This window comes from Lycium barbarum, chromosome 12 (assembly GCF_019175385.1).
Source record: "Lycium barbarum isolate Lr01 chromosome 12, ASM1917538v2, whole genome shotgun sequence".
In the NCBI taxonomy this organism is placed as follows: domain Eukaryota; kingdom Viridiplantae; phylum Streptophyta; class Magnoliopsida; order Solanales; family Solanaceae; genus Lycium; species Lycium barbarum.
This window is the reverse complement of record NC_083348.1, coordinates 34845289-34917377: the sequence shown is the minus strand read 5'-3', so window position 1 is coordinate 34917377 and position 72089 is coordinate 34845289. Positions and strand designations below refer to the sequence as shown.

General features: G+C 39.3%; 1 protein-coding gene and 1 long non-coding RNA gene across 2 annotated transcripts; both read right to left on the bottom strand.

Moving 5' to 3' along the window:
• Nucleotides 1–20100: 20100 nt before the first annotated feature.
• On the bottom strand, nucleotides 20101–23157 carry LOC132624190 (uncharacterized). The gene is made up of 7 exons (XM_060339007.1): nucleotides 23014–23157; nucleotides 22821–22896; nucleotides 22512–22750; nucleotides 22236–22439; nucleotides 21925–22002; nucleotides 21577–21780; nucleotides 20101–20229 (listed from the first exon to the last, which is right to left on the bottom strand). Exons 1-7 carry the CDS (start codon nucleotides 23155–23157, stop codon nucleotides 20101–20103), a joined length of 1074 nt encoding a protein of 357 aa, XP_060194990.1.
• A 2496-nt stretch (nucleotides 23158–25653) lies between these two features.
• LOC132621329 (uncharacterized) lies at nucleotides 25654–47491 on the bottom strand. Its single transcript, XR_009575497.1, has 5 exons — nucleotides 47372–47491; nucleotides 47074–47109; nucleotides 46857–46936; nucleotides 26765–26818; nucleotides 25654–25984 (listed from the first exon to the last, which is right to left on the bottom strand). It is a non-coding gene; the product is annotated as an uncharacterized LOC132621329 (long non-coding RNA).
• Nucleotides 47492–72089: the final 24598 nt, after the last annotated feature.

Here is a 72089-nt window from a genome sequence, read left to right as displayed (position 1 = left end):
AATATACCTGTGACCACGTCAGGAGAAGACTCTAGATCTTGGCGTCCAGCTAAGGTATAAATACGGTGCTGAGGACCGCTAGTACTGGGAGCTCTGCCTATACCTCTACCATGGCCGACTGGCGCATGTGAACCTGGCCCCGTAGGGCGCACAGATGCCGAAGATCTGGCTACCGACCCTGATGGTTGGGTCCTACCTCTACCATGTACTGAGGGGCAATCACGCATAATATGGCCTGGTCGATCACATGAATAGCAAACATCTGAACCTAATCGGCATTGACCCCAATGCGACTTCCCACACTGGGAACATCGTGGTATAGGTGGCCTTGACTGGCCTGAATCACCTCTAAACTGGGACCCCGAATAACTCTGACTCGGCCCGGGATGAGTAGATCTATCAAGGCTCTGGCCTGAAAACCGTGGAGGTGCACTGGTCATAGAATAGCCCGAATGTCTAGGGAACTGTTTCCTGTGTCCGCCTCTGGACTCACTTATTGGGCCCGAAGATCTGGCCCTCTTGCTATGTCCCCTATCCTGTTCACGTTCACTTCTCCGCTGTTGTAGGCTTTCCTCTAAGTTCTGAGTATGTGCCTGAATGCGTGCAATATCCATACCATCTTGAAGGGACGCAGTCAAGCATTAGTCCATCAGATGGGGCCCTAGGCCCTTTACAAATCGGTGTACCCTGTCGCCCATATCTGCTACCATGGCCGAAGCATACCTGGCCAAGGAGTTAAAACAGAGGCTATACTCTAGGGCACTCATACTACCTTGCCTCAAATTTAAGAATTTATCGGCCCTAGGTCGCCGAACTTCTAGGGGCATATAATGACAGAGAAAAGCATCAACAAACTCTTGCCATACCGGGGGAGGTGCATTTCCTCCCCGTGAAGCCATCCATACCGTATACCACTGAATCGAGACATCTCTTAATCTATATGACGCTAACCCCACTGACTCGGTGTCCGAAGCATGTATCAACCGGAGCGTCCTTAGCATACCATCAATAAAGTCCTGGGGATCCTCTTCCGGTTTTGACCCAAAGAATTCCGAAGGGTTGAAAGTAATGAAATCACGGGCTCTTGCACTAACAGCCCTATCACCATACCCTGAACTGTGCCTCTGAGCCTGGGCCGCAACCAATTAAGTCAATAAAGTAATGGCCTCTTTTACATCTTGGCCCGAAACATTTGGTGGAAGAGCTGGAGCTGGGGCTGAGGCTTCCTCTCGCTCCTCAGAGACGGGCACTGTCTGGGAGGACTGAGATTGAGCCGCACCCTGGGACTCACTTTCCTCTACTATCGGTGGCGGTGATTTCTTAGCCCGCTTCTCTGCCACCGTCTTGCCCTTTTGGGCTGCCGTAGTCTTTCCCTTTTTAGGCATCTCTGAAATACACAACACACGATTTAGGAGCAAGAATTTCCTACCTCATAGCTCTATCGCACGATTCTTGTGAAGAAAGAAGGTCATTTATTCCTAAAATGTCCACAGCTTCTTGTTTATAAGTGTGGCGCGCAACATACCCATAACCAAGACTCTACTAGACACGGCTCGTAGACACACCCTAGGACTGAACTGCTCTGATACCACTTTTGTCACGACCCGACAAGGGGGCCGCGACGAGCACCCGGTGCTAGCCCACCCGGGCACCCCTTAGCTTACACTTATGCTTACATCTAGGTGAGCCACATAATTATACATGCATTTCCATTCATTCGTCAACTAGTCCCTTTTGGACAACAGCACATTTATATCATCATAGGCATCTATGCCACATCAATGTACATGGGCCAACGTGGCCGACAAAATGATACACAAAACATAGGCCGACAAGGCCAAACACATCTACCCACACACACACATGTCTACGAGCCTCTAAGAGTATAACATATCACATTAGCGGGACAGGACCCTGCTATGCCCATAATTATATACACAAAAGAATGAGTACCCAAAAGATATGGCTCCGAAGGAAATGGAGCTCTCTATGTAATCTCCGAATAGGCAACTATGGATCAAGTCTGTCTCCCTGTGCACCTGTGGGCATGACGCAGCGTCCACAAACAAAAGGACGTCAGTACGAAGAATGTACTAAGTATGTAAAGCATGAGCAACATCAATAAATAAGCATCATGAACAACATATGAAATAGCATAGGAGGGGGAGACAATAATATCATCGTCATAGCACTTACCTGCCTTTCGTAGGACTTTCCATTTTTCATACGTATTTGTACACCTACGTCATCATCTGTATTCCATAATAGTACTCATACCATACTTGTGCTCATATTCGTATACATGTCCTTATTCGTATTCTTACACATAGTCTTATCACATTCATATTCATATTATATACATAGTCATTTACATAGCATACCCGACCTCATAGGATCGGTATTTCATACATACTTGGCCAACCAAGGCTCAAGGTTACTCATACCTTGCCCTACCAAGGCTTCAGGGTTATCCGTACCATCTGCAGAGGTGGGCGCGCGTTTCGTAATCGTATACATACTTTATACATATTCATATACATATATCCTACCCGGCGTTATAAGCTCGGGGTGTCATTATAGCCCTTCATAGGCACATGTAAGTATAATAGCCCGTAGGCACCTTTAGCATCATTATTATTATCATCGTCATCACTATCATCATCATTTTCACTACATCTATATTGTTATATCCGGCATTTTTGCCTATTCGGAAAAAATTCGAGATAACTTGATTCGTAATGAATGAGGCCAAATTTGGACTTTGCTTAGTATGAATGTGTTGGCTATGAAATTAGTGGTGTGAAAATACGGAGGAAGGCCAAGGCCAAAAATTGAAATTTTGGGAAATTTGTTTCGGGAATTACAAAACGAGATTTGTAACCAATTGGGCTCAAAAATATGTAAAGAAAAATGAGGCCCAATTGATTAGGGGGTGGCCGGCCAAGTCAATGTGGCCCAAGGCCCATATGGAAAATGATTCATGTGATAAATATTATTTAAGAGGATAAGTCTTCATTTTTGCAAAAGAAACTTCAAGAACACACAAGAAGTTGAAAGGAAAAGAAAAAGAGGCTCTCGGCCTAGAAAAAAAAAAGAAAAAAAAAAAGAAGAGAGAAAATTTTTCCAAGCCTCAACCTTGATGCAAGAAGTATAATTTTCTTGAATTCTTAACAAGTGCAAGACCCTCTCCAACTTGGTACAATTATCTTGGCAAGAGGACAACTCTAGTGGCAAGTGGGAATTTTGGTAAGAAGGTAAGAATTTCATGTCTTTATCATGTTACGGAAGATGTATGCATGTTATAGAGTGTGGAATTGAGTAAAGAGTATGAAACTTGTATGTTATGTGTGTGAGTATGTGTTGGCCGTGAGTGTGTGAAAAAGTGTAGATAATATGAGTTGAATTTTTATGTTGTATTCTAGTTGTGGATATGGTGTAATTCACATTGGAAATGAAAGTTTAAAGAATTTGGTGGAAGTTGGAAATATAGGAATATGGCCGTGAGATGTAGGGATTGAAATGGAAATGGATTTGTTGTATTTAGTATGTTAATTATGTTGTTGTAGTCTTGTGATGAAAATGAGAAAATTGTTGTTAAGAGATTGTCAGAAAGTAGGTGATTTTATTATGGTTTATGTAATTATGAGAATGAAGTTGTAAGATGCAAATTGTTGTGGTTGTAAATGAGATTGGAAGGTAAGAATAGGTTATGGATGTTTATGTTAAAGATTGGAAGTTTAGGTGGATTATGGTTTTGGGTGGAAAGTTGTATATTTTGTATATCTTGTGAATATTTTGTGGAAATGTTATGAAATGTTTCCGAATTGTGTTGCAATGATCTTGATTAGTAATGAATACGAGAATGTCGATATTGATTTGAAAATACGAAGTTGGAATGAAGGTTATGACATTATATTGGAAAGATGACTAGTTATGTTATATTGTGTTTTATATGGTAATTGTTGATGTTGTTGGATTGTTGGGTTGTTGTTGTTGATATATTAGGCCGAGCTAAGTCTCGGGGATGCAATATGTGTAGGGGAGATGCTGCCCAAATTTTTGTAGAAAAGTATAAGCTAAGATTCAAGTTCTAAAGGCTTGAAATTTCTAATTGGTAAACATGACCATTTGTAGATTTTGGGCGAAACGGGAATCGAATTTGAGCGAGCATAAGGCGCAGCTAAGGTATGTAAAGCTCACTCTTTCCTTCTTTTGGCATGTCCTATGTATACTAGGTCAAGACTTGAGCCTCGGGAACAATTCTGTCCATCGAAACCCGAGTTTGATTTTGAATACTATTCGTTCAATGTAATTGAACTATAATTCTTACGTTTTGTTGAAAAAGTGTCTAAACATCCATAACTTCCACAAGCGTATTCGGATTGCTTTGAAACTTTCTTGGATGACTCCATAGAGTCCAATGTTTGTAATTTATATCCGCCACCTCGACTTGACCCGAGGTGGGCCCACAAGTTCCGAAACTTCCTTCGCTTGTCCCACTTGAGCTATTCTTGTATGATATAAAAGTAAGTATTCTGATATTCTGGATAAGCTACTTACCTTCTGTATTTTTCCTTATATACGATTCTTGTGTGATGCATTATTTTGGCATGTGTGACTTATGTTTGGAAAGTAATAAAGTTAGCACTTGTGTTATTGTGCGCACTGTGTGGTATTGACCGCCGGACCCCTGACCGCGGTGTGTGCGACATTGACCGCTGGACCCCTGACCGCGGTATGCCGCACTATGTGATGTTGACCGCTGGACCCCTGACCGCGGTATCGGCGACATTGACCGCTGGACCCCTGACCGCGGTATGTCGGGTTTGGGATGCTAACCGCTGGATACGTGGTCGCGGTATGTGTGATAGTGACCGCTGGACTTTTGGCCGCGGTAATTGTGTGTTGATTTTCTGTGTGTATGAGACGGAAATGTTCCTCAAAGGAAAGCAAAGTATTTTGGCATTTTGATTGTAGTATTTGTCTTCCGGAACCTTATGTATGATTTGTACGTCAGATGCAACACTTTGGTATTCTGGCTATTGTGCTCACCTTCTGTACACTTTACTTCGGTTATGTCTTCATTTTCTGTACTTCATGCTTTGCATACTCAGTACATCTTTCGTACTGACCCCCTTTCTTCGGGGGCTGCGTTTCATGCCCGCAGGTACAGATTCACGTTTTGGTGACCCACCGGCGTAGGATTTCCCTTTTGCTGTTCGGAGTGCTCCCTTTGTTCCGGAGCCGACGTTTTGGGTACATACTCTTCTGATGTATATGTTTATGTTTATTCAGGGTACGGCGGGGCCCTGTCCCACCATCTGATTCTGTTGTTCCGTACTAGAGGTCTGTAGACATAGGCGTGGGTAATGTACAGTTTTGTTTGGACGCGTTGTGTAAATTGTGTTTTGGCGGCCCATCCGCCGTGGCGGCCCTATCGGCCGCGTGTATGTATGTTTCGGTACGTTATGTATAGTATGATAGCCTTGCTGGCTTCTATGCAGTATATATGGTTGTAGGCACCAGTGTGGAGCCATGTCTGATATTCATTTATATACGAGTCGTCTGTATGCTGAATTTGGTAAATGAGCGCGTAGGGGAGCCCAGTTCGGGCACTAGTCACGGCCTACAGGGATGGGTCGTGACATATATCTTATGCTTACTCGTCATATGGGGTGCGTAGTACAATCATAGCACATATCGAGGATCATGAGCTTATGAGCTCGGAGTGTCAATCATTTGAATACAACATACTCATATAGAGGATTTAAGAGTTTGGCCAAGGAACCATGCCTTATGAAAGAAGGGTTAGCCTTACATACCTTTTGGTCGGACTATTCTACACTGGCACGCTTCCTTCCAATGCTAGCGTCTATACCTTCATTAATATCATAACAATGGCCATTAGTCATTCACATTATCCACATTATCTAGATTCCTTAATTTGCCTCTAATTCACCCATATTCATGGTCATAACATCCAACTTGGTCCATTCATCTAAAGTGTCTAGTTCATGATCTTAGTACCATTTATAATGCATCCATATCACAACACGACAACATTCATGATTCAATTCAAATTATTCCTCAAAATGTCACTATTCATCATTCATGGCCTACTTGACCATATTTTCTACAATCCATGTATTTCAACTCTTCAATACCTTAAACATCATGTAAAAATCATGAATCTTACCTTAGAAGTTGTAGGAACAAGCTTTGATTAATAATACTCCACTTTGAGCAAAACCCTAGTTTTTCTCCATTTGGATTTCTTGACCTAGATGATCTTTGATGATGTTCTTACTCTTGATTCACCTTGTTTTATGTTGTTGATCCTCAAATATCCTTGAAAACTTGTATAATAAATGTAGAGAGAGGTTTTAGAGAGAAGTGGTGTAATGTTGTAATGACTTGCAAAATTTGTGCTGAGGTGAACAGTGGTCGTCCATCATGGTTTACGGCCCGTATTGCAGTTTACGGACTGTCCCTCGCGATCGTCTTTAACCATTTGCAGAACCAGAAGCTTTGGCTGCATGCATGGTGATTTACGACCATGGTTTACGGGCCGTAAATCACTTTACGGTCCGTCCTCCAGGTCGTATTTTACCATTTCTCGGCTGGCAGAAAGTTGAAGCCTTGCATGGCAGTTTACGACCTGCTAGTTTACGGACCGTATACCAGTTTACGGTCCGTCCTAGCACTTTACGACCACTGGGCAGTTGCAATTCTGCAACTTTCCATATTTCTTAGACTTCTCATTTTAATCACCCACGTCCATGCACATGCATTGCTCACCTTATATCTCATCTTAATTTAGCCAACTTTCTCATCTCACATCGGATACCTTCGAAATCTCGCCTAAGGTCATCAAACGTCGTTTCTTGCTCATGAACATCATGCACTCATACTTATCACTAGTTCGTTCACTTACGTACCAACGGAAAATTTTTCCGAGGTGTAACATCAGTTTACGGTCTGTATTTAAATTTACGGTCCGTATTTCAAGGCATATTTAACCATTCAAGCATTTGGCAGAAAGTCAAAGTTTTGGAATTTGGAATACGACATGGCAGTTTACGGCCCGTAAACCACTTTACGGTTCGTACTTCATTTTACGATCGACTGGGCCAAAGTGCAAATCTGCAACTTCCACGTTTTCAGAACCTATAATTAGTCATTGTGGAGCATTTCATGAGTATTCTGCCTCACCTTAAAGGAAATAGTATATAAGGTGAGTATCTACAATACATAACATCATCGATCTTTATAGGAACATCATTTCATAGACTCTTGGCTTTTCGGGATATAGAGAATTCATGAAGATGAAAGAAGGATCATACCATCTGATTCATGCCATAGAAAGAAAGGACTAGCCTCACATACCTTTTACGTTTAACTAATCTATCGTTCGCTTGTTCTCCTTCAATGCCACGTCCTACCTTCAAGGGAATTTATATTGACATTAGCTAAACAATTACAAGAACGTGCTTACTATTTCTAGGAGAAAATTGGGCAACATTTCCTTTGTTTATACTACTTTTCCCACATCATATATCAACTCCCAAACAACCAGAACAACATTCACAATATAGCACAACAATCATCATTTATCTACATTTACCACAATTCACCATTTCTTTCCAATTTCTCCACCATTATGGTCGTAGCTCATTATCGAGTTTTCTCATATATAATACTTATTCATGTTCTAAATGTCATTTATAACATATTTGCAATCTCAACATATCCATTCTCATGATTCCTTCCAACCACTATTCAACCATGATACTAGTCACACAATTATGACCCACTTTCTACACTCTTCTACAATCCAAGTGTTTCAACCTATCAATACTTCAAACATCATGAGAATACCATAAAACTTACCTTAGATGTTGTAGAAACAAGCCTTGAGTAGCAATACTCTTCTTGCACCAAAAACCCTAACTCACTTCCTTTGAATTTTCTTGGCTTAGATGACTTTAATGAGTTTCTTACTCTTGATTCTTGTTGGTTTGATGAAGTTGATCATCAACTTCCTTCGAATTCTTGTGGATGAAATATATGGAGCCTTCTAGAGGTCTTGAAAGATGAAGGAGTGTGAAATGAAATGAAAATGAAGTGAAATGAGAAGGGTCCCTTATATTAAATCATAAAAGCTGTCCCGGCCAACTTATACGGACGACCAATCTAAGGGACATCATTACTCGTCTCTAAGACGTCATTAGAACGTCATTAACTTAATGCTCGTAATTCTTGTCCGACACACAGCATATGATTTCCTTTCCTTAACAACTTTCTTTCCTTGCCTTATATGCCTTTGAAATCTCATTTAGGGCCATCAAATACTATTTCTCACTCATCAAAACATCGTATACGCTATGCCCTTCGTTAGCCTATCCACTGTACGTTCACGGGAATTTTTTTCCCGAGGTGTAACAGATACTAACCATAACCCATCAAGTTTAGAAGTTTTATTAACATTCTAGGGTTTCTATTTCAATTTCACCATTAAAGACCCATGAAGAGGATTACAATAATGAAGGAGAAAGGAATGATAGAATGAAAATCAAAGGAACTTACCTCACAAAGTATCTTGCCCTAGGTTGAAAATACACCCTAGGTGCTTGTTGGGAAGTGTGTTGGTATTTTGTGAAAAGACAAAATAAAACTTAGTATATAAAATTCAGGCTACTGTATTACGTCGACCGTTACAGTGGTAGTGTCACAGTCCAAGCCGATGAGTCGTGACGAGCATCTAACCTCTATCGACCGAACACCCCTATACTCATATATGAATCTTACTGAACAACAAGGGTGCATAAGTGGCATAAACTGATCTCATAAATAGGAGACATCAAGAACTCTGAACAATCTGTATATACATAAACATGCTGAAAGAACAGTGCATGCCTGCTCGGCTGCTACATATACTGTACACAAAAGAATAGAAGTCGACAAGGCTACATCATCTCACTAGTACATACAACTGTCTACAGACCTCTACTGGAATGGAAGTTGTAGAAAAGACGGGACAGGGCTCCGTCATACCCCTCTATATACATCTCAACAGAATGGCATACCAAAATAGACTGCAACTCTCGATCAAATGGAGTGCACAGATCACTACTGGATAGAAGTCCTACTAAGCTAGACCACGTACCTGTCTACCTGTACCTGCGGACATGAACGCAGCCCCCCGAGCAACGGGGAGTCAGTACGGATAATGTACTGATTATGTAAGACATAAGAACAACATGTATATGTAAGAATCACGAATAAGATCTGAACTCATCAGCTGAAATAACTATCTGCATGTACTTGTATGAACTAGTATCTGTATGTATCTGCATGAATCTATATAACTGATAATGCCACTGTGGGCGCATAATATGCATGCTTATGCCTATCAATGAAGGCCATACATCTAGATATATGTGCATGTATAACGCCTGATATATGTGTGCATATGTAACGCCTGTCAAGCCTCTACGGCATCTCATCATATCATATCAACTCCTCTGCGGCCATAATCAATATTATAAATATCATCATCACTGTGCACCAGCTGATCAGGTGGTAATGCGGGTATAACACCTATCATTTTTTTCATACCCCACATATATATCTAATATTCGCGTATATAATGCCTTCTGGTCACGGGTCATTATACATGGATATATAATGAATGTAATGCATGAATAAACTATGTACATAGAACTGGATATATAATGCTAGACCCATGAACAGAAGGAATCATCATAAACGGGGTACATGAACATCAAAGACTGAAGGGCTCCTAATGCTTCTAAGAGTAGAGTAATATGGAGGCTCGGTTACTCGCTCGTTGGCTCATATCATCGGATCATGCCAAGGAAAGAAAAGATAGCCTTAACATACCTTAAAGTATATCCAATCGTCCAACTTCTACCTCTTGAGCTCGTAAGTCTACAATTAAGATTACATAGGCCTTCATTAGACTGTTTACCTTGCTTACTAACCATCTTTAGATAGATATAGAGCTTAACGAATTATCGACAATATTTTCCTTGTAAGCTCAACAACTCTTCAACTTCACAATTGATCCAACAACAACCCCAACAACAAAAACAACATTTATATATAATTATATGCTCAAATCTATCCCCAATCATCTCTTAAAATAGCCTCAAATCCCTACCTTAACCTTCATCAACTTACCACTTCCACAAATACCCTCTCTTTACTTAAAATCACCAAAACTCTTGATAATTAACTCAAATATAAGGGTAGAAATCATTTACATACCTTGAGGGATCTAAGATTCCAAGAATCACTTCACCTCCAACTTCCTAAGCTTTACAACCTTGAAGAAACCCTAGAATCAATTTTCTTCTTCACAAGCTTTGGTTTACGGGGTTCAGATCTTACCAAACCTCCACTATTATGATAGGAAATATGGGGAGAGAAAATATTAGGCTTTCACTGATTTGGAATGGGGGAAAATAAGAAATAAGGTCGACGGTCCATCGACCTACGCCTGCAGATTTCCAGCTGCGGAACACTATCGACGCTGCACAACGACGGTCCGTTGACCATGTCAATGACCCTTTAATAATGACAGGTGTCTGCAAACTTCTCCAGTTCAGTTCAGATCGCGTCGATTCGATTCATTCAACTTCTAATCCCGCAAATTTCCAGGAACACCTACTGGTACCTTCGTACACGGGGTGAAACACTTTCTACCTCCAGAAATCGAACACGAGTCTCAATTCCAAGGGCATACCCGACTATGAAATCATAGGTTCTACTACGACGAGAATGACGGGCGTAACATTCTCCGCCCCCCCCCTCCTAGGAACGTTTGTCCTCGAATGTTCAAATAATCATGGGTTGTATAAAAAAAAATTCAGCAGAGTTTCCCCTGTACATATACCCATCCAACCTGCACACATCAACCCAAGCGATGCCACACAGGGCCACATATTACATCATACAATACCATGGCCTCACAGGACCAATCACAATAACTGAAAATGGAATATTACCTGGGGGTGATGATGTCTCAGACTGAACCTCTTGTACTGCTGGAAACAAATGCGAGTACTTAATCTTCATTGTTTCTTTTGCTTCCCAAGTAATCGACGAACCTGCCTATCCAATATAGCCACTGGAACCTCTTCGTATGATAACTGATCGGTCACCTGGATATCATCCACTGGTACAACTCTTGAAGGATATCCAATACATTTATGAAGTATAGACACATGAAATACCGGATGTACCGACTTTAACTCAGAAGGCAATTCTAGCTCATATGCTACCTTACCCACAGTACGAACAATCCGATATGACCCAATATATCGAGGGCTCAACTTACCTTTCTTACCAAACCTCATCACGCCCTTCATAGGCGAAACTTTCAGGAACACCCAAACGCCTATCTCAAACTCTAGCTTACGTCACCGATTATCTGCATAGGATTTCTGTTGACTGTTAGCAATCTTTCTCGAATCATTTTCACCTTATCAACTGCTAGATAAATTAAGTCTGGGCCTACTAACGGATTATCTCCGACATCATACCATCCTATGGGCGATTCACATCTTCGCCTATATAAGGCCTCATAGGGAGCCATCTGAATACTGGAATGGTAACTGTTGTTATAGGCAAACTCGATAAGAGGGAAATGATCATTCCAGCTACCTTAGAAGTCAAGCACACAAGCTCTCAACATATCTTCAAGTTTCTGTATAGTATGCTCCACCCGCCCATCTATCTGTGGATGAAATGTAGTACTAAGACTCATCTGAGTCCCCAATCCCTGCTGAAAAGACTTCCAGAATTTAGTTGTGAGCTGTGCTCCCCTATCTAAAATAATGGCTGTAGGAACACAATGGAGTCGTACAATCTTCTTGAGATAAAGCTTCGCATAATCCTCAGCTGCATAAGTAGCTCTAACAGGCAGAAAATGGGCTGACTTTGTAAGCCTATGAACTACGACCACATGGAATCATACTTCCGCGGAGTATTGGGCAAACCTGTAATGAAATCCATATTAACTACCTCCCACTTCCATGACGGAATTTCCATAGCTTGTAATAGACCTCCGGGCTTCTGGTGCTCTATCTTGACCTGTTGACAATTTGGACACTGGGTAACAAATTCAGCTATATCCCTTTTCATACCGTCCCACCAATTAACTTCCTTGAGATCATGGTACATCTTTGTAGAGCCTGGATGAATAGAATAGTGAGAGTGATGAGCTTCCCCCAAACTTGCTGACGAAGTCTTGCAATGTTAGGAACACATAATCTACCTCGATACCTGAGTACTTCATCACCTATAATCACAAAGGGTGTCTTTTCTTTCTGAGGTGCTGTATCTCGGTAATGAACTAGGACCGGGTCTTCATACTGATGTTCCTTTATTTCTGCCACCAAAGATGATACCGCTGTGTCCTGAACAACAACTCCTGCATCACCTGAATCTATCAATTGAATTCCGAGGATAGCTAATCGATGAACTTCACGGACCATTTCTCTTTTCTCTAGGGCACATGTGATAGGCAACCCCTGGATTTGCGACTGAGGGCATCAGCTACTACATTAGCTTTCCCGGGATGGTACAGAATATCCACATCATAGTCCTTCAGCAACTCTAGCCATCGCCTCTGGCGCAAATTCAAGTCATTCTGCTTAAAGTGGTACTGGAGGCTTTTATGATCGGTATAGATATCAACGTGGACACCGTATAAGTAGTGCCTCCATATTTTCAAAGCGTGAATCACTGCCGCTAGCTCAAGATCATGGGTTGAATAATTCTTCTCGTGCTTCTTCAACTTTCTAGAAGCATAAGCAAAAACCTTATCGTGCTGCATTAACACACAGCCCAATCCAAAGCCTAAAGCATCACAATATACCACATAGCCATTTGCTCCTTCTGGAAGAGTCAAAACAGGTGCCGAAGTCAACTTATCCTTCAGCGTCTGAAAAATCTGCTCACAAGCATCTGTCCATTGGAACTTGGCTAATTTCTGAGTCAGCTTTGTCAATGGGGCTGAAAGAGAGGAAAATCCTTCTACAAACCTTCTATAATAACCTGCCAAGCCCAAAAAACTATGTATCTCCGTTGGTGCCATGGGCCTCGACCACTCCTTCACAGCCTCAATCTTTTAGGCATACAATCTAATGCCTTCCTCTGAAATAATGTGGCCCAGAAAAGCCACAGAGTTCAACCAGAACTCACACTTAGAAAACTTGGCATACCACTCTCTACCTCAAAGAATTCCAAGCACTACTCGTAGGCGCTCTGCATGATCAGCCTCTGATCGTGAATAAACTATAATATCATCTATAAACACGATCACAAGCAAATCTATGAAGGGTCTGAATACACGATTCATCAAATCCATGAATACAGCTGGGGCATTAGTTAATCCGAACGACATAGCACGAAACTCATAGTGGCCATATCTAGTTCTGAATGTTGTCTTCGGATTGTCCTCTTCCTTTACCCTAACCTGGTGATATCTTGATCTCAAGTCTATCTTCGAGAAATATTTAGCGCCTTGCAACTGATCTAATAAATCTTCGATCCTCGAGAGCAGATAATTATTCTTTACAGTCACTTTATTCAATTGCCTATAATCAATACACATTCATAAGGAGCCATCTTTCTTTCTTACGAATAATACCAGTGCTCCCACGGCGAAGTACTAGGCCTAATAAAGCCCTTCTCAAGCAAGTCTTTCAAGTGCTCCTTCGATTCTTTTAACTCCGCAGGTGCCATCCTATAAGGAGGAATAGATATTGGTTGAGTGTCTGACAATAGATCAATAGTAAAATCAATCTCTCTCTCTAGGGGAATGCCTGAAAGCTCATCTGGAAACACTTCTGGAAACTCATTAACCACAGGGACAAACTGAGGAGTCGGCGACTCTGCTTGCATGTCTTGAACTCGAACTAGGTGAAAAATATACCATTTTCTGATCATCTTCTCTGTTTTAAGGTAGGAAATAAACCTACCCCTAGGCGAAGCAGTATTGTGCTTCCACTCTAGGACTGACTCGCCTGGGAACTGAAATCGAACTATCTTTGTTCTGCAATCAACATTAGCATAACAAGAATCCAACTAGTCCATGCCCATAATAACATCAAAATCAATCATATCTACTACGGTGTTGTGGTCACAAACTATAATAACACAGCCCCAGTATACTTGCCTAGCTATAACCGAATCACTAACTGCGTAGAGACCTCGAAAGGTTTAATCAACTCGGGTTCTATCCCAAACTTGCCGGTAACAAAGGGTGTAACATATGATAAAGTAGAACCTGGGTCAATCAGTGCATAAACATCATGGGAGAAAACTGATATATACCTGTAACAACATCAGGAGACGTCTCACGGTCCTGTTTACCAGCCAATGCATATATGCGGTGCTGAGGACCGCTTGAGCTGGATGCTCCACTCGTCTCTCTACCCGGTCCTGATGGTGTCTGAAAAGCTTGCCTTGAACGGCGTACTGCATAAGAAGAACAAGCCATAGACCCCGTAGGCTGAACCATACCTGTACCAACCCTCATCGGGCACTCCCTTATCCTGTGGCCTGACTGACCACAAGTGTAGCAACCATACAATCCCAATCAACACTGCCCAGCGTGTAACCTACCACACTGAGTATATTGCGGTAAGGGTGGCCTCACCTGGCCTGACTGTGGTCGGTACTGAGAGCCTGATGCTCTAAAACTCTGGCCCGCTCCAAAATAAGAAGACTGATCAAACCTAGGGCCTGAAAATCGCGGAGATGCACTTCCTGCCGACTAATAAGAATGTCTGGTATTCTGCTATCTCTGTCCTCCCCTGAACTCACCAACCATATCAAAAGATCTAGCCCTCTTACCACGGCCCTGGTCATGCTCACGAGGTATCCTCCGTTGGCGTTTATGTGTTATACCCCGTATTTTTATACGTCGAATCATTCGCAAGCTAATCGACGTAAGTTAAGGACGAGAATATTTTGGAATATGAAATAGAAACTTTTAATTTTCAATTTTAATTAGTACACAAATTGCTTAAATTTTATTTAGTGTAGAAATATTATTGGAGGTTAGGGACTAATTAATTGTGATTGGATTATTAAGTGTGGGTGTAATTAAATAAATGTGGGAATAGAGTATAAATGTAGTAGAATGGTCATTTAATAAACAAATCATTTCAGATTTATTGGATAACAATTAGTGGGATGAATTAAGTGTAAAGGGGGGAGGCTCCGTACGTGTCTTTTGCATGCCTATATGCATCAGATTGATGCCACATTATTGTACAAGGCTTATTCTATTAAAATGAGCATTTGCAAACCATTGTAATATTCTTTACTTTGAGATAAAGCTCGTTGGAAGAGCAAAAACGTTCCAGTACCCTTTTCTTCATTCTAAATCTCATTTCATTCTTATAAACGACTCCAATTTGAGAGCTAAGAGAAGGAGAAAGAAAGGCACAACCATGGCTGCCATGCTCTCGGCCAGCCATGGTTGAAGGGAAAAAAATATTTTTGTTGCTAATTTGATTAAGTTCCAAGTGATTTGCAAGTTCAAGGAGGCGATAGCAACATTGGATATTGAATTGAGGAACAAGAAATAGTGAAATTGGAGCAAATAAGTGTAGAAATTCCTCCGAGTAAATTAAGGTAAGATTTTCTTATCTTGTGGTATAATTGTATTAATGGTGTTGTAGTGGAAGGATTAAAATTGGATTGGACGGAATTGGAAGTAAGAAAATGCATAAAATTGATGTTATATGAAATCGTGGGTTGAAATGGATTCATAAAGGTTGTTGGGTTGTTAGAATTGTTGTGGGCTGAATTGTGAGAATTTTGTATGTATATCTCTATTGTTGGTATTTCTGTGATAACAGGAGAATAATTGAGAATTCGGGTTAAGCGAATATATAGGAGAAATGCTGCCCGATTTTCGTTAAGTCCTTAACTAATGAAAAACCCTAAACGAGAAAGTATGAGTTAAAGAATAAGTTCTATAGGCGATTGGTCACAGATTTATGAGCTAGGAAGTATAGTTACTAATGATAGCGTTACTTTTATATTAAATAGGCTAAAGGGACGACGAAGCGAACGGGTTTGCGATTAATCGTTAACAGGTATGTAAAGTTAACCCTTCTTTATTTTGGCATGATCTTTATGAAACAAACAAACGACGTGTATGTATGATTTCACAGAAGCTCCTATTCTTAGAGCCACTAGGATGGCTAATGTTCTTGACTCCTAGAAGCTATTTCATTATGTCGTGATACGTGTATATGATTCCAAAAGTTCTATTTTGATATAATCCATAATGATATTCGAAAGGTACTTGATATGACTATTGTCTTGATTTTCAAATGATAGTTCATTTTGATTATTTCATTGAGTCTCAGATATGACTTAGTTTGCATATGGTTGCTCACTACTCTGCTCGTGCATGCCTCAATATATCTCTCACTGAGTCCCGAGCCAGGACACGTTTTCGTGTACAGTTTCACTGCATTGTTCACCGAGTCCCTCACTAGAGGGTCGGGACACGTTATATATATATATATATATGATGATATGATGATGTGATGATATGTGATATGATGATGTGATTATGGCGCCAAGGATGACTTTATTCACCGAGTCCCTCACTAGAGGGCCAAGACACGTTATATATATATATATATATATATATATATATATATATATATATATATATATATATATATATATATATATATATATATATGATGATGATGATATTATTATGTCACCGAGTCCCATAATGGGCCGAGTATGATACATGATATTTACATGCATGATTTATGTTTCAAAAGGCAAGTGTTTCGGTATTCTAGATGTTATCCTTTTCTCCTGTACCCCCTATTTCAGTTATGATCCTTTTTACTGTATTTCATGCTTTATATACTCAGTACATATTCCGTACTGACCTCCTTTTTTCGGGGGCTGCGTTTCATGCCCGTAGGTACAGATAGTCGGTTTGGTGACCCTTCAGCATAGGACTTCTACTCAACTGTCTTGGAGAGCTCCATTGTTCCAGAGCCTAGACTTTTGGTACAGATCTTATGATATATATATATATATATATATATATATGTTTATCTAGGGGTACGGCGGGGCCCTGTCCCGTCATATTTCACTATCGATACTCTTAGAGGTCTGTAAACATATGTGTGGGTTGTGTATAAGTTTGTTCAGCTGTGTCTATACGATGTGCTATGGATACTGATATGTAGTGGCAGCCTTGTCGGCTTGCGTATCATATTATGTTTTGATTAGTTGTGACTCCTCAGGAGACGGGTTATCCGAGTATGTATATATATGATGACGTTATGAACCTTTGGAGTTCTTATGCAAGTTTCCATATTGTTTCATAGATTCGGTTTGACTATACCTAACAGGTACGTATATGAGTGTCCAGTTCGGGTACTAGTCATGGCCCACGGGGTTGGGTCGTGACATTATGATCCTCTAAATTCTGTGCATACGCCTGTATACGGGAGATATCCATGCCTGGCTGTAATGCAACAGTCGTACACTCATCTATCAAGTGTGGCCCTAGACCAGCCACAAAGCGATGAACTCTATTCTCCATCTCAGCCACCATGGCTAGGGAATATCTAGCCAAGGAATCGAAGTGTCCACAATACTCTTGAACATTCATATGGCCCTGCTCGATACGTAGGAACCTGTCTGCTCGGGCCCTTCGGACCTCTAGAGGTAAATAACGACGAAAAAAAGCATCTGAGAACTCTCACCACACAGTTGGAGGGGATTTCTCTCCCCTAGATAACTCCCATGCCTGATACCACTGTATCATAATATCCCGGAGTCTATATGAAGTCAACTCCACCTACTCAACCTCATCCGCATGTATAACCCTCAAGGTCCTTTGCATACCATCAATAAAATCCTAGGGGTCCATATTATGCTTTATCACGGAAAACTCTAGAGGACCTAACTCAAGGAAGGTCTTAACCCTCGAACTACCAGTCCTATCTGCCTCGTCAACGCCAACTCCCTGTCGTTGAGCCTGGGCGGCTACTAATCTGGTCAATAAATGTATAGCATCCGGCACATCCTGGCCCGGGGCATCTGACTGAGAAACTAGGGCAAGTGCTGGAGGCGGGGTATGCGATGTCTCAGACGACCCCTCACCCTGAATCTCATCCTGGGCCCTCGTGGCCTGCCGAGTACGGCTAGTGGCCTCACCGGCCGCTCTCTTACCCTTTTGGGCAGCTGTAGCTTTCTTGCGGGGCATCGCTGAAATCAAAACAATTCGTCAGAATCGAACGCTTAACACAGGGCTCTATCGCAAAATCTAAGAGAGAAAGAACGACATCAGCCTAAATGTCCTGTAGCCTCCTATTTATAAGTATGGTTCACAACACTCCCAGAAACAAGACTCTACTAGACATGGTCTGTAGACAACCTTAGAACGGAACTGCTATGATACTACTTCTGTCACGGCCCAAGCCGATGAGTCATGACGAGCGTCTGACCTCTAGCAACCAAACACCCACTACTGGAAAATGGGCCTCTGGCAACACTAGGGAAACCGTTGCAATAGACAAAGGAACCGTTGCCATAGACCTATGGCAACGGATTACCATGCGTGACATCTGCTCGTGTGGCGCTAGATCTATAGCAACGATTCATGCGACGGTTCTCAAAACCGTTGCAATGGAAGTTTCTATAGCAACGGTTATTTGTCTATCTACTGCGACATATTTTCTTTGTTAATTGGAACGGTTAAAACCGTCCCCATAGACTCTTGTGGAACGGTTTGTTAGGCTATTGTAACGCTTAATTGAGGTTATTACAACGGTTATTGGACTTTATGCAACAGTTATTTTGCTATTGCTACAGTTTTTCATTGATTAGAGACAATTTAAAAATGTCTATTGCTACGGTTTTCATGACCTATTGCAACAGTTGCCATGTTTAATTTGGGGCTAGTCGCCACGGTTAGGTAAGCTATTGCAACACTTTAATTAAAATAACAACCCTGGTTATAAATAATTTATAATGCACTACAAATTATATAAAATCATAAAATGAAACTTTTCATAATCCATATTGTCCACAAGCTAGTTATAATATCCATAAAAGCAAAATGTTAAAACCCAAATACATAAAAGTTTTACATTTAAAGAGTTTGCATGAGTTCCAAAATGCCAATAGCAAAATATTCCTGGAACATCTAAAGCTTCAGCAAAAATCCAAAAATCTTCTCAATTGAAATATCTTCTTAAGTAAGGTCTTCACTGCTTGCGTCTTCGCTTTCTTCATTTTCAACACCTTCAAGAAAAGAATAAGCAATGTCATAACTCTTTTCATTACTAAGGAGAAACTAACAAGAGCCCATTTGGATTGGCTTATGGCTTTTGACTTATAAGCTAAAAGCAATAAGTTAGAAATTCTAGCTTATGGCTTGTGGCTTATTTTTGTCATATTAGCTTAAAAACAAGTGTTTAAAAGCACTTATTTATTTTACCCAAACACTACACAAGTGCTTAAAAGCTATTTTAGCTTAAAATCACCTAAAATAAGCCAATCCAATAGGCTCTAAGAACAATGTTATAATAATCAGACAAGAAAGATAATAATGACATCCAATCCAAATAACCATATTGGCAGATTGTATCTCATAAAGATACCTCTATAAAGAACACAAGTACTTCCTACAGAAAATGCAATAATCAGGAATGATAACAAGCGTGCACTCTATGGATGAGGTTAAAAGCATGCATAAATTCTCAACCAAGGTGTTGCATGTAAAGCTAAGGGGACGGTTTCTGAAGGTGCCCTGGAGGAGAATTGTGTGTAATAATAGTGGACTGCCTTGATGGACTTTTGTGTTACTGTTAGCTGCTTACAAGAGACTATCAACCAGAGACAAACTATATAAATAGGGTGCGACAAATGACCTGCAGTGTCCACTATGTGATATTGCAAATGAAAGCATAGAGCACTTGTTCTTTATCTGTGATTTCTTAAGTCAGGTCTGGGAAAAGCTGCTGTCATGGATGGGCATCAGAAGGAATGCTAGAGGATGAGAAGCAAAGCTTAGCTGGGCAGAGCAGAATGCAAGGGGTAAAAGCCCTCAAGCTGAAGTGTATCGTATGATCCTAGCTGCTGCTGTGTATAGCATATGGAGGGAAAGGAATCAATGGATTTTTCAACAGAAGAGACAGCCTGCAAATTTGATCATCAAGTTGATAATACAAGATGTGCATCAAAGGGCAAACAAGAAACCAAAGATATCCAATTGGTTGACCAAATTTAATTTTATCCATTTTAGTTATGACCTAGGGAATGCCTAGATGAAAGGGCTTTTATTGGAGTGCATCTGGTGTGCAACTAGAACATTAAGAACTAATGCATGAGCTGACTACTGGGGCGTATTGTCCAGTAGCATAGCTCGTTTTTCATGCGCTGTAAAATCTTACTTTTTGTTTATAATACAAGTTATTTACCAAAAAAAAAAAAAACAAGCGTGTACACACTCAATGCATTTTTACCAAACTTATATAGGCAGTGGTTATATTGTTACTAAATTCACGTTTGGAACCTTAAAGATATTTAAGTTCTTGTATCAGTTGCTGGGATGATTTACTGGGAATTAGCATTTCAAGAGAACAAAAACACAAATATAATTATATATACATAGCAGGTCGTGTGAAATGAATCAAGATTACTTAGTTAGGCAGCATCATTGTACAACCTGAGTCTAGTATGGGAAGAACAAAAAGAAACTACCAAACTTCTCAAGATAAAATGAATGATGCAATTTGGTGCTATATTACCAGTGGCCTCATCATAGATATGGAAATAGCTATCAAGTTTGTACACAAAAATAAAGAATTTAAAAAGCAACAAAGTTAAGTTACAAGCTTTGCCAACCTTTAGGATATTTAAAGGTCCAACAAAAACAAGGATCTTCAACAGTTACTCATGACATCTTCAAAAGATTGAATCTTTTTCATATTCACCAAAAAGATTGAATCTTTTTCATAATTGACCTTAAGATATGTTCATTAGCCATATCCTCTTTCCCAAACTGGAAAAGGTAGTTTTAGCACTTCAAGAGAACAAAAAAAAAAAAATATATATATATATAGCAGGTGACATGACATGAATTGAGCTTTGGCAAGATATGAACTCAACAGAGAGATTAAGAAAACTTATTAATCAGGTCGCGTGCACGAATCAAGAAGAAAAATATCTAGAATAGTGGTAGAAGAAGCAGAAGGAAGAAGGATGAGAAGAAGAAGAAGAAGAAGAAGAAGAAGAAGAGGAGATGTAACATTTATAATAAGTACTGACCTTGGTTGTTACTACCAGCAGATGGATGATTTATTTGTTGAATAGCAGCTTCTCCCGGCGAACAACACTGAATCTTAGCAAGCTAGGATCAAGTCGTAAGTTTGGGTTTAGATGCTGAATTTGTCCAATGACTTTCATTGTAATATCCCGTTCCATGGTATCCATTTGTGCGTCAAATTTTTTCTGCATTCTCTATTGCACCCTAGCTTCTATTACCTCCATTTTTTGTTGCATCATTTCATCAGTAATATTTAAAGAGGGTCCAGAATTTCCCACTTTTTCTTTCAAGACTGTTTTGGTAACCCCACGCCCATACAATCTTACGCATCCTGGATGCTCAGATCCCATGACTGATGCAAATGCATCAACTGATTGACTGCCATCTTCGCTTTCTTGAGTTTCTATTCTGTCCATTTCAGCCTACAAATCAGTACCAAAAGTAGAGAGTTCAAGTATATCAAAGTGATTCAATATTTAAGAACAAACAAATAATATTGATAAACTTTAAATTAGAAAATTTCGTACTATTTTCCTCATCGTATCTTCATATGAGTCCTTGTATACTCGCCCAGGTTTCCTCTTTCTTGTAGTCACAAAGATATCCTTATTTGTTACAGCATCAGAACTTTCCTTCTCTTTTTCCTAGTTACATGAAAGCTGGCATAAAAATCTTCCTAAGTATGCAGGTTCTTAGTAAATGAACAATAAGAAAAAACACCAAAACTCGCGAATTATAGCAAAACTTCTTTTGCCAACAGTGTGCGGATACCTTAACTTTTTTCGATTCTCTGTATTAGTTATGGACGTTTCCTGCAATAAATGAGTTAGAGATACTATATGAACCAAATATATAAGAGATGAAGGGCATATCTTACCTTAGCTTTGTAGGAGTTCCAGTATTCAATAAGATACTTAAAATGAGATTGTGGAATATTTGCAGGCCTTTTTGCCATTCGAAGTTCATCAGTGGCATAGGGTAAATAGTATCGTTGCTTCGACCAAGTCTCATACCTTCTCCAAACATTTGATATTGCTTTGAAATCCCATTTAGTTGTAGTACCAGGAATGTCATATTTTTCCTACAATTTGGTGCAGTTAGGTTAATGCAAAAGATATAGAAATATTCAACCAAATCATTGAGAACTTCAAACCTTGGTATAGCTCCACATATCTTTATGAGTTTTCAATTTCCTCCAATCTAACACATTAACAGGACAAAAGGTCGACTTCCTTGCCAATGTGCCAAGAAAGCTGCCTAGCACTGCTACGACTGCTGGAGTAGGACCAACAGGTTGGTTGTACTTATTTAGCACTATTAGTTTACACTCAGTCCGTCCATGTACACTGAGCATTTGTGTTCTGGCTCTTTTTCTTTTTTCAGTGGAAGGAGCTACAATAATCATAGATAGAGATTATCAAGTTACTAATGTAGTAGAATCTATAAAAATATATATTCTTACCTCCTTCCTCAGATTGTTCGTTTTCCTCTTGAGTGGTAGAATCTTGTGACATTTGCTGGACTTGTTCTTGTATTGCCTGTGTTGTAGAAGGGGTAGAATGCAGTGATGTTTGTTCCACTTGTTCCAGTACTACTTGTGTTGGAGAAGGGGAATTCCTTGTTACTTGTTGTAATTGTTCTCGTACTTGTTATACAGAAGATATAGAATCTAGTGGCACTTGTTGCACTTGGGATCCTAGCTGTGGAAGCTGTTTTTTTCTATTTGAACAATCAGCCAGAACATTTCTTTTTGTTCCCATATTTGAACAATCAGCTTGAACATTTCTTTTTGTTCCCATCAACGATATTTGGTTTGCCAACGATGCAAGTGATCCAACTGGAATGAATGCTGAGCCTTTTACTTTTTTTTAAAGGCCTTTCTTGATCCATGACTATTCAGAACTTTGTCAAGTTCACAAAATTAAAAGATAAAAGGTTAGCAGAAGTGTTGACAAAGCTAGATATAAGCTACGCAAAGAGGGAGACAGGTATTGAATAAAAGTCATGCATGGAGAGACAAGTATTGACACATTAAAGAAGCTGCAAAGTTCAGGTAGGGCCCAAGATAATCATAAATAGTATTTTTAAAAGGGCGTTAATCACTCACAGATAAAAAAATATTAAAATTACTAGCACATATTTGAAGTTAGTTCAAAATTTTCACTTCAATCATTCCCTTCCATCCAATCCCAATCGGTATGATCAATGGCATCATGGTCTTCAGATGATTCTATAGTTCTTTCTTCTAAATATTGTGGATGAAATGGCATATCAACAACATCAACAGCCATATCTTCTCTTGAGTATCTATTGTCAGCATCAGGTAATGTACTCGAGCAACCAATGTCATCATTAGGTTCCCTCAAAAATGTGTCTCCGATATTGGGACAATTCTCTTCCTCTAAATCATACAAATCTACCGGGACCTTATTCCTTGCATAATAAACCTCTTTCTCAATTGGATCCTCGATATAAAAAACTTGTTGAACTTGCGATGCTAACACATAAGTGTCATCTGTACTGCATAATTTGTTGAAGTATACCCGAGTTAACCCATATTCATCTACTTCATTATGAAACCAATCACATCTTACAAATAAAACACTAAAATCACCATAATAATCAATCTCAATTATATCTTGAATAACTCCATAATAGATAACCTCTCCATCGATGGGATTTTGGTCCCTAGCACTAGCAAAACTATCAGCTGTTGCTGATAAAGTCACTCAACTATTTTGAGTCTTACAGGGTGCATCCCGAGTTTTCGTATCAAATCGGTAGCCATTAATGAAATATGCAGTATATCTTTTGGCCACCTCATTAGGCCTGTCACGATCCGGCTAGGGGCCGTGACAGGTACCCGGGGCTAACCACCGAGCATCACTCGTTCTACTACTCATCATACTCAAATTATAAGAAAATCATCTTACATTTGAAAACATAAATACTTTTATATACATAAACCTTTCGGCCATCAAATTAATATATATATATATATATATATATATATATATATATATATATATATACATATATACATAATAGCAACCTCGTGAGACCATATAACCCACACTGCGTATCTACGAGCCTCTACTGGAGTACTAGACATAAGGATGGGACAGGACCCCGTCGTGCCAAAAATATGCATATGTACACAAAAGAATAAACCAAGTAGCACCTTCGGAATAATGTAGTGCTCCTGTAAATCTATTGGTGGCTCCTATGGATCGGCACCGTCTCCCTGTCTACCCGTGGGCATGAACACACCGTCCAAAGAAAATGGACGTCAGTACGAATATTGTACTGAGTATGTAAGACATGACTGAAATAAGCATAATAGGAGAATCACAAACCATAGGAGGAAGATATAACCTGCATGAGATTTATAGGTGAGTACATTTCATACATATATCGTATATTTATATAATCATAGTACTGGTATCATCATAGCATATATATATATATATATATATCATCGCGTCATCATCATCATCGTTAACCCGCGTCCAGGTAACCATCATAAGCAGCCCGCTTTAGCGGTGACATGTCCGGCCGTTTAGGCACGGTGGAATCATAAGCAGCCTGCATTAGCGGTGACATGTCCAGTCATCTAGGCATGGTGTAATCATAAGCAGCCCGCATTAGCGGTGACATGTCCAGCCATCTAGGCACGGTGTAATCATATCGTCCTATACCCTTCGTAACTCAACATTTTCATACATGGCATAGGCAGATTATAAACTTACATTATTAATCACCTCATAGACATATCATGACTTAACATCATTATACATTTATCATTAAAAACATACATTAGAACTTGAAGGCAACTATGGCTATGTCGGGGTGACATAAGGTCGTCAACCCCCGATTCCATTATGGACGTTTATAAGTATTCAGCCTCACCTTGAAGGAAATAGTGTATAAGGTGAGTGTATACAATAAACAACATGATTAACTATATAGGAACATCATACCATGAACTCTAGGATCTTTAGACTTAATGCCACGACCCAACCCCCTAGGTCGTGACTGGTGCTCGAGCTGGACACCCGTATACACACCTGTTTGCTATATGATCAATCCACAACAAAGCATAACATGGAACTCATAAAGACAAAAACATAGTCACGGAGTTGTCATATAAATGTATATATATATATGTCCAGCAACCTGTCTCCTGAGGAGTCACAACTATCAACAGATAACGCAGTACATAAGCCGACAAGGCTGTCATAACATATGGGAATGTCCCAACTATATTTATACGCAAGCCGGCAAGGCTGCCACTACGAAACAATAACACAAGCAAGCCGACAAGGCTGCTACCCCAACATGACAATATATGCAAGCTGGCAAGGCTGCTACAACGATAGAACACGCATACTGATCATACACACAACTGATCACGTCTAAATACAACCCACATACATGTCTACAGACCTCTAAGAGTATCAACAGTAATATATGACGGGACAGGGCCCCGTCGTACCCTTGGACAACATATACATATATATATCAAAAGGGATCTATACCAAAATCTGGGCTCCGAAACGACGGAGCTCTCCAAGACAGCAGAAAGGAAATCCTAAGCTGGCGGATCACCAAAGCGAGTGTGTGCACCTGCGGGCATGAAATGCAGCCCCCCGGAGAAAGGGGTCAGTACGGAATATGTACTGAGCATGTAAATCATGAAATACAGTAAAAGAATCATAACTGAAATAAGGAGTACAGGAACAAGTACAATGTTCAGAATACCAAAACACTTGCCTTCGAAGCATAAATCATGCATGTCAATATCATATATCATATACATATATACCGTACCCGGCCCTCTAGTGAGGGACTCGGTGAATAAAGTAATCATATGCCCTCCTGGCCGCCATAACATGTCATCATATCATCATATCATCACATCATCATATCATCATATCATCACACCATCATATCATCATATCATCATATATATATATACCGTACCCGGCCCTCTAGTGAGAGACTCGGTGAACAATGCAGTGAAACTGTGCACGATAACATACCCGGCCCTGGACTCAGTGAAAGACATATTGAGGCATGCACGAGCAGAGTAGTGAGAAACCATATGCAAATTAAATCATATCTGAGACTCAATAGAATAATCAAAACGAACTATCATTTGAAAACCAAGAAAATAATCATATCAAATACCTTTCCAATGTCGTTGTGGATTATAAAAAAATAGAACCTCAAGGATTATATACATGTATCAAGACATAATAAAATAGTTTCTGGAAATCAACAACATTAGCCATCATAGTGGCTCTAAGAATAAGAGTTCTTTGGAGTCATATATATATATATATACATTGTCTGTTTGTTTCATAACGATCATGCCAAAAAGAAAGAAGGGTCAACTTTACATACCTTTACCGCTTATTCTCCACACAATACGCATACGCTGCCCAGTAATATCTCAACCTATATTAAGACGTCAAGAACTACGGTTAAGCTACGGGGAGATTCAAAACGTATTCTAACGTTAGTAATTTCTTTCTAGATAATTAGACGACGTTTCCCTTATTTTCAAACCAACCACATAACAACAGAGCCAACATTAATAACCACACGTTCAAGTGCTAATCTGAGACCATTCAAAACAGGATTCGAGAACACTCCGGACAGCCCGCACTACATTCCAAACAGCCCACATTCATAATATTCGAATACAATCCACATACGACTACTACATATTCAAGTTACCCTTAATGATCCACAGTCTTAACGTTTTCATTGAAACGATCTTCTAACAGCCCAACCAATACAATAACATCATGTATAACTTTAGTTACACTTAATCTTTCAAGCTCAACAAAAACAACAACGACATAACAAAACAGCCCCTAACTACGACATAAAAGGTGCTTGAAAATCTTGCGAATACTTACGAACACACCAAGCAAACCACATACGATTCTTACACGTTATTTCATACAATCTTTTCATCTATTTTTTGGTAAAATTACAACAGCAGCCACACGACAATTACATCATCTATTCATATGCAAGTAAGCTACATTATTATCACTATAATCCTTACAACAGCCTATAAAAAAATTTAACTCCAACTCTAACCATTAAATACTTTTATTCTCATCATAAAATTCATGACAACAACAATCGAAACACCAAGTAAAATTAGTTCACCACCTCCTACCCAAAACAGTCCCTACACGGTCTCAATTTACATTTCAACAAGAATAACAACATGTTCATATCAACACAACTTCACCTTTAACTTTCTAATTCTTTTCATTCTTTTACTATGTAATCTATGATAGCAACAACCATAATATAATCTTAAAATACCATCCTTACTTCATATGATCCTATCACACGGTTCAACTTTGAACTTCAACAACAACATTCCAACACCAACATACATAATTTCATACATCAAATTTACATTTGCACATTCACAACACATCCAAATTCATCCTTAAACATATAGAAAATGATCAATTCTTACCTTAACAAATTAGCTTCTTAACCTTGCTAATCACTTGAATATCTACAACACCTTGACACATTAATCACACTTGAAATCTTAATTTTTTTCTCCACCACTGCTCGGTTACATAGCCATGGCCGAGAGCCTTTTTTTTCCTCAAACTCTTTTCCTTTTTTTTTTGGCTTGGTTCTTGAACAAGTTCATGAAATGAGCATTTCACGACTTGTTATGACTATATATATGGTCTTTCCTAATCCTACACGTGCACCCTAAGGTGTCACTAAATTTGATGACTTGTGTTTTTTTTTTAAAAATAAAAAAACAAATCGGGTGGGCCCCACTTGTTTAATTAATTCTAATTAATTAAATTAATTACTAATTCCCACTTAATAATCTAATCACAATTAATTAATTAGTAATCTCCAATAATAATATTTTTACACTAAATACAATTTATAAACGATTAATTCTAATTTAGAAATTAAAAATTAAGGGTTCCTATTCCGTGTCCGGGAAGGGTTTCGCCTTTAACTCGCGTCGATTCCTTTACGAATAATTCGAAGTGTAAAAATACGGGGTATAACACTTAAGCTCATCATCATCATCATTATTGGGCTCGTAATGTATCTCTTATCTCATGTAGCTATTCATTAACATAGACTCTTAGCTTTCCGGGATATAGAGGATTCATGGAGAAGAAGGAAACATCATGACATCGGATTCATGCTATAGAAAGAAAGGACTAGTCTCACATACCTTTTTCGTTTAGCTAATCTATCGCTTGCTTGTTCTCCTTCAATGCCCATGTTTTTACCTTCAAGAGAATTCACATTAACATTATCTAATCGATTACTTAAACGTGCTTACTAAAGCTAAAGAAAATTGGGCAGCATTTCCTTTGTTTATACAACTTTTCCCCATATCATATATCAACTCCCAACATCCATGACAACGTTCACAATATCGCGAACAACAATCATCATTCGTCTACATCATTCACAGTTCACCATTTTAGTCCAATTTCTCCATTATCATGGTCATAGTTCATTATTGCCTTTTCTCACATATAATACTTATTCCATGTTCTAAATGTCATTCACAACATACTTACAATCACAACGTACCAATATTCATAATTCACTCCATACTACTACTACAAAAATTAACACTATTCACTCATTCATGACCCGTTTCCTATATCTTCTACAATCCATGTGTTTCAACCTTTCAAGTACCTCAAATAACATGTAAATACCATAAAACTTACCTTAGATGGTGTAGAATAAGCCTTGAGTTGAAATACTTCACTTGAACAAAACCCTAGTTCCACCTTTCATGGAATTCCTTGGCTTAGATGAACTTTAATGTGTTTCCCACACTTAGTTTTGTTGATTTGGTGAAGTTGATCATCAGTTTCTCATGAGTTCTTATATATAAAATGTGTGGAAGTTTCTAGAGAAGTCTTGAGTTGTGGAGAATGAAAAATGAAAATGAAATAAATGAACTTGGGTCTTTTATTTGAAACTTAAAATCTGACCCGACGTCATTATACGGACACTTATACGGTCCGTACAAATTTATACGGTCCGTATAAGTGACCGTAAAACTGCTCTAGTGACCATCCCATTCTGTGTCCATTTGACGGCATATTATACGGGGCGTATAATTTTATACGGTCCGTATAAGTGACCGTGAAATCAACCCCTCAACAACTTCATTCTGTGACAATACTACGGTCCATTATACGGGCCGTATAATATTATACGGTCCGTATAATCGACCGTATAACTCATCTTTTCATTGATCTTTTTCTTGTCACTTCGTTTGATCTCCAATCCATAAGGAACCTTCCTAGCAATTGTTTATCACCTCGTTAACAATCTAAGGGATGTTATAACTCTTCTCCAAAGCACCATTTAGTTATCATTAACTCGTTACTCATAATTTCTTTCCGATACACATCGCATGCCTTGCCTTCTCTCGGCAAACTTTATTCTCTTATCTCAATTGCCTTTGAAATCGTAATTAGGGTCATCAAACGTCATTCCTTTCTTATTAAAATATCAAATACTCGTATTCTTCGTTAATCTATTCACTGTACGTAAATGGGGAATTTTCCAAGGTGTAACATTCTTCCTCGAATGTTAAACACTCGGGAATTTTATAAAAAATTTGCCAGAGCTTCCCCTGTAATATGGCACTACCATCCTGTCACAATAGCCCATAATAATATTCCCTCACAGGGCCACAACACAATAGAACTATAAATTGGCCACACACGACCAAAAGCATGAAAAGTAAGCATACATACCTCAAAATCTTGGTGTTTCACCATGAATCTCTTCTGGGGGTTGGAACAAGTGCGGGTACGTGGATTTCATTTTCTCTTCCGCAACCCAAGTCATTTCCTCTCGGTTGTCATTCCGCCACAAGACTTTGACTGAAGATACTTCCTTATTTCGAAGTCTTCGTACTTGCCTATCTAATGTGGCAATGGGTACCATTTCATAGATCAACTTTTCTGTTACTTGAACATCATTTACTGGCATGATCCTAGTAGGATTTCTAACATATTTACGAAGCATCGAGGCATGGTTGGTAGATCTAACTCATAAGCCACCTTGCCTATTTTACATACAATCTCATAAGGCCTAAAGCATGGGGGACTAAACTTCCCTTTCATTTAGTGATCTTATTGCATTCGTAAGTTCTCACACCCCCGGGCTACTGTAGGAAGCGTATAGCATGTACTTACGTCATATTCCAAGTAATTGTCCTATTTATCCCTTGTTTACCCCGAATTTGGATAATCAATTAAATTTGTGAGTGGTTATAAGATATGTGGTCAAATCTCAATCTACTTGACGAAAGGAAGATATAAATATAGATACAATATGACGAGAGCAATGATAATCTATGGTTTGTTATATACTCGTATGTTTACTAATGTATGAGTGTTATTCGATTGAGGAGATGCAAGAAATAAACACAACAAATGTGACCGAAATCAGGTATTTGAGAGAGAGATTTTGTATATATATTGCTATTACAAAGTGTTCTTGATGTGTGGAAGCCAACCCCCACAAAAGAGAGGGTTCATCCCTATTTATAGTGTTGCCTCCATGACCTTATACAATACAAATCATTTAAAAAATAAGAGGAAGGACAACTCTGAGTAGGTTAGGTTGACTGTGTCGTCTAACACACGCATGGTTGGTAGCTGACCATGGCAGGACGCTACCGACGTGTGCCTCAAGCACAACGGCTATACCGGACCAATAGCCACAGATATTCTTACTAACGGACCAACCCGTTGGTGAAGAAATCGGACCAAACTGTGCCCCTTCTCAGCTCCGGTTCAAGCGTTCCTCCGGTTTGAGCGTTCCTCCAGTTCAGAATGAAAGTCTTCACCTATGTTCTGGTAACCTTCTTCCTTCGGTCCCTCGTCTCACCGATTTGACTCATATCCGGTTTTTACCATATACAGATAGTCCCCACACTTCCCGGATCACCGACTTATCAGAGTAACGGGGAGTGGATGAATCACGAAACCGGCGACTCCGTTAGCTCGTTGTTATCTTCTTATTTTGGCGGGAACAGTTACGTCACGTTTCCCCTTTTCAGTGGCCACGTGTCCTATCCCGGATGGTCCGCTCTGACAACCGCCGCATACACGTCGTTTCAAGTCGCTTCTCATTAATTATGGGGGGCACGTGGCGCTCCCGGATTGGCTGGGGAGTCGTAACCGCCACAGTCCGATGACTATATAAGGCCCTTCCATTTCATCATTTGAACATTTTAGTTCTTTGATTAATCCTTTCTGCTTCAAACGTTCCGCCTCTTACACATTCGATATCTTTGCTCATAATCATCTGAAAAACTCGATTCTTGTTGATCTGCTACTTGCATTACGTGAAAAGGATCGATAACGCCACCTTTTCTACTTGTTATTCTCGCCTATTGTTGCTTCCTTCTGTAGCTTTTGCCATTTTTTTAACCTTTTGACTGTTCCCTTCGCTCTTTTGCCTTCTTTATCTCCTCTTTTGAATGCATTCAACTTCTTCCTTTCATATTTCCCAATGTCTGAAACCACTTCCCATGACATTCCCTCGGTTTCATCCCCATGAACCGAGGCTGCGTATCCAATTAAAGATAAGAGCTCCTTCGAGCCTATAGCCTCAGATATTATACCAGCCAAACCCAACTTCAACAAAGACCTCAAGGTTAAAAAACCTTCGTCGGTGTCCGACAGGGGGTTCGACGTGAGGCGATACCCCTCCTCCATTACCGAGGATAGGCTCGACCTGGTCCGGGCTGACTGCGGGTGGTATACGCGTTTGGTTCAAGTCTTCGCCCCTGGGCTAGACGAATCAGTCACCGACTACCGGAAAGGCTTTTTGTACGTTTACACTTACCCCTTCACTCTCAAACTCGACCCTCCGATCGACCCAGTCATCTTAGACATGTATCGGACTTACGGCGTGACCATGGCCCAAATCGGTCCGATTGTTTGGAGGGTCGTGGCGTGTCTCCGGCTATTGGCTAATCACGCCTATATTCCCCGAGGCTATTCTGGGGCGGCGTAATAAAACTAGCAAAACGCAGCCGGAATCCCTTTTTCTCGAAGATGGATGAAGACAGAGACCGAAGCTGGTTGGAGCGGTTCGCCCGGGTGCGGACCTCGGACATTATTCCGAACGATTTCATGCCCTTTCCGGAAGAGTGGAACAACAAGCGTAAGCTTGAACTTTGAGTTATTGCCTTTGTATGTTTTGTCATTCTTCGGTCCTATTTCCTCACTGCTTTTCTTATTTTTATTAGCCAACAGATACATTCCTCCAGTCGTCCGTAACCTGAATAAATGGGTCACGGTACTCCTCAGCCAGTATGACCACGACAACCGGACATAGGCCCACCTGTCACGCGGCCGATGGGTCACCCAAAACCACGGTAGTACTTTGCTTTTACCCGTGTTCACTGCATTTTTCACTATCCGTATTCATTGTCTCTTCGGCTTTCAGGTTTTCCCAAGGGCTCGGTGGATCCAAGACCGGAGTCGGGCGTTGAACCCACAGCGTCAGCACCTGAGTTCGATTCAACGGGTGCGTCTCGTGCCCTTGCTGCTGCTGCCAAAAGAAAGAGGCCCTCAGGTAGGATTTTAAGCCGTTTCTGCACACCTTTACTGAGGATTTTAACCCTGTCCCGTTCAAGTTTTGAACTTGCTTTCTTTTGCAGAGTGTGGTGCTTGTTAACGAGGCCTTCGTCCGCGCCCAGCAAGAGATGGATGATCTTAAGGGCCAATTGGATGCTCAGGGCCGGGAAACAGAGAAGTATCTTCACCTTCTTTAGGAGAAGGAGGAGGAGTTGAGCTGAGCAGTCGCTCTTTCCAATCTTCAGCCCGAGCTTGACGTAGCGAAGGTCGAGAACCTTCAGCTGAAGAGTGAACTGGTCGCCATGACCGAATACAATCGGAGCCTCAAAGCTGAGAAGATCGGCCTTAGCCGGGATAACGCCCAAATTTCCTCGAGGCTTGGTGAGCTTAAAACCACTTTCTCCCAACTCCGGGAGGAGCTGGATTTGGTGAAGTCGGATGCTGCGAGCTTTGCCTAGAGGAACCGGCTGCTCGAATTTGAGAGTGCCCGGTATCAAGAGCGTGCTAGGGTGTTCGAAGAGAAAGTGGAGAGCAGGGCCCGAATGTGCGATGATCTGAAGAACGAACTTAAGGAAACGGCCGATGCAAATGACAACCTCCAGGCCGAGCTTCAATCGGCCATCCAGATGCAGGATGTTATTGGGGAGGCTTGGGATGCCCTAGCAGCGAAGTTTGCCCGGGCCGAGGCTGATTTGGACGAGGCTCTGAAGAGCGTCGAGGCCGCCGAGGCTCAGGCTACTATCGTTGCTGAGCACGAGAAGTGTAAGTCCAGGAGGATTACTCTCGAGCAAGCCGAGCATAGCTTTACCGATCTTCCGGCCCTTATTACCGAGGCTAAAAGGGTCGAAGGAGAGGCTAAGGATGCTCTTGGTTCCGACTCCGATGATTCTGACCGGACAGAGTCTGAGCGCTCCGGTTCCAGCCATTCCAAGTGGATTAGGGCCTGTACTTGGCTTTTATCTTTATTTTATTTTTTGCCTTTGCAGGACTTTGGTTTTCTGAGGTAAAAAACATCCCTTTGTATAAATGAAGAATGCATCTTTCTGGTTTCCTTGTTTGAATGTTTGCTATTATTTTTGCCAGAAGTGTTGGTCCGTTTTGAGGGCGAGCTGGCTCGCGTTCGTTAGTTCATCAAGCCCGTAGGATTTACCCAACACTTTTCTAGAACAAGTAGACTCGTAGTCGTTAATTCACTGTGCCCGTAGGACTTACCCGATGCGTTGTGAATTCAGATGTCACCGAAACATGATAGGCATTTCCTTAGGGTCGGTATTTTTTCGGCAATATTTTATGGTCGGTATTTCTTCGACCTTGGCTAAATTTTGACGTAACAGTCCCCGTTTGGGGAAGTTTATCAAATTTTGGCTCGGATCACTGTGACCTCGTTGCCTTAGTCGAATTTTTTAATGATTTTGGCTCGGTTCGTTATGGCCTCGTTGCCTTTGTCGAATTTCGACCATTGTGCCCTGTATAGGGCATGTGAATGAAGCAGTGTCGAAATACAGCGGTTATCACCGGGGTAAAGTCCATTTATCAGAAAGACACCCGAGATATTGTTGTCTGAACGTTCGATAGTTTTGTGCTTGCAAAATGTTTGTTCACATGAGAATTTTCATTCCTTTTGACTTTGCCGTAGCAAATACTAAATGGGACACGATTCATTATGATCGGTTGGTCCTTACATCGAATGCTAAATGGTCCACGATTCATTATGATCGTTTCGTCCTTATATCGAAGGCTATGGCCTGTAGCCGGGATAATTTTGCCGTAGCAAGTGTTGAGTTTCTCCGTCTTCTTTGACCGGGGTAATCTTCGATGCGGGCATAGTATCCCCCTAGCACTTATCCGAGCTGAAAGGTCGGGTGAGTGCTATTAAGTCCCCACTCGGAAGCCGTGACCTCGATAGTCCAGGCATTCGTCCTTTATTTTTGTCAAGTAACACGTTGTACTTGTTGCCTCATTAAAAACCTTGTCGGAAAACCCATTTCGGGACAAAACCGTACTAAGGAAAAGAGTGCAACACGTGTTTTCAGATTCGGGTTCCTTTCTCTGCCTGGTACTTGGCTTTCTGCAAAAAAGAAAGGTCAAAAATAGAGGAAACGTGGGTATTCTTACCTCAGCAGTAAATCTATTTAGATGAGCCACATTCCAGTTATTGCGCAGCCGTTGTCCGTCCATAGACTCCAACTAGTATGATCCTTTGCCCGTTACCTCGGTTATCTTGTAAGGTCCTTCCCAGTTCGGGCCCAGTTTTCCTTCGTTGGGATTCTTGGTGCTCAAGGTAACTTTTCAGAGCACCAAGTCCCTAACTTGGAAATGACGAGAATTGGGGCTCCGATTGTAGTACCTTTCCATCCTTTGTTTTTGAGCGGCAATACGGACCAACGCGTTTTCGCGAAGCTTGTCCGTGAGGTCGAGTTTTACGGCCATGGCCTCCTTGTTTGATTCCTCAGTTGCATATCGGAACCGGAGGGTCGGTTCGCCAACTTCTACGGGGATAAGGGCCTCAGCCCCGTAAACCAGCGAGACGAAAGTCTCCCCCGTGCTTGATTTTGACGTAGTTCTGTAAGCCGACAACACTTCCGGTAATATTTCTCTCCAATGATGCTTTAATGATTCAAGTCTTTTCCTCAGGTTTTGGATTATTATCTTATTCGTTGGACACGGGTGATACGGAGTTGATACAATTTTCTTGATCTTCAACCCTTCGAGAAATTTGTTAACTTTGCCGCCTACGAACCTGAGCCCGTTATCATAAGTTATCTCGGTGGGGATGCCAAAGCGACAGATTATGTGATCCCATATGAAGTCGATGACCTCCTTTTCTCTGATTTTTTCAAAGGCCTGCGCTTCAACCCATTTGGAGAAATAATCAGTCATAAACAAAATAAAACGGGCTTTACCTGGTGCCCATGGTATCGGGTCGACGATGTCCATTCCCCACTTCATGAAAGGCCAGGGTAACACCACCGAATGCAACAACTCTCCGGGCTGATAAATCATCGGAGCATGCCTTTGACACCCATCGCATTTACGGACAAAATGTTTTGAGTCTTCGTCCATCCGGTTCCAATAGTAACTGGCCCTAATAATATTTCGGACCAGAGCATCGGCATCGGAGTGATTGCCGCATGTCCCTTTGTGCATCTCTCTCATCATATACTCCGTCTCCCCGGGGCCCAAACATTTGGCCAGTGGTCCGAAGAAAGACTGCCGATATAATTGGCCGTCTACCAAGCAAAAATGGGTAGCCTTGGTCCTTAGTGACCGTGATTCATTTGGGTCATTTGGGAGCTTACCATCACGCAAGCAGTCGAGGTATTTGTTATGCCAATCCCAAGTTAGACCCATAGTGTTTATTTCAGCGTGTCCGTTTTCTATGGCTGTGTTTGACAAGTGCACCGTCGCACCGGGGTTGATTTCCTCCCCTTCGAACGAGGATCCCAAATTTGCTAATGCATCGGCCTCGCTGTTCTGCTCGCTCGGTATGTGCTGCATGGTCCATTCTTTAAATCGATGAAGTACCACTTGGGTTTTTTCAAGATACCTCTACATCAGTTCTTTCTTGACCTCGAAGACGCCATTCACCTGGTTTACGACCAAAAGCGAATCTCACTTTGCCTCGATTATTTTGGCCCCCATACTTTGAGCCAGCTCCAAACCTGCAATCTTAGCCTCATACTCGGTTTCATTGTTAGTCAATTTAGAATTTCTAATGCACTGTCGAATGGCATCCCGGCCGGGGTCCTAAGGACGATCCCTAGCCCGGAACCTTTGAGGTTCGAGGCCCCGTCCGTGTGTAGAGACCAAATGCACGAGGCCTTTCCCGAGGTCAGCAGAAGCTCTCTCTCGACCTCGGGGACCATAGCCGGGGTAAAATCTGCCATGAAGTCGGCCAAGATCTGGGATTTGATGGTCGTTCGAGGTTTATACTCGATATCATAACCGCTAATTTCTACAGCCCATTTGGTTAACTTACCTGATAATTCCGATTTATGCATGATATTTTTCAGAGGGTAAGTAGTTACTACACATATTGGATGGCATTGAAAATAGGGCTTGAGCTTTCTGGAAGAGCTTACCAATGCCAATGCCAATTTTTCCAAATGGGGATAACGGGTCTCCGCAACCCCCAAAGTTCTACTCACGTAATAGATAGGGAATTGTGTACCTGATTCTTCACGGACCAAAACGCCACTTACCGCTACCTCTGAGACAGCAAGGTAGAGAAAACGCGGCTCGTCCGCCTTCGGTGTGTGTAGCAGCGGGGGGCTAGACAGGTACCTCTTCAGTTCTCGTAAAGATTCTTGGCACTCCGGTGTCCAAGCGAAATTGTTCTTCTTCCTTAGTCAGGAGAAGAATGATGACTCTTGTCCGAAGACCTCGTTATGAAGCGACTCAACGCCGCTATTCTTCCGGTGAGCCTCTGTACCCCTTTGACGTTGTTTACTACCTCGATATCTTCGATGGCCTTGATTTTGTCCGGGTTGATTTCAATACCCCGGTTTGACACCATGAAACCCAAAAATTTTCCGGATCGGACACCGAAGGCGCATTTTTCCGGGTTAAGCTTCATGTTATACTTGAGGAGCACGTCAAAGGTTTCCTGCAAATGCTTCAAATGGTCCTCTATTTCCAGGGATTTAACAACCATATCGTCAATGTAAACTTCTATTATTTTTCCTATTTGTTCTTCGAACATCTCATTAACTAGGCGTTGGTAAGTTGCACCGGCATTGTTTAGGCCAAAAGGCATCACATTATAGCAGTAAGTCCCATACCGGGTGATGAAGGACGTTTTCTCTTGATCCCCCGGGTGCATCCGAATTTGGTTATACCAGGAGTAAGCATCGAGAAAACTTAACATCTCATGTCTGGTCGTCGCATCGATCATTCTGTCGATGTGAGGCAACGAAAATGAGTCCTTCGGGCATGCTTTGTTTAAATCTTTATAATCGACACACATTTGAAATTTTTTACCTTTTTTGGGCACCACTACCACATTAGCAAGCCAATCCGGGTACTTTACCTCCCGGATAGAACCTATTTTTAAAAGCTTTGTTACCTCGTCTTTTACGAAGGCGTGTTTCTCTTCCGCCATGGGCCTTATTTTTTGCTTCACCGGGGTAAACTTCCTGTCCAAGATGAGCTTGTGAGTTGCTACTTCCGGTGATATACCTGTCATATCTATATGCGACCATGCGAAGCAATCGGCGTTAGCTCGAAGAAATTCAATTAACTTTTTCCTGAGCTCCGGGGTAAGCCCCGTGCCCAGGTATACCTTTCTGTCCGATAGGTACTCGAACAGGATGATCTGCTCCAGCTCCTCTACAGTTGACCTGGTTGCATCCGAGTCATCCGGCATGACGAACGATCTGGGTACCTCGAAATCATCCTCTCCATGCCCTGGATCTGACCCGGTGTGCTTTGATTGCTATTTGGCGTCCTCTCCTCCGGTTACATCCTTTTCCTTCTAAACCGATTCTTTGAGCCGAGGCGCTGCTTCCTCTACTGCGAACATTTCCCTTGCAGCGGGCTGTTCACCTCGAATGGTTTTCACCCCTTCCAGGGTGGGGAATTTCAGCAACTGATGCAGTGTTGAGGGCACGACCCTCATGCTATGTATCCAGGGTCTGCCCAGTAATGCATTATACTTCATTTCCCCTTCGATCACGTAGAACATCGTTTGTTGAATGGTGCCATCGACGTTTACAGGCAATGAGATCTCCCCCTTAGTGGTTTCGCTCACCATGTTGAACCCGCTGTGTACCCGGGCCACCGGTACGCTCTGATCGAGCAGCCCTAGCTGTTCGACCACTCTCCATCGGATGATGTTGGCCGAGCTACCTGGGTCAATCAAAATACGTTTAACCTTAGTTTTAAAGATAAGTACAGAAATTACCAATGCATCATTGTGCGGTTGAATGATGCATTCCGCGTCCTCATCGTCGAAGGAAATAGAACCCCCGGCTGAGTGATCTCGGATGCGCTTTTCACGAACAATAGAAACCTTGGACCGTTTCATTACCGGTCCCCGAGGGGCATCGATACCCCCAACTATCATGTTGATTGTATGCTGGGGTTTGATCGGCTCGGCCCTTCGATGAGCTTCCCTTTCCTTGTAATGACTTTTAGCTCGCTCGCTCAGCAGATCTCGGAGATGACCATTCTTCAGTAACCGGGCTACCTCTTCTCTCAACTGGCGACAATCCTCGGTTCTGTGACCATGGGTTCCGTGATATTCACACACCATGCTCGGATCCCGTTGTCCCTGATCCGACCTTATAGTTTTGGGCCATCTTACATCCGGGACGCGATCGATGGCCGAGACGAGGCCCGAAGTACTAACGTTGGAATTGTACTCCGATATCTTTGGCAAACCCTTATTACCGGCAGAACTTCCGGCATCTCTCCTGAATGAGAGCCCCCGGCTGTTTGATGGGTGTTCGACACGTTTACTACCCCGACCTGAGAAACGGCTCGGGCTCACCCCTGACTTTTTTGACCTAAAACCTTGCCTCTCCGAATGGAAGTATGGCCGATACCTTTCCTTCGATGATTCGGCCTTTGTTTCGTAACCCTTCCTTGGTTTCTCAAAACTTCTATCCACATTTATTGGCTCCGGGGGGAGCTCGAATTTATCATCCTCCACCCGAATCTTTGACTCGTACTGATTATGAACATCGGCCCATGTCACAGCCTCGTATTCCAACAAGCTTTCTTTTAATTTGAACGAAGTTGTTAAACTTAGAACATTGAGCCCCTTTGTGAAAGCTTGCGCGGCCCATTCTTCTGGAACCGGGGGGAGTTCCATCCGTTCCCTCTGGAACGGGTTGACGAACTCACGCAGCAACTCATCGTCTATTTGGGTTATACGAAAAATATTGGCCTTGCGGGTCTGCACCTTTTTGGCACCGGCATGGACCTTGATGAAGGCGTCGGCGAGCATTTCGAAGGAGGTGATCGAATGCTTGGGTAGATGGTCGTACCACGTCAATGCTCCTTTTGACAGGGTTTCCCCAAACCTCTTCAGCAGTACCGATTCAATTTCATCCTCCTCCATATCATTACCCTTTATGGCACATGTGTACGAGGTCACGTGCTCATGCGGGTCCGTTATGCCGTCATATTTCTGGATGTCCGGCATTTTAAACCTCTTCAGGATTAATTTTGGGGCCGCACTCGGAGGAAAAGGCCTATGGATGTACCTCTTCAAATCCGACCCTTTCAGTAAAGGCGGAGTCCCCGGGATTTGATCCACTCGAGAGTTGTACGTTTTGACCCTCTTATCGGTCGTGTCTACCCGTTTTGCCAAAGTTTCGAGCATTTTTAGAATCTCGATTGAGGATCCAGCTCCGGATCCATTGCTCTCAATAATGCGTGCCTCCTCCCTTCTGGGTTTAGCAACACCGCTCGTTTTTTTCGGGGTCGTTGTATCCCCTCCGTTCTGCAGCCGGGCTATTGCGATTCCCTGCTCGGAAATCGCCGCTCTTTGCTCCTAAAACATTTCAAAAATTAAGCGTATGTCGATATTATCATTAGGTGTACCCGGTTCTTTCCGATCCTGTGCCTGGGACAGAGTAACAGAATTGTGGGTATTTAGAGGATCAGTGGCCGGTAAAGTGGTATTCTCCTGGTCTACGGTGTTTCGTTGGTTGAGGCCCTCCCTCGAATTAACGGGGTGAGGATCAGATGGGTTTGGTGGTCCTCATGGACCGCTTCCTTCATTCTTGGCCACGATTTCGTTGTTGTTAACGTGACCGGATTGCCCACTGTCAGCCATTTAGTCCGTTTTTTCAAATATGAACAGAAGGTTTTTTTGATTTAGATGAGTAAGGTTGGGATCAAGACAAAATGCCACTATTATCCTAGCCCCACGGTGGGCGCCAAACTGTTTACCCCGAATTTGGATAATCAATTAAATTTGTGAGTGGGTATAAGATATGTGGTCAAATCTCAATCTACTTGATGAAAGAAGATATAAATATAGATACAATATGACGAGAGCAATGATAATCTATGGTTTGTTATATACTCGTATGTTTACTAATGTATGAGTGTTATTCGATTGAGGAGATGCAAGAAATAAACACAACAAATGTGACCGAAATCAGGTATTTGAGAGAGAGATTTTGTATATATATTGCTATTACAAAGTGTTCTTGATGTGTGGAAGCCAACCCCCACAAAGGAGAGGGATCATCCCTATTTATAGTGTTGCCTCGATGGCCTTATACAATACAAATCATTTAAAAAATAAGAGGAAGGACAACTCTGAGTAGGTTAGGTTGACTGTGCCGTCTGACACACGCATGGTTGGTGGCTGACCATGGCAGGACGCTACTGATGCGTGGCTCACGTGCAACGGCTCTACCGGACCAATAGCCACGGATATTCGGACTAACGGCCCCGACCGACCCGGTGGTGAAGAAACCGGACCAAACGGTGCCCCTGCTCAGCTCCGGTTAGAGCGTTCCTCCGGTTCAGAATGAAAGTCTTCACCTATGTTCTGGTAACCTTTTTCCTTCAGTCCCTCGTCTCACCGATTTGACTCATATCCAGTTTTTACCGTATACATCCCTAACGATAATCCCAACTCAACATTTCAACTCAAATTACCATATGTTTTCCTTCAACTAACCCGGAGTATCATGACTACATCATCCTTGTTTTACCTCTTACTCCTCTTTTAAGTACCTACTTGGTTTCATTGGCGACGTATAAATACTTCTAAGTTACATAGTCGTTCTTGCGTAGTTCGTGTACATACACATCTATACATATACATGTATCCATATCTATATACATATTTGTGTCCATATTCATAATCATACTCATTGCCCAAATCTTTTATCATGTTTCTAGCCTTGTTGAGCGACTCCGGTAGCTGAGCAAAGGGAAATCCCTCTTTTAGCAACACTAACATATCTAAAAATGCCATATTACTCAACCCATGCAAGGATTTTAGCAAGTACAACCGAATGGTGAAACTCAATTTAGTGAAAGTTTCACGCCCCGGATATAACTCTTGTTTCCCTTCCTCCAATAATTTAAAAATATTCTTGGCATCTTCAAATAAACCCTCTTACTCCTTCATGACCTGACTTACCCTCTATATCTCTAAATGTATCATGAAGTAGTCCATCAATATCGTCACGCAAGTTAGAACCTTTATCATCACTGACTGGAGGAGGTGTATTTCTCGAGGAAAACCCTTCTCCATGGAAAACCCATTTGGTGTAACCATCAACGAACCCTTCAACAACCAAGTGATCCTCCATAATATTTCTATAGTGCCAATAGCGATTAACACATTTTTTGTAAGGGCATAATATCTCATTTCCTTGAGATGCTCATTCAAATGGCTTATCAAGAAAATTGTTCACTCCACGACTATAATTATTCGTCCATCTTAGGCAATTCATCTAACTTTTATCTTCGTTATCCATTAGAATCCTATATAACATAAGCAAATCACGGAGTTTAAAAGTCATGATAACCAATAAACAGAAGAAGAACAACATGTTAAGAGGAAATAGTATACATTTATTAATGGAAAAGGTTCAAAATATCCTTAAAATGTTTATTTCAATTCTATGTATAGTTAACCCTTTCAAATCTATTCCCAAACAACACCATTTATGATGAAAAGAAATGTAGAGATGCCAAATCATCTCCTTATCCCTAATTTAGAGAAGAGCTATGATTTGGGTTAAAACCATAGAAGAAACTAATTGTCCGCATGGTCATCTGTAATAGGTAAGCACGCAATTAAACACAAGAATAGAAATACCAACCTTTTAAGTTTGACTCAACTAAGAAATGGGAACAATTTGAAGGGGTTGTTCCACAATTTGATGCTACTTCACTGAAATCAGACGTAATACTGGAGCATATGAATACTACAAAGGATGTATCTGATTATCTTTAGTATACTTCCGGGTAAATTCAAAAGATCCTTAATATACACTAAGTGCATATAAATAACTGCCTTCTAGGAACTGTTTCCTTTTACTAATATGTGTGATATCCACATAACAATATCCAATAGGATTTGGCGGAAGAGAAGTCTACACTAAGTGTGAAGTCCTTAGTCCATGTTTTACACACTTTTGTGAACGAAGAACATGCAGGTAAGCATATAACCGGGTACATAATACATAACTTAAAATTGTGTCATGCAATTTCAAATATAAACATTTTTGGGGTTTTTTCCGAGTTTAAAATAATGAAAAACCATATACAAAGTTGGTTAATGCTGATTGCTGGTGAGGTTCAGAGGAGGAATTTAGTTGACTGGTGTATTCTTCAAGTTGAATTCAGGAAATTTAGCACAAAGGCTGCACTGCTCATTTGCAGCAGGGCCAGGGGTGTTTTTGGCAATTTAGTGTAAAAGTGGTTGATGCTGGTTGTTGGTTGTTGTAAAGACACCAGGACCATCTATATTGTGTGTTTCACTAATCCAATTTATATTGGAAATGATGTGGTGCATAATTGGTTACTAAATGTCATCTGGTGATGGGAGGAAAAACAATATCGCCAGTTTTAGTGTTACTGATGGTTGTGGAAATTTGAGCATACTACTGGTGGACAAAGATCTAAATAATATAGGAATCATGCTTATTATGGAGCCTGTTCATGTGAGAAATGAGGTGGTTCTATATTGGTTCAATGATCCTACTCAGTTAAGAAATGAGTTGATCCAAAAATGGTGAAGTGGAGTTTTATATATCTGTCTTTATCACAAGAAATGACATGAGACTTGGTAAGGTGGGAACAAGTTTTCCATGGAAACTTGCAGGCAACAGGATTTGGTTTGGGACTTGTAGATGTACAATAGTTGCAAAAGGTAGGGTGTTGCTAGTCAGACAAGGTCACAAGTGCTGTAATTATGCTAAAAATTCATGCCTGATGGTGATACTGAAGATAGTTGTTGGTGGTGGGATAGCAAGGAGGCCTTATCACCATGTTCAAATCCTATGGGAGGAGAGCATGGTGGTAAATTTTTACATTAACACTATTTTCTTTTTTGCAGGTTTAAGTTTTGCATGGAAATACAACAACAACAGGAAATCAGGAAAACTGGAACATGTTTGTGCCACTAATCCTAAGCAAATGGGAACGAAGTGATGCAACTCTGGACAAAATTTGATAATATGCTATGCCCTATTGATCCTACTCAGCTTAGAAATGATATGAGAGTTATAGCAGATATAAGGAAAATGGAATAAATAGGCTACATAGATATATACTGGTAGTAGGAATTTTGGTTACTGGTCATTATGCAAGCAGCTGCTACTGGTACTGATTTATATTGGCAACAGGATTTTTGGACTTGTGGTTAGTGTTTGTGTTAATGGTCCTACTTATGTAGGATATGATATGATACAAACTTCATACAATGTAGGCTATTACTATTATTTTATTGATCCAAATTCAGGAAATGATATGGGATATATTAGTTCTACTGGTTTTGGTGCAGCAACTACACAAGCAAAGTTGCAATTTCAAGTTTCAAGTGAGAAAGGCAGAAGTTGCTACTACATGCAAGATTTTGCAGCAGAGAAAGATTACCAGATATGCAACAGATTGCTCATACAACTACAACATGAGATAATGCCATATATGCAAATATTTGGCAGATGCAGAGGATATATGGCAATTATACATTTTACTAAAACAGTTGTTTGATCATTTAATGACCAAAAACCGTTTTATCTTATAGTTTACAATGTAATTTTCAGATTTCTAGTTAGTAGGATATTAGCAATTTATAGCACCAACTTAAGATATCATATAAATCTTAAGTTGGTCATTAGATTAATTTTTGCATCTTTATTAGCCATTTTGGCTACATTAGTAAAGACTCTTTATTTGTTTCGCGCTGAGAAAAATATATAAAATCAGCCCTAGGCATCATGCCAAGTTGACTTTATTAAAAGAAATGATGAAAAACCAAAGGCAGAATGAAAAGCAAGATACAGTAGACAATTACTATTACAAATTATTTTTTATTAAGTACATGATAATGAGGAAAACAGACACATGCATACACAAAAACACCATATTTCCTAATGCAAATTTGAAATTTTTCGAGATATCCACTGTACCATTAGTTACAAGAGTGATTAGATTTGCAGATTCTACACTTCGTTTATGGAAATGTTACTTGCGAATATTAATGGCTTGGCTAGTAAAGTAAAAAACTGCTTCCGTATCCGAAAAGGAAAAAAGAAACCATAGGTTTTTATTTCATACTGTTCCTAATCCCAAGCTACACACTGAAAGAAATATCTCCAGATAGGAGGTCATAACCACCGATGCTTCTATGTGAAGCACAAGTCAACACTTTGAGCAGCTCAAAAATATGAATTTACAAAAACCTCTTAAAGTATTCTAATAGACAAGTATTGTAGATTCTGCACATGAACGGTTCAAGATACAACATTTACATTAGACAACACAGTTTCTCTAAATAAAGAGACAAAACAACATCTCATTATTAAGTGCAACTGTTGGCTTATCGGAACGTACTTTTATTTCCTTTGTTGGTTTTCCAGAGTTGCAACTAACAGTAAGGACCTTTTTTTAGACTTACGATCTCTAGTTTCAGAAAAATGTATTTAGCAGCAAGAGATTATAAAGATAAAATTTAATTTATCTTCAACGTGCAGGATTCAGGATCATTTCTTGAACGAAGGGCTTGTGGTGTAAAGTCAGTAATTATTCAATACAGCAAAGAGGCCAAAGCTATCAACAATTTCTCATGGGTTATCAGGTAATTGTCAGCTAAAAGATAGCCTAAATCTTTTGTTTGTTTAGTCATTGATGCTTTTGCTCATGCCATATAATGTATAAACCCCTACCCCTTATTTAAGTAAATACTTTTTAAGGCATTTAAATAACGAGACACTCGTCTATTTGGAGATTCACAGCAGAACCAAAATCAAACAACAAAGTAAAAGAGCAAAAATGGAGGAAACCTGACCCTTGAAGCTTTGCATAAGGAGATTCTAAAGATTGAAGTGATGGAGAAAAAACTTATCTTTACCGTTGATATGCCACTGAAATTGCAGACAAGGGATGCAGATGGATTGGATCAAACTAAAATGGCTTTTAAGCCAAAATGGTCAGACAAAAGGCAAAAGGGCTGACTGCCATTTAAAATTTGATTTGCTGATGAAATAAAACTATGGGAATTTCTATTTTGAAACTTAATTTATTTCGAAATAATTGTGCATGAATTGCTTACTTGATTACAACGAGATTTTGTTTTCGAAAAACTTGCTTAAAAAGCTTTTCTAATGTATATGACAACCTAAACCTAGTATCCAAAACCAAAAACCTTAACAGATAAAAATAATCCAAAATTCAAGCAACAACGCTAGACACAATAACCACAAATGTTTTTTTTTAAAATTTGCTTCTTTTAACATAACCATTAACGGTTAAACCTAATTGTATCGACATCATTCTTTAAACCCAAAGATAGCAATAAAATGACTAATGAATTAGAATTCTTCAAAGTGTCTCAATTCCACCAATTACGCATCTTAAGCATAGAGTATAATTCCTCTTAAGAATGCAAACACATAAGCTTAAATCTCCAAAATTTCAATACTTCCTTGCAGCATAAGAAGAAACCAATCTAGAATAAATTTTAAGAAAAATACCAAAGAGAACACTAAAAAATTTAATTCGAAAATTATAATGGGACAAACTCCCAAAAACAAACCCCAAAAATTGTATTACGCATCTCAGGCATAAAGTGTATATCAAAGGAATATGGGACTACAATTTAGAATAAAATGTTGAGAATTGTAAAATAAAAAAAAAAATTATGACAGAAGGAGTACCTGGAGAGAAGCAGACGAAATCAACCGAGCTAAATATCAAATCTACTGGTAAGCGACCTCAATCGACTAACTCGAACAAACTTTACAGAAAATTTTGACCAAAATCAATCAAAAAATTCTAAGAAAGGTGTAATCTTTTCTGGGTAAATGGGATTTAGAATAAAAAACAAACAATTTAACTTGAGAAAAGGAAAAAGAATCTCAATTGAAGCCTCACCACTGCGATTCACATCGTAAAGTGTTGGTGTGTCCGCTGTTCAAATATAACCCAACAAGAAAAGCACATCAATATCAAAATCAATTAGATTTTGCAGAACAAGACCCAACAAAAAAAATCCTAGAAATTTCATACATCAAATATGCAATATTGATTTTATGTTGCTGCTACAAAATGGATCGTATACTAACATTTTCCTGAAATTTTCTTTTCTATATTTTGTTTGAAATTCCTAAAAGAAAACGCTAATAGCAATAAGCTAATGGTATGGAGATAGCGAAGAGGAAAGAGAACTTACTTTGAATGGGTTTGCAATTTTGTGATAAGAGTTGGTGTTAATGGGTTTGCAATTTTGTGATAAGAGTTGGTGTTAAAAGGGTTTGCAATTTTGTGATATGAATTGGTGTTTCAGCATTTTGGAACTTTGTTTTAGTTTTTAGAACAAATAGACAAATAGAGATTAAAAGAAAGGAGTACAAAGTTTTTGGGGGGTTTGGAGGGATTAGTGAAATTTTAGGAGGGAAAATAACGAGGGCACTAAAAACCGTACCAATAGAATTTTTTTACCCAAAATGTGTTCCATTAGATACATCTATTGGTACGGTGGACAAAACTGTAGCAATAACTAGAGATATGGCAACGGTTCAAACACTATTGCAACGGTTTAAGAGTCAAAATGTTCTAGTAGCTTCGAAGTCCTATTGCAACGATTGGAACTGTTGCAATAGACGATCTACAGTAACAGTTGTGTAACCATTGCTAATAAGTTTGTTGCCATAGGCTCATTTTCCAGTAGTGACCCCTATACTCATATCTGAATCTTACTAAACAACAAGGGCCCATAAGTGGCTTAAACTGATCTCATAAATAGGCGACATCAAGAACTTTGACCAATTTGTATATACATAAGCATGTTGAAAGAACAGTGCAAGCCAGCTAGGCTGTTATATATACTGTACACAAAAGAATAGAAGCCGACAAGGCTACATCATCTGACTAGTACATACAACTGTCCACAGACCTCTACTGGAATGGAAGTTGTAGAAGGACGGGACAGGGCCCCATCATACCCATCTATGTACATCTCAAAAGAATGGCATACCAAAATAGACTGCAACTCCGGTTCAAATGGAGTGCACAGATCACTGCTGGATAAAAGTCCTACTAAGCTAGACCACCTGCCTGTCTACCTGTACCTGCAGGTATGGACGCAACCCCCCGAGCAACGGAGAGTCAGTACGGATAATGTACTGAGTATGTAAGACATAAGAACAACATATATATGTAAGAATCACGAATAAGATCTGAACTCATCAGCTGAAATAACTATCTGCATGTACTTGTAAGAACTAGTATCTGTATGTATCTGCATGAATCTATATAACTGATAATGCCACTGTGGGCGCATAATATGCATGTTCATGCCTATCAATGAACATCATACATCTAGATATATGCGTGTGTATAACGCCTGATATATGTATGCGTGTATAACGCATGTCAAGCCTCTATGGCATCTCATCATATCATATCGGCTCCTCTGCGGCCATAATCAATATCATAAATATCATCATCACTGTGCACCACCTGATCAGGTGCTAATGCGTGTATAACGCCTATCTCTTTTCTCATACCCCACATATATATCTAATATTCGCGTATATAACACCTTCTGGTAATGGGTTAATATACGTGGATATATAATGAATGTAATGCATGAATAAACTGTGTACATAGAACTGGATATATAAAGCTAGACCCATGAACAGAAGGAATCATCATAAACATAGTACATGAACATCAAAGACTGAAGTACTCCTAGTGCTTCTAAGAGTAGAGTAATATGAAGGCTCGCTTACTCGCTCATTGGCTCATATCATGAGATCATGCCAAGGAAAGAAAAGATAGCCTTAACATACCTTGAAATATATCCAATCGTCCAACTTCTACCTCTTGAGCTCGTAAGTCTACAATTAAGATTACATAGGCCTTCATTAGATTGTTTACCTTGCTTACTAACCCACTTTAGATAGATATATAGCTTAATGAATTATAGACAATATTTTCCTTGTAAGCTTAACAACTTTTCAACTTCACAATTGATCCAACATCAACCACAACAACAATAACAACATTTATAACTAGTTATATACTCAAATCTACCCCCAATCATCTCTTAAAATAGCCTCAAATCCCTACCTTAACCTTCATCAACTTACTACTTCCACAAATACCCTCTCTTTACTTAAAATCACTAAAACTCTTGATAATTAACTCAAATATAAGGGTAGAAATCATTTACATACCTTGAGGGATCTAATATTCCAAGAATCACTTCAACTCCAACTTCCTAAGCTTCACAACCTTGAAGAAACCCTAGAATCAAACTTCTTCTACACAAGCTCGGGTTTACGGGGTTCGGATCTTATCAAACCTCCACTATTATGATAGGAAATATTAGGAGAGATAATATTAGTCTTTCTCTGATTTGGAATGGGGGAAAATAAAAAATAAGTTCGTGAACCACATATTTATACTCGGAGTTAAAAAGTTACAGCGGCGCGGTTCGACGGACGAGTACGCCTGTAGATTTCCAGCTATGGAACCCTATCGACACTGCACAACGACAATCCGTTGACCATGTCGATGACCCATCGACAATGACTTGTGTCTGCAGACTTCTCCAGTTCAGTTCAGATCACGTCGATTCGATTCGTTCAACTTCTAATCCCGTAAATTGCCAGGAACACCTGCTGGTACCTTTGTACACGGGGTAAGACACTTTCTACTGACAGAACTTGAACACGAGTCTCAATTCCAAGGGCATACCCGACGATGAAACCATAGGTTCTACTACGACGAGAACGAGGGGCGTAACAGGTAGTAGTCAAGTGACCGCTATAGCTGTCTACCATGAAATTGATGTGACCACTATGGTGGTCCATCCACCGCTATAGTGGTGCTGCCATAGCGGTACCCTGCCCGCCGCAGCGGCCACCAACGAAAAAGGTTGGCCGCTGGCAGCAGTCCAAGTACCGCCACAGCGGTACATTTTGGACAGTGAGCTCGACTTTTGTCCAGTTTTTCCCCATATCACCCCACATTTCATCCAAGTCCTAAAAAACACAAAACAAACATGCACATATACAAAAAGACACCCTACGAATCCAACCGCGGCCTCGAAATTTCCAACAGAGTTCTAACTTACCATAAAAATCAGAAGGGTCGTTACAGTAATGTAACTGTGAGTATATTTATATGATGTGGATTCGCGTCCGAGGTTCTTTTCAGAGCGGAGTGGTACATGGACACCATGGGTCCCCTGCATATTATGACTACTTCGCAATGACATCAGTCAGCATGTATGTACAGTGTGATTGGGCCCTTGCATTTCATCTGCATTGTATTACATCTCATACTGCTATGTCCTTATATATGTATCGTCAGTCTATCACATTGCATTATGTATCTTTTATGATTTGGTTGAGGTTGTGTGAGGTGGTGATTATTATGACGGTAAGTGTAAGAAATATCGTAAATGGTAAGTTCGTCCCATGGGTGCATCGTATCGTAGTAAGTGAATTAGATAGAAAAGCTCTACGGCTAAGAGTTAGAAATTAGATGTTAGTGTAAATGAGGAGATGAGACTTATTGAATTGGCTTAAGGGAAGGTGGAATGGGATTTCAATGACTAGTTAGATGACCAAATATTTTATGGGGATAGGAGAAGTGAATATCTTGGAGTAGAAAGGTAAGTTCATGACGATATAATAATCTATATTTAGAGTCTTGAGGGTCGTTGACTTCTCTACTTATGTTATTGACTTTATATTGTGTTACGTGAACTAATCTTAGTCGACCGATAATGCTTACCAGTACGTGTGATGTACTGATACTACTCTTGCTGCATTCTTTTTGGGTGTAGGTATGTTGCAGGTTTAAGTTGAAGTTTCCTTGTGTGGATTACCAAGCATTCTCCTACAGCCTCGCTCATCTCACTCCAGGCAGAGGCTGGGTCATTTATTTGTTTTCCTTGTGTAGTAGGAGCTCTTGTACATGTCTAGACTAGGTCCCGAGAAGTTCTTTTCAATTTTCTTGTATTTAAAACAGAGTCTGTATGAGCTTTTACTTTCAATCTTTGTGATTTTTAAGAAATTATTTATTATAAAATGGATGAATACTGGGTTGGTTGGTAAGGGTTCGCCTACTAGTTAGTAATACGGTAGGTGCCCGCACGGCCCGTAAGTGGGGTCGTGACATAAAATCCCCATTCTACAAGTTTCACATCCCAAACAAACGTGAGTGGCACCTACACTTGTCCTATTGTTGGCGAACCAATCCCTTAACCCATTATCAAGACAATTTCAATTACTTAAACTAATTAATGAACACTGCTCATAAATAATAGCATAAAATGTCTAACAATAAAATAAACTAAAAAGCAAGTGCGAAAGTCTAGCTATTACATCCCCAAAATCTGAAAGTCACCGTACAAGGACTTTAACCAACAATGTCTAAAAAAGAAGTCATGTCTAAAAATAACATAATGTCTGGGACGCAAATAGATATCTGAAATAAAGAAAGATCTTCAGGCGGTATGGCACGGATAGGAGCTCACCCTCTGATCTTGTAGCGAATAACTTCAACTAGATGCGAGGTTGGAAGATGTCTTTGGCACAAAATCTACACTCACAGAAAAAGCGCAACAAATGTAGGTCAGTACAAACAACACATACTGGTAGGTATCATAGGCCGACTAATATTAGTATCATGCATACATAAAATGAATGAAATAAGCAGACAGGCACCACAAACATGTATCACAAATAATATCCTCAAAGAATTCATTTTCAGAATAAGTCACCAATTATCAACAATGAACACCAATACTCAAGCTAAGGAAGTAAAATAAACAATGAAGTTCCCTTTATGTCACATATCTTTACACACATGCTAAATGGTAATATTTTCCCCAAATAGCCATGACCCGCAGGGGACCCATGGTGTCCATGTACCACTCGTTCCAAAAAGAACCTCGGACCACGAGCTCACACTAGGCTACATGGTCACCCCCTGTCAAATGTGCCTTAAAAGATGTAAAAGTGGGGTCGAAATATGGTATTTAAATAGGGTTTCTGACTTAATGAGGTCCGCTGCAGCGGCCTTGCTGCAACGAGCAACCCTTTCGCTCCAGCAGCCTTTTGGAAAACCAATCCTTCGCTACAGCGGGACCCTTCCCCGCTGCAGCGGTACCGTGGCAGCGAAAATCCTTCCGCTGCAGTGGTGGATTTTGGGTGGTGAGCTCTAAAATTTTCCACTTTTTATATTTAGTCTCAAAAAAATCACTCTAAGGCCCTATGCACACAAGCCAGCAAACAACCAAGTTAAAAACACATCACAGAGTCACTTATAAGTCACAGAACACAACGTGAAACACACCCTAATTGATTTAGGTCCACTCCTTCCTAATCTCAGGAATGTACTAGCAAGGGTAGAATGGTCAATGCACGCATAAGACCAAGCGGATCGTTACAACAAGGAAAATAATAAGGAAAACTAGAATCCTACTAGAACTAGGACAAAGATCCTACTAATGATAGGAAATTAAATCCTTACTATAATATAAATCAAGAAACAAGAAACCTATTCAGAAAAGGATTCAAGATACAAGAATGGAATTCTTGAAAGAAAATAATCTCCAAACTTAAGCTTCTTGCACGTTCTTTCTCTTGAATTTCAATCTTGTGTTTCTTGGTTTTCTTGGATTTCTTGATCTTCCTGATTTTTCATCATTGTTAGTGCCACAAAAACATATCCTAAAATCAACAAATACCTTGCGTTCAATGTTATACCCCGTACATTATACGCTGAGTTTCGCCGTAAGATAGCCGACGTGAAGTTAGTAAGTGAGGATGTTTGTCAAGGTTACAAAAGACTCTATTTTATTATTCTAAATATGTGGAAGCTTAAATTGTGTACAGCAAGTATCAGAAAATTGGGGGTGAAATAAACTAGAAAAATCTGAGTTCTGCAATAGAGTAATTCGACGGTCGAATCGACGGGCCGTCGACTGGTCGACGGGCCGTCGACTGGTCGACGGGTCGTAGACCTTCCCAATCGAAAAACTCTAAGAGATTCAGAGGCTCCAGCAGGTCGACGGTGGTGAGTCGATGAACCATCAACATGTAGACGAACCATCGACCCGGCCGTCGAACCACAGTCTGTGGAAATTTTCTCTCTCCTATATATATTAAAAAGGCCACGACTTTGATTGTTTGTTATATCAACAATCAGAAATTTCTAGAAATGCTAGAAGCCCATAATTCTCAAGGTTCTTATGATATTGTTATTAAGTGTTCTCTATGATGATGATGATAATGATGATGATGATGATGATTCCATTTCTAGAGATCCCAAAGCTTATAGTTTTGATGTCATTATGATATTATTGAGTTTGTTTCCTGATTATTGATTTTACTCATTGTTGTTGATCTCATCTTATGGTAATTAATCTCACAAAAGTGGTATTAGAGCAGTTCACCCTAGGGTGTGTGTACGAGCCGTGTCTAGTAAAGTCTTGTTTATGGGGGTGAAGCGCGCCACATTTATAAACAGGAGGCTGCGGGGCATTTAGGAATGATTGACCTTTCTTTCTCTTCTTAGATCGTGCGATAAAGCCATGTTATAAGAGTTCACTTTTTCCTAATCGTGAGATATGATTTCAGCGATGTCGGTGAAGAGAAAAGCTACAGCGGCTTAGAAGGGTAAATTCGTGGTAGGCAGGAGGACTGAGCGGGTACTGCCTACAGATATCGAGAAGGGCGAGTCCTAGAATGAGATTCCATCTCGATTTTTTCATACTCCACCCACTACAGAGGACCATAGAAGAGCCTCAGCTCCGGCTCCAGCACCCCCAATCCCTCCATCGGATGCCTCAGGCCAGGAGATGTGGGAGATCATTCATTTGCTGACCCAGTTAATAGCCGCTCAGGCTCAGCGGCAAGGTACAGGTCATAGTGACAGAGTTGTTAGCGCCAGATTCTATGATTTTATTAGTCTGGACCCTTTAGAATTCTTTGGGTCAAAACCGGACGAAAAATTGCAGAACTACATAGATGAGATGTTGAGGATACTGTGGGGAATGCATGCTTCTGATGTTGATTCGGTAGAGTTGGCCTCTTATAGATTGCGATATGTGGTGGTTCATTGGTATAGTACCTGGATATCATCTAGAGGGGCAAATGCACCTCCACCGGTAGGGCAAGAGTTTGTAGATGCCTTTCTCCAATGCTATTTGCCGCAGAGGTTCGACGGGCCAGAGCTGATAGATTCCTAAACCTCAAGCAAGGGAATATGAGTGCCTGGGAATATAGTTTTCATTTTAATTCCATGGCCAGGTAAGCTCCAGCTATGGTAGCTGATATGGGGGATCGTGTCCATCAGTTCTTGAATGGTTTGGGGTCACATTTGATTGATGATTGTTAGACGGTGTCGCTTCAGGAGGGCATGGATATTTCTCGTATTCAGGCCCATACCCAGAATTTGGAAGAACGATAGCAACAGCGGAGGAGTGAGCGTGAGTATGATAGGGGTTATAGTAAGAGGGCTAGATCCTTAGGTGCCGTCAGTGAGTTCAGAGGGAGTCAGAGGCCGCAGTATTCCAGACGCTCCCTGGATTCAGCCACTAGTGCACTTCCGCAGTTTGTAGGCAAGACATTTGATCGCCCTATTTATTCCGGACTAGGTCAGAGTTCTAGAGCTCCGGGTTCTAAGTACAGGGTGACTCCATCAGATTAGGCCACCCTTACCACGGTGCACTTAATGTGGTAGGCCATATTCGGGACAGTGCCACCTAGGTTCAGATGCTTGTTATGCCTGTGGTCAGACTGGTCATATGGTACGTGATTTTCCGTCGAGAGGGGGCAGAGGTATGGTTCTTCATCGTTGGTACACCCTTTAGCGCAGAGTTCATAGACACCAGCAGGCCGTGAAAGAGGTAGAGGGGGAGCATCCAGCTCGAGCGGTCCTCAGAACTGTATTTATGCACTAGCTGGGCGCCAAGATCTCGAGTCTTCACCTGATGCAGTTATAGGTATATTATCAGTATCTTCTCATGATGTATATTCATTGATAGATCCATGGTCTACATTATCATACATTACTCCATATATTGTCGGCCGAATTAGAGTGAAACCTGAGTCGATTAAACCTTTTGAAGTGTCCACGCCCGTTGGTGACCCTATTATAGCTAGTCGAGTATATAAACATTGTGTGGTTATAGTTTGTGATCATCGTACCATGGCAGATCTGATTGAGCTAAATATCGTAGATTTTGATGCCATTATGGGCATGGATTGGTTGGCCTCTTGTTATGCAATTGTTAATTGTATAACAAAGATAGTTCGTTTCCAGTTTCCAGGAGAGCCAGTTCTAGAATGGAAAGGTAATACAGCATCTCCGAGAGGTAGGTTTATTTCCTATCTCAAGGCAAAAAAGATGATTGCTAAGGGATGTATTTATCATCTAGTTCGGGTACAGGATATGGAGGAAAACCCACCAACTCTTCAATCCGTTCCAGTAGTAAATATGTTTCCAGATATGTTTCCGGACGAACTTTCAGGTCTTCCACCAGAACGGGAGATTGATTTTGCCATTGATGTGTTGCCGGATACTAAGCCAATATCTATTCCTCCTTATAGAATGGCTCCTGCAGAATTAAAAGAGAAACTAAGGGATTTACTCGAGAAAGGCTTTATTAGGCCTAGTTTATCGCCGTGGGGAGCTCCTGTATTATTAGTAAGGAAGAAATATGGCTCTTTACGGATGTGTATCGACTATAGGCAGCTGAATAAGGAGAAAATAAAGAACAAGTATCCCCTACTAAGAATCGATGATTTATTTGATCAATTGCTGGGTGCCAAATGGTTCTCAAAGATAGACTTGAGATCAGGGTATCACCAGGTGAGAGTTAGGGAGAAATATATTCTGAAGACGGCTTTCAGAATCAGATATGGTCACTTTGAATTTCGGATAATGCCGTTCGGGTTGACTAACGGTCCAGCGGTGTTCATGGATTTAATGAACAGTGTATTCTAGCCTTTCCTAGATTCGTTTATGATTGTGTTTATCGATGATATTCTGGTGTATTCTTGGTCCAAGGCAGAGCATACAGATCATTTACGTGTCGTCCTTAGAATTCTCCAAGCTCAAAACTTATATGCAAAGTTCTCAAAATGTGAGTTCTAGTTGAACTCCGTGACTTTTCTGGGGCATATTATTTCAGCTGATGGTATCCGAGTGGATACCCAGAAGATTGAAGCTGTGAAGACTTGGCCAAGGCCTACAACACCTGCTGAAGTTTGTAGTTTTCTGGGCTTGGCAAGTTACTATAGAAGGTTTGTAGAAGGTTTCTCTTCCATTTCTACACCGCTAACAAAGCTGACTCAGAAAGGAGCAAATTTAAATGGACGGATGATTGTGAACGTAGTTTTCAAGAGTTGAAGAATAAATTGACTTTGGTCCCGGTTCTGACACTTCCAAAATGATCAGAGGGCTATGTTGTCTACTGTGATGCCTCAGGCATTGGACTAGGTTGTGTGTTGATGCAGCATGGTAAAGTAATTGCTTATGTTTCAAGCCAGTTACGAAAACATGAGAAAAACTACCCGACCCATGATCTAGAGTTGGTTGCGGTTATCCATGCATTGAAGATGTGGAGACATTATTTATATGGAGTCCATGTTGATATCTATACAAATCATAAGAGTCTCTAACATATTTTCAAGCAAAAAGAGTTGAATCTGCAACAAAGGCGATGGTTGGAGCTATTGAAAAATTATGATGTTGATATTTTATATCATCCTGGAAAGGCGAATGTAGTAGCTGATGCTCTTAGCCGCAAAACCATGTGCAGTTTATGTGATGTTCTGCCAGATAAGAGGGAGTTAGGTCGTGAACTCCAACAGCTAGCCAGCCTAAGAGTTCACTTGATGAACTCAGGCAACACGAGAGTTACTATCCGAGACTCATCTACCTCATCTTTAGTAGTTAAGTTGAAAGAGCACCAGTATGAAGATCCTATGTTAATTCATTATAGAGATACATTCCCTCAGAAGAAAAAGTCACCATTTGTAATTTCAGCAGACAAAGCTCTTAGATATCGAGACAGATTATGTGTTCCCGATGTTGCAGAGTTACGCTGCCAGATATTAGAGGAAGCCCATTGTTCCCGTTATTTTGTTCATCCGGGAGCGACGAAGATGTATTATGACATTATGTTAATTTACTGGTGGGATGGAATGAAGAAAGACATAGAAAAGTTTGTAGCTCAATGTCCTAATTGTCAATAGGTAAAGATCGAGCATCAGAAGCCTGGAAGATTGCTACAAGCTATGCAGATTCCGACTTGAAAATGGGAAGTAATTAATATGGATTTCATTACAGGCCTACCTATTCTCAGCATAAGTATGATTCGATATGGGTAATTGTGGATAGACTCACAAAGTCAACTCATTTTTTGCCTGTCAGAACCACGTACTCATCTGAAGATTATGTAAAGCTTTATATCAAAGAGATAGTACGACTCCATGGTGTCCCGGTATCCATTATCTCCGACAGAGGTGCGAAGTTTACAACCAATTTTTAGAAGTCTTGGAAAGATGGTTTGGGAACTCAGGTGAGTCTTAGCACAGCATTTCACCCCCAGACCGATGGACAAGTGGAGCGCACTATTCAGACCCTCGAAGATATGTTGAGAGCATGTGTGTTAGACTTCGGAGGCAGCTAGGATGATTATTTGTCACTCGTTGCGTTTGCATACAATAACAGTTATTACTCTAGTGTTCAGATGGCCCCGTATGAAGCTTTATATGGGTGGAAGTGTAGATCAACGATCGGATTATTCAAAGTGGGAGAGACTAAATTAGAAGGGCCGGACTTGATCCAACAAGTAGTAGAGAAAGTTAAGCTTATTCAAGACCGATTATTGACCGCTCAAATTTGACAAAATTCTTATGTGAACAATCACCGATGAGATTTAGAGTTTTGAGTTAGTGACTGGGTATTCTTGAAGGTGTCACCGATGAAAGGCGTTATGACATTTGGTAAGAAGGGAAATCTTAGCCCTCAATACATTGGACCATATAAGATGTTGTAGCCTTGTGAGGCATTGTATATTTTGAGTTGTTGTGACGAGATGACAGTGGTATAGTAACAGGAGAAACTCTGGCAAAATTTTTGTAGAATCCTTAAAAGTTTAACATTCGGGGATGAATGTTCTTAAGCAAGGAGAATGTTATACCCCGTACTTTATATGCTGAGTTTTGTCGTAAGACAGCCGATGTGAAGTTAGTAAGTGAGGATGTTTGTCAAGGTTACAAAATACTATATCTGATTATTCTAAATATGCAGAAGTTTAAGTTGTGTACAACAAGTATCGAAAGATTGGAGGCGAAATAAACCAGAAAAATCTAAGTTATGCAACAGAGTAATTTGATGATCGAGTCGACGGGCCGTCGATGGGTCGTCGACCTTCCCGTTGAAAAACTTTGAGAGCTTCAGAGACTCTCGCAGGTTAATGGTAACGAGTCGGAGAACGCAGGTTGACGATGGCGAGTCGGCGAACCGTTGACACGTCGACGGACCGTCGACCCTACCATCGAACCGCAGTCGGTGGAAATTTTCTCTCTCCTATATATATTAAAAAGGCCATGACTTGGATCACTTGTTATATAAAAATCAGAAATTTCTAGACCATTCAAGCTCTCTTTACCCTCTCTATATATCTATACACTTCTTAAGCCAAATTCAAGTAAAAATCAAGCTCTGAAACCCTAAGCTAGTCCATGGGTGATGATGATCTCCTAAGTTAATTTTATGGTGTTTTTGGGTTGAAACAAAGTTGGGGAGGTGTTCTCTATGATGATAATGATAATGATGATTCCATTTCTAGAGATCCCAAAGCTTATAGTCTTGATGTCATTATGATTTTCCTGATTTTTTATTTTACTTATTGTTGTTGCTCTCACCTTTTGATAATTATTCTTCCAAGGTAAGATATACGGATGATGATGATTCCATAATGATAATCAGAGGTTACCAACCTTACGTCACTCTGATAGGGTTATAGCTTTTATTGGGCTCTCATGCATGCTATATATATATATATATATATATATATATATATATATATATATATATATATATATATATATATATATATATGTATATGTATGTATGTATGTATGAAAAATGTTTTTTTTTAAAAAAAAATCTATGCATGCATGACATTCGCCTTAAGGGGCATCCAGATGTACAAGTTATCTCTCATATCTCTTGTTACTTTCCATATCTTTATTATGTTGTTATTCATGACTTACATACTCAGTACATTATTTGTACTGACGTTCTTTTGCTTGTGGACCCTGCGTTCATGCCTGCAGGTAGGCAGGGGGATGGATCGAATCCTTAGGTGCTTCATCAGTGACTTCTCAGGAACGTTCCATTTGTTCTGGAGCTATAGTTTAGCTAGTATTATTCTTTTGTGTACATATGGGCATGGTGTAGTCCTGCCGCGTCCTTATGATGTTTTGTACTCTTTGTAGTGGCTCGTAGATAGATGTATATAGTTAGATGTCCTACAACTTTATCGGTACGTATTGTTATATATCATTTTTGGTAGCCTTGTTGGTTTGTACATAGGGCGTGGTTGGTGATACACAGATGTGTTTTAATCCTTGAGTCTATACTCTTAAAGATTATGATATTTATGAGTTAGCCATGTGGTCCACCTGGGTATGAATAGGAGATGTATGTTAAGGAGTGCTCCTTAGGTCAGCTCCGGGTACCCGTCATGGCCCTCCCGTTGGGTCGTGATACTTAAGATTGGAGATCAAAGTATGTTTCCCTAAACTATGGAAATAACTATTTATTCGTTTAAATCAAGTAAATATTAAGGGTGAAAGGATTGAAAGAAAGTTAAGGTTCTGGGTATGAACTAAAAAAAATTTTAAATCAAGAAACGTGTTCCTGAATGATCAAGAACCAATAAAGTTCTTAAGTCACCCCTTGAAATCAACTTACGTGATAAATAAACACCACACGCTATTGAAAAAAAAGATAAAGACTATCACCACCTTGCTTGGAACCAAAAACAAGGATATAGAATACCAAATAGAGAAAACAACTCTATTGCAAAATTTATGTTTAAGCTAAAAACGTGGATTCTCTCTTTACAAGTCATGAGAACCCTTTACATAGGCCTAGGGTCTCTTCTTTTATGACTACAAATCCCTATTCTACTCTAAAATGGAAATAGCTAAAAATAAGGAAAGTAAAATCCCTATTCTACATGGAAAAGAATAAAGAAAACTAGAATCCTACTAGAACTAGGACAAAGATCCTACTAATGATAGGAAATTAAATCCTTACTATAATATAAATCAAGAAACAAGAAACCTAATTAGAAAAGGATTCAAGATACAAGAATGGAATTCTTGTAAGAAAATAATCTTCAAACTTGAGCTTCTTGGACTTTCTTTCTCTTAAATTTCAATTTTGTGCTTCTTGGCTTTCTTGGATTTCTTGATCTTTCATCAGACTATCAGGCATACCCCACAGCAGAATGGAGTTGCCAAGATGATGAACAGAACTCTTCTTGAAAAGGCTCGTTGTATGCTCCTACAAGCCGAAGTGTCCAAAGTATTTTGGACTGAAGAAGTTCACACTGCTACTCATATTGTCAATTGATCTCCAGCATCAGCGATTTACTTTAAGACTCCAAACGAGGTATTGCCAAGTGAACCCTCTAACTAGTCATACTTACGAATATTTGGGTGTCCAGCTTATAATTATGTTAATGAAGAAAATCTCGAGCCAAGGGCTAAGAAGGACATATTCGTAGGGTATGTGGATGGAGTAAAATGGTTCAAACTTTGGTGCTTATATATACTCAAATTTATAATTAGTAGAGATTTCACCTTTGATGAATCCTCTATACTTGAACCCCATAAAGTTTTTGTGGAGTTTTCAGAAAATGAGAATAACGAGCAGGTAGAGTTTTCGGTGGAGCTTACCAAGGAAAAGGATCAAGAGACTCAGGTTCAAGATAAGTCAAAAGATCTAGATCTTGAAGAACTTGCTGTCAATGGACCATACACAATTGTGAAGGGAATGGAGAAGAGGCAGATACGAAAATCAGAACGCCTTATAGATCAAGCAAACCTGATTGCATATGCGTCCGTAGTTGGAGAAGAAAAGATTACGGATCTGGAGCCCTCCTCGTATGTTGAAGCAACTTCTTGCAAGGATGATTCCCAATGGCGGTGATGATAGGCTAGAAACAAGAATTTTTAGTTGCATTTCGTCTTTTATTAACTATACTTTAATCGTATTTGAGCTATAATGTTAGTATTTTTATACTTATTACGTGAGTTTATTTTGTAGGACTTGTTTCCGAGCAAACGAGCTAAATCGGAGATTAAACGAATAAGAAAATCACCAAATTAAGAAGGAAGTAAAGAGTTGCAATGATTAGCTAATGATTCTAATCATTATGATGCCAGTGAGTGGATGAAGCAACAATTGATATTAAAGAACGTATGAAATGGCAATTGATATGAAGTTATATAGTTGGCAGCCAATCAAAATGGAGGTCACATTATTTTTGTCTATGTGGCATTGATTGATCAAGAGCAGCAATTAAATGACGATAAGCAGCAAAATAAAAGGCATAGCTGCGGAAAAGTAACACAACCACGGCGCATGGGGCGGGGCAGCCCGCGTCGCGGCAGTGTTTTTCACTGCCAGTGATTTTATTCCGAACTTTTAAATGGGTATTTCGGTCCGGACCTATTTTTAGAAGGTTTAAATACCTAAAACACACGTTATTTAAGGGATTTTTGACCTAGGAGGCATTGGAGGAGCGTAGAAGAGGATTTGACGGCCGAATCCATTACTTTCCATCACGTTTCGATTCAATACGAGAGTTTGGATCAATCGTCGGTAGTAATGTTTTCTAATTCTATTTCTTCTATGTTCTTTTATTCTATTATGGAGTAGTTTATTATAGGGTTTTGACAGACATGATGTATTGATTGACATTTTTAGATTCAATTCTTGTTTTATTGCTTGAATTCGTTAACATGATTTTGAATTGAATTGCAAAGTTATCTACCATTTTTTTTAATCGAAAGAGGTATAGTTTGGTGAATATCTTTGCATTATTTTGTTTGGTTTTAATTGGTGATTCTTCTAAGTAATCGAAAGAGCTTCTTGAATTGTTGGTTGAACCAAGAGAGGAAAATAGTCGAGAGACATTTTCCTTTAAACTAAACCCTTAATGTTTTCTTACATATGTTCATAGGCTTTTCATCAGTATTGAACTCATGGATAGTAGTTTTATCTGATTATTGAGATTTTTTTTATGCTTTAATCGGAAGAGAAAGTGTTTTATGAATTATCTTAATATAAATCCGATTTAGCTCATGATTGAATGATTTTATTGAGTAATCGGAAGAGACTCTTAAATAATTTATCTTGGTTTATAAGTTGACGATATTCGTGAGAAGTCGTCTGAAGATCTATATCTATCCATAATTTTTGAACGCTCTCAGGGCTTGTATTAGTTTAATTTGTGAAATCTGTATAAATAATCAGAAGATGTTTATTAGATTCTAGAGTAGACTAATTACTTATAGAATTTGAGAGACTTAATAAAATTTAGAGGAGAATGATAAAACGAATCGAAGCTAATTGATCTTGCATCTGTCTTGTCTACTACCCTTACTTCTCATATTAATAGTAACCTTTCTTTCATTGTCAATTGTCTTTAATTACGTTGTAGTCGTTAATCGTGGTTTATAACCACAACAAACTCAAGTTTTTATTTCCTGAATAATACTGAGCAAGGTTCCGTTTGAGTAATTATTTGTACCAATCCCTATGGAGACGATCTTAAACTACACTATCTTTGACTAGCGAAGCGCTTAATTTATATTGTGTTTCGAAAAGGTTATAGATCAAGCAAACTTGATTGCATATGCGTCCGTAGCTGTAGAAGAAAAGAGTAAGGATCTGGATCCCTCCTCGTATGTTGAAGCAACTTCTTGCAAGGATGCTGCCCAATGACGGTTAGCCATCAAAAATCCGACATGGGTCTTACTGAAAACGCAAAAGGGGAAGAGGACAGTTGGATGCAAATGGGTTTATAGAAAGAAAGAAGGGATTCCTAAAGTGGCATATGCTAGGTTCAAGGAGAGATTAGTTGCAAAGGGTTTCAGTCAGAAGGAGGAAATTGACTACAATGAGATTTTCTCTCCAATCATGAAGCATAGCTCAATTCCTGTGCTACTAGCATTGGTTGCATATTTTGACTTGGAGCTTCAACAACTTGATTTCAAAAATGCTTTCTTACATGGTGATCTAGAAGAGACACTCTGTATGGATAAGCCTAAAAGTTTCCTAGCTAAGGGAAAACAAGATCATGTTTGCCAACTGAAGAAGTCGTTGTATAGTTTGAAGTAATCCCCTAGATAGTGATGGAAGAGGTTTGATGCATTCATGACTACACATGAATTCTCAAGGAGTGTATTTGATAGCTGTGTGTATCACAAAAATATGTCTGGTAACTCAAGAATTTATTTACTATAGTATGTTGATGTGATATACTTATTGCTACTAACATCATTACAGAGATAAATGCTTTGAAGAAATTGTTGAGTAAGGAATTTGACATAGGATTTGGGAGCTGCAAAGTAAATCCTTGGTATGGAGATTTCAAGAGAAGATTGTGTTATACATCTTTCTCAGAAGAGGTACATTGAAAGGGTTCTTGAGAGATCCAATATGCATATGTGCAAGCCAGTAAGTACACCGTTAGCTCCTCATTTTAAACTTTCAAAGTTACAAATGCCTCAGTCCGAGAATGAGGTGGAGCATATGTCAAAGGTTCCTTATGCTAGCGTTGTTGGTAGCATTATGTATGCTATGGTGTGTACACGTCCAGATATTTCTCAATCTATAAGTGTGGTAAGCAGATACATGTCCAACCTCGGAAAGAAGCATTGGGAGGTTGTCAAGTGGATATTGAAATATCTCAAGGGAGCTTCTGATGTTTGTCTTACCTTTAAAAAATGTGGTGGAGGTATTTCAATTCTCGGTTATGTGGATCCTGACTATGCAGGGGATCTTGACATAAGGAGGTCCACAACTGGATACATCTTTACTCTTGTTGGCAGTGTCGTTAGTTGGAAATCGACTCTGTAGTCGATTGTCGCTTTGTCTACAACAGAAGAAGAATATATGGGAGCAGCAGAGGTGGTGAAAGAAGCTATCTAGTTGAAAGGTTTGGTGGCGAAATTGAGTTTGGTTCAGCAGGAATCAAACCTTAGATATGATAGTCAGAGTGCTATTCATCTGAATAAAAATCATAGATTTCATGAGCGCACTAAACACATTGATGTCAGATTTCATTTTATTCAAGATGTTGTCGAAAAGGGAACTATCAAGGTCATGAAGGTTATCACCGACAATAACGCCGCAGACATGTTGACCAAGATAGTCCTGCTTGCTAAGTTTAAACGGTGCAAGGACTTGGCAAAAGTATGCATCAACTGATGCAACTCCAAAGAGAACAGTTGTTAGGCGGAGGTGGTATGTTCAACAATGGTTTGATTCTTCTTGTTTCTTTCAATGGGATTGCCCAGTAAGCTTAGAAGTTTTGGTCGGAGTTGTTTATTCGCATGCTCGGAACTCAAACCAAGGTGGAGATTGAAAGTGTTGGTTTTTGTTATGTGATAGAAAAACTCATGTTCCAATTTTAGTTGGATGATTTTCTATTAGTTGGAGCCAAAGGATGCTAAGATGTGGAGGAGAATTGAAATGCCCATGTAGCACATTTGGAGCCCAAGTCATTGTTTGCCTATAATAGAAGAGGTAACTCTTCTTTGTTGGTCATCCCAAAATTCATAAATCCATTGTAGTGAGTAGAGAGTTGAGAGAGTAATTTTTGTTAGGTGTTATTGGGATCTCTCCCCTTTCTTTGTTAATAATATAAAGGCAACTGTTCTCTGGTGGACGTAGGACCATTTTGATCTGAATCCCGTTAAATCTTATGTTCTTTCTTTTACGTTTCCGCTAACATAAAGCTATGGACTAGTGCTATATCCCATTAGTATAATAACGAGTATATGAAGTGTGATTAAAATTACTACAATTTAAATGAATTGAGATCAAAAAATAAATTATGTGTGTAATTGGCTAAGTGGTGAGATCGTAGTGGAAGAAAATAAATTATTTATTGTTGGATAAGTATTGAATGGATACAACTAGATGATCATGTACAGGTGGCATGAAATGAGTATGGATGGATTCAATAAGTTGATAATGACACATGAGTTTCAAGTACACGTGTCAGCACAAAAAGGATGTTTTTAAGTCTCTTTCTCAATGTTTTAATATTCAATTATAGGAAATATATGTATGTATATATTTTCTGCAATATCAAGGAGAGAAGCTATGTTTTATTCTCTTAATATTCAGCAAGGTGAAGTCAAATTTTAAGGAAGAAACGTATGGTTCTTCTAAAGAACGATATTCGGGGTTTGCTCAATACTTCGAGCTCGTTATTCCGTTTTTGTCGCGTTGTTGAATCCGGGCTTTCTTCGAAGTGATGTAAGATGGATGAAGAGTAGTTCTCAGCATATAAGGTAAGAATTCTCTTATCTTAGATATATTTTAATTCGCCCAGGTCATAGCTAAATTGTGATGAGAAATACGAAATTAATAGCGGGAAATTGTGTGTTGTTATTGTCGTGTGGGTTGTTTGGTGATTATTCTAAATTGCTGTGTCGCTGAAAATTGATGGATTTGGGATAGTTGTTGCTATTCTTGTTGTATGAGCGATAGGATATAAAAGAAATAGGGGGTGTGTCGTCCGATTCATTGAAGAATCGGCTTGTCTTTTGATATATGTGATATACCAAGTACTTCCGTAGCATAACGATAGATATTATAGTATTATAAGTTGAACCGCTAGATGAACTGCAAGGTTGAATTGGCGAGGAAGCTAACAAGGTATGTAAAGTTTCCCTTTCTTCTCTTTCGGCACGAATCTAACGGTAATAGCTAACGGATGTCCCCATAAGGCGAAAACTCTACTCTAATGCCTATACATCTCATCTTTCCATGCTTCGATATGTTACTTAGTTCATTTACGCACGCTCTCTAGTTTTCCGATGAGTTATATGTTGATGTGATAGTTACATAATGAATTCGGAGGCTACCGACCTTACGTCACTCCAATGGTCTCCGATCATGTTCCACGAGTTCATCATGCATTATATATATATATATATATATATATATATATAAGTCTTTACCGGCTACCGTTTGAACCGGACTAGCTGTATCCTTACCCGATACAGTGGGTCTGACTGCATTCATTGGGGAATGCACACCAGTCTCATCCATTTTTGTCTGAGATGGAGAACTCTGAGATTGCATCAATTTGAACATAACCTCTTGTAGTCTTTGTTCTAATGTCTTCACTTGATCCAAGAGTTTCATTTTTTCTTGAACCAATGTCTCTTTCTGATGGTTTAATCTTTTGACCACATCAGTCATAGTAGAGCAGTGATCACAAAAAATTATCTTGTCTGTGTCTTTTTGTACATTGTACTGAGGGATTTTGTCTGGGTTTTGTTTGAGAGCTGGAGAAATATAGTAGTTTGGACCCAATACTCCTCTAGCATAGTCTAATGCTTCAGTGAAATCATTAAATCCTTTAAAAAGAGGTTAGGATATATAGTCTAAAACTATTTAATCCATATATTACAGCTAAAATCTCTGTATTTATACTACTCTTATTTCCTTTTTCTTTATACTTACCACTTTGATAAGCACATATCTTTTCTTCACTTTTGTTACTATATTTATTCGGTTTTGCTTTTAGTACTGCTCCCCACCCTTCAAAACTACCGTCTGTTTCTATAATTAGATAGTCTGTTTCTAGAGGCATGTTTAGATCGGGAATGTTTTTTATTTTTTCTTTTATTTTTTGTACTAATTTAATGTCTTCAGTATTAAAGTGTTTTTGACCATTTGATCCAGTTTTTGAATACAATGGTCCTGCTATTTTTCCTAAATCCTTTATAAAATTTCTAGCATAATTGACTATTCCTAAAAAATATTGTAATTCCTTAACATTGTCTAACTTATCCGGCATTTCTAAAGCTTTTTTAGCTATATGAGGTTGTAACTTTATCTTACCTTCTCCTAGTACTACTCCTAAAAAATTTATATAATTTTTACATAATTTCATTTTTTTCTTACTAATTATTATTTCATTTTCTACAAATAGTCTAAATACTGTTTGTAGGTGTCCTAAATGTTCTTTAATATCTCTACTAAACACTAGTATATCATCTACATATACTAATACAAACCTTTTGTATTCTCCAAATATACTATCCATTTTTCTTTGGAAATTGGCGGAGCTGTCTTTAATCCAAATGGCATCACTAACCATTCGAAATGTCCTTCAAGACAGGTGAATGCAGTCCACTCTATAAGCAGAATTAATGAGTATAGAAGACCATGAAGCATTAGTATGTAATGAAGATAAAAAATTAGGAACAATAAAAATACTTGCAAGAATTAAAATAGATGATTATGAGATAGAAACATTAGCATTAGTAGATTCAGGGTGCACAAAGTGCATAATAAACAATAGAATAGTCCCAGCACCAATATTAAGGGGGGGGGGGGGGGGATAGTAAATTTTTCAATAAGAAAAGTTCAAAATACAAAGCAGGAAATTAATATTGTTTTCAAAAAAAAAATTAACAATCCTACTCGGTACTTCCTCACTCCTATATTTCTTCTTATCATGTAGTTATACTTAATTTTCTGTCTATCTCCCAAATTATTATTATTATTATTATTATTATTATTATTATTATTATTATTATTATTATTATTTATGAACAGTAAAAAGTGAGCAGTACTATGAACAATACTTTTTTTTTTATCTTAATCTGGACTTTGTCTAGTCACGAATCTTGTTATACTGTTCATCTCTTTCTCTTAACCTTTGTTCTTAATTAATAACAATCTTCTTTAACCACACCCCGGTAACCACGGCCAACATCGTCCTTTATTATTTGGACATTAAAACGGCCTCTTTAAAACCTAGAAATTTACAGGTTGGGGGGCATTCCGAGAAACGAACTCAGGACCTCTTGCAAAGACTACAAGAATTAATAGATATAATATCAGGATTAGAATATAACTTACTAGGATATATAAAATCTAGAAAGACCTCAAAGAACCAAAAGCGATTTAGACCATATTAATTGTATGAGAACACTAAACATTTTGTAGCTACTATAAATTCTCTTTGTCAGTATTTTACAGACCGAAATTTAGACAAAAAATTTAAATTTTATGTTGTAGTTCATGGTAAAACTAATGGTGTTTTTCAAACTTGGATAGAAGTTGTAGACTCTATTAAAGACATAAGAAAACCTCTTTTTGAAGGATTTAATGATTTCATTGAAGCATTAGACTATGCTAGAGGAGTATTGGGTCCAAACTACTATATTTCTCCAGCTCTCAGACAAAACCCAAACAAAATCCCTCAGTACAATGTACAAAAAGACACAAACAAGATAATTTTTTGTGATCACTGCTCTACTATGACTGACACGGTCAAAAGATTAAACCAGCAGAAAGAGACATTGGTTCAAGAAAAAAATGAAACTCTTGGATCAAGTGAAGACATTAGAACAAAGACTACAAGCGGTTATGTTCGAATTGATGCAATCTCAGAGTTCTCCATCTCAGACAAAAATGGATGAGACGGGTGTGCATTCCCCAATGAATGCAGTCAGACCCACTGTATCGGGTAAGGATACAGCTAGTCCGGTTCAAACGGTAGCCGGTAAAGACTTATCAAATCCATTGATGGCTGTCACTTTGCCAAAAAGTGAAGATGAGGGATGTTCATCTCTCCAAACAAGACGGAGACAACCAAAGATACTTACGCAAGGAGCGACTTCTACAAAGAAGAGCACACTTGCAAAAAAGAAGAAGAATGAAAAAATAGAAACTATAGTAAAAAAGACACTAGAAAAAAAAAATCAGACAAAGGAACAAGATAAACATATAGTTAAAAATCCTAGTCCGGAATTATCTCCAAGTCAAGGGATGTCACCAGTCCATAGTTCAGATTTTGAAGGAGATGATATTAATTTTCAAGACAGTGCATTTCAAGACTCTCAAGATCCAAATGATGTAGACTCAGGCATGAGTTTTGATTCTATTGCACTACATAATTTAGACACACACAAAAAAATTATATGTGTGTGTGTGTGTGTGTGTGAAATAATCAGACAGACGTAGTGGAGGAAATAGTTATGATGAGACAAAAGGCTGAAAGATTCGTTGAACAAAGCAAAGGCTAGCAGACATTTGCAGAAAAAGAAGGTTTTATTAAAAGCAACTTTTATAAAGCAGCCACAGTAAATGGACAGATCAGCTAACAAACGAGTAAATAAAGTGTCTTGGTATCAGAGCGAGAAGATTTTTGGACATAAACCTGTTTAAAGACTAAGATTATATGAGACAACATAGTTTTACTCAATATATAATTTATAATTATCGTATGATATATTTCACCCAAAGAAGACTTGCAAATCTTAGACAAACAAGAAAGTTTTTAACTGAATATAGTATATACATAGACATAGTCCATCGCCGAGACTTACATAATAATATAACAATACTAAGTTGAAAAAATAATCTTAATTGGGAATTATTTTTCATCAACGACGAAATAGTTAGAGCTGAAGATCGTATTAGACATCTAGAACAAACAGTAAACTTCATACCTTTAGGTTAATAGATGCAAGATAATTATCTAAAAGTCAAGAAGGAGTTAAATAACCTATACCCATAATATATTAAATTAAGTAGTACCAAAGAAAACCAGTTAAGACTACAAGAATCAATAGATATAATATCAGGATTAGAATATAAGTTACTAGGATATATAAAATCTAGAAAGACCTCAAAGAACCAAAAGTGATTTAGACCATATTAATTGTATGAGAACACTACCCTTTGTTAGACGAATAGCTATTAATCATTGGTATTTATATAGAGATATAAAGAAAAGACGAGAATATAGACAAGTAGAATTTTTAGCTAGTGACATTAGAGAATTAAAAAAGACAGTAGCAGAACTAAAAGAAATCACTCTTTCATGAGTAGACCAACATTAGTTCAAGAAGAAGCCTCGAAATTAATAGAAAAGTCTATACCTTTACCAGCAGACTATAAAGATTATATACCTAACGCCAAATCAGATCAAATAACACTACAACAAAATATTACTATAATTTCATTAATATTAGAAATAATAAAGAAAATAGAAATAATAGTACCAAGGTTAGAATTAATAAGTGAGCGCGTTCGGTTATTAAGTGAACAACAAAAAGAGAGAAATAAAGAGAGCCCCAAAAACAAAGAAGTTGAAGAATTAATAGAACAATTGAAGAAGGTTGAAATAACACCTCAAAAAGAAAAAGTTAAAGTAATTAAGAAACCACAAAAATGGACTTTCTTTCAGCTAGACCAAGAAGCGAAGGAGGATCATAAAGGCAAGGACAAGAGAGACCCAGAGTAAGTTTTTCAGATAATAGAATAGGTAATAATTTCTTATCAAGAATTTTAAGTAGAAGAACACCAGAAGAAAACAATCAACAGCTAAGTGAGGTAATAGACGTAGATAGAGATATACAAATTTTCCAACAAAACCAATTAAAACTATTAAATCCAAAAACCTTATAATTATAATAGTCTAAAACTATTTAATCCATATATTACAGCAAAAATCTCTGTATCTATACTACTCTTATTTCATTTTTCTTTATACTTACCACTTTGATAAGCACATATTTTTTCTTCACTTTTGTTACTATATTTATTGGGTTTTGCTTCTAGTACTGCTCCCCACCCTTCAAAACTACCGTCTGTTTCTATAATTAGATAGTCTGTTTCTAGAGGCATGTTTAGATCGAGAATTTTTTTTATTTTTTATTTTATTTTTTGTACTAATTTAATGTCTTCAGTATTAAAGTGTTTTTGACCATTTGATCCAGTCTTTGAATACAATGGTCCTGCTATTTTTCCTAAATCCTTTATAAACTTTCTAGCATAATTGACTATTCCTAAAAAAAATTGTAATTCCTTAACATTGTCTAACTTATCCGGTATTTATAAAGCTTATTTAGCTATATGAGGTTGTAACTTTATCTTACCTTCTCCTAGTACTACTCCTAAAATTTTATATAATTTTTACATAATTCCATTTTTTTTTCTTACTAATTATTATTCCATTTTCTACAAATAGTCTAAATACTGTTTGTAGGTGTCCTAAATGTTCTTTAATATCTCTACTAAACACTAGTATATTATCACACCCCAAAACCCACCCTAGACGTGACCGGCATCCGACGTCATGAACAACATCGGAAGAACCTAAACAACACAACAATAATACTTGAACCCGCCAAGTTCAACATTCGCCTCCAACAGTTTATAAATCAAATGTAACAAATCATGAATACATAAACTAGATCAGCGGAAGTCTTTAATATCATAAAAGTTAATCAAAACGTGACAACGCCCAAGAGTTAACAAAACTCAACAACTACCTACAAGAATGTATACTATGAAGCTTCTAGGATAAAGAGGTAATAGTTTGACTCATCGGGACGCAGCCCAAAAACTAATAATAAATGAACAAAATAATAGGGTGTCCCACGAATGAACGTGTGAGCTCACCAAATCAGCAGCAATAACAAGTCCTTCCTAAGCGTCTGAAGTATCACGAACCTGCTCTCCTTCGTTACCTAACATACCATCAAAAACAACAATGGTATGCCTGAGTACTTCGTACTCAGTGAGTGCCTCGGGGACAATGAGTAATATAAAATAAAATATACTAATACATAAAG

Excerpts from the sequence above, each read along its gene's own strand:
- LOC132624190 (XM_060339007.1), bottom strand. The coding sequence starts at position 23,157 with ATGGGAACAAAAAGAAATGTTCAAGCTGATTGTTCAAATATGGGAACA. Across the intron at positions 22,897-23,013 it reads CACTAGATTCTATATCTTCT|GCAATACAAGAACAAGTCCA; the intron begins GTATAACAAGTA and ends TCTACAACACAG. Across the intron at positions 22,003-22,235 it reads GGAACTCCTACAAAGCTAAG|GAAAAAGAGAAGGAAAGTTC; the intron begins GTAAGATATGCC and ends TCATGTAACTAG.